Source organism: Cetorhinus maximus, chromosome 9 (assembly GCF_964194155.1).
Source record: "Cetorhinus maximus chromosome 9, sCetMax3.hap1.1, whole genome shotgun sequence".
Lineage (NCBI taxonomy): Eukaryota > Metazoa > Chordata > Chondrichthyes > Lamniformes > Cetorhinidae > Cetorhinus > Cetorhinus maximus.
The window spans coordinates 20,043,795-20,104,742 of record NC_135887.1 but is presented as its reverse complement, the minus strand read 5'-3'; the positions used below and the strand labels follow the sequence as shown (position 1 = coordinate 20,104,742).

Below are 60,948 nucleotides of genomic sequence, written 5' to 3'. Positions count from 1 at the left end.
CAAAGCTGACACTCCAGTGCAGTACTGAGGGAGTGCTGCACATGGAGACATCCATGTCTTTTGGATGAGGCATTAAACTGAGGTTCCATCCATCTGCTCAGGTAGATGTAAAAGATCCCGTGGCATTGTTTTGAAGAGCAGAGGAGTTCTCCCCAGTGTCCTGGCCAATATTTATCCCTCAATCGACATCACAAAAAAAGATTATCTGGTCATTATCACGTTATTGTTTGTGGCAGCTTGCTGTGCGCATGTGCAGTAAACTTCAAAAGTACTTAATCGGCTGTAAAGCAAATAAACATCCAGTGGTAATGAAAAGTGCTAATTAAATGCAAATCTTTTTTACTGTTATTCAGACAGTCTGCAATGGTTACTAGTAACTACAGCTACTAGCCAAGAATCTGGAAAAGGTTGCATTCTGCCCTGATCTGAAGGAAGGGAGGCAGTCAATATTTTTCTTGTCAGAATACTCTTGCAAAAAATTTACACCAGATTTACTATGGATTGGATTTTGTCTTTTGTGAAACCTTTGAGTCAATTCCAAAGCTTTGTACATGTCTGGCTGCACCATAGGTTCAAGGTCTCTCCACTGTATGCAGTTACTTTTTGACCGTTACAGTGTAAATCCAACAGCCACGAAAATAAAACACAGATGTTTGTGCACATGCTTCTGATCATAAGCATATTTAGATTTGCAATTATTATATGTTTAAATAAATAATGGTATTTTAAATACTTGGAAACAATTTACCCTTTCACTGACACAAACCTAAATGTGTATGTGAACGAACTGCAGCATTAAACTTTATTTCTTTGCTTGTATTTCATGCCTATCTCATTAGCTCACCCGGTGGCTGGACTCATCCTCCAACTGAAAGGGAATGCAATTGGCCCACGCCGAGGCCCGATAAGCAGTTGCATAACAGTGGAGCAGTTCAATTTGTCCTCTCAACATTCTTGTTATTTCTGTGTAAAAAAGAACCGTCACTCCCAGCTAGCACCTGCCCCACTTTCCCATACCCCTCCGCAGCCCAGCCAAGGCTGGAATCACGTCTGCGGCAAAATCAAGAGCAGACATTCACAGTAGAAGGGACCTTGTGTCAGCACCATTAGTTTAAACAAGCTCACTTAAGATTAAAAACTCAATTGTTCAGTTTCCTGTCTCTAAGTGCCCTTGGGGAGCAAATGCTATATAAATCAGAAAGGTACCAGCTTTCATTGGGTTGCCAGGCTCAAGAGGATGGCTTAAATCAGCTGGGATTTGCACTCCTGTTTGCTATCTGGTGAAACATGGAATGTGTACATGTGGTTGCTGTGAGCAGGCAAGGCCAGGCTTCCATGAGCGAATAGAACGCTAAAGACAGGCTGTGTGTCAAGGATTGCCGTACAAACATTAGTCAGCAATGAGAGGACAGGGAGCAGTACTAAGCGGGGGACAAAAATATCAAAGGAAATATTTTCCTTGAAGTAAATTAGTTCAGTGATGCAACACGCTGTAAATGCATTCATAAATTAAAAGAAGTTTCAGCAGAATTATTAAATAATAAAACATGAACATGCTTATGCAGTAATCAGAATAGCATGGTGTCCCAGTAGCCTCATCATTGTCATCTCTGCCTGATTCTGCTGTAAAAGGGTCAATCCTAAATTTATTTAAAAACAATAATTCAGCCTTGACGCTCCCTATTTAAGCAGGATTATGGATTTTAAAGATTTTAAATTTTATTCTCAATCTTAAAAAGAATTGACCATTTTTACAAAAGGTACTTATAAAACAAATATTTTTGTTCAATTTCAAACATTATAAAAATAAATCTGAGTTCAACAAAAAAGGATCACAGCACCTATTCATAAATCACAGCCTTGAAATGACTGTAATTTAATATCATCTATTTAATCTTTCTCCATTTCTGTGAAGTGCTTCAAAGCAACTGTTACATTAAAAGCACAATATAAATGTGCTTTATTGTACAAATATTAGTGCACAATAACTAACTCATATGAAGCTCCTCTGTCCAATAGACTCCAACCTGTTTAAGGCCAGTTACATGTTGAATATTTAGAAACTCAGTTTTTTTGGAAGAAAGTCAAGGTCCAGGTAGCTTTGTAATTCTCAGGTAGCAACATTAGAGGTTTTGAACTGTTTGATGCTTCTCATGCTTCAAGATGGTTAACAGCAATTGAAAAGGATTTAACAGGTATTTATATATATCAATCTTTAAAAATCTTACCTCTGCATACACTCCTTGTCAACTTTTTCCATTATAAATTCCCATGTCCACATTTATAATGGAAACTGTGCACAAAAACTGGTTATGCTGTAATAACACCTTCCTGCCAAAGGAGGCACTGCAGTGACGAGAGGACGCAATTTCAGCATGACATTTACATAGGTCCCTTAGACTATAAATGTAGTTTATGATGGAACCAAATTTTAAAAGTATGTACACATTTAAAATTTTGCCTCCACTCTAACCCCACTATCTGAGTAGTAGACCTGTCCTCAACTCCATATGTGCATTGCCACAGGAGATCTACTGGTATTCATTAATTTCCTTATGGAGATATGGAGCCTTTTTCCTTTGGAGCCTGGAAATGGTTGTGAATATGTGCATCATTCAGCCCTAGTCAGGCACTGGCATCTGGGGCTCCCGTGTGGCATCCTCATTTTCTGTCATCCCCTCTGAACCTTCACTGGCCCGTTCAGCTCTGCGACTTATCTAGCTTGCGCTGTAGGTATCGAGCCTTTGCGTCAGATATGGACTTCTCATCATTCCTCTTTTCCAGCTTCCTTAGGGCTTCTTGTAGGGCATGCTCTACAAGGGGGAAGATTGTGGAAAGTTAAACATCTCCATTTAAACCCTCAAAGCAGTACGCTCAGCATTCCTGGGCGCAGGTTAACTCTTCAGTTCTGACATTTCGAAGCTACACATGGTAAACTCCAGTAAATAAAATTTCATGCCCAGTGCATTGCTTAGAGAAGGGGAGGGGCACCCAGGTTTGTTTTCTGCTATGTGTTGAGCTGGCTGTTGTCAGATTAGTCAGTATTTGAGATACACCATTTTACCTCAGTATCTCTGGGCAAAGAAGGGCAGGGAGGGTGGGTTCAGGTAATACAACCATTATTCCTGTTCTTGATTGCTTCCAATGGGTTCTACTGGGAAGTGCGTGGATCTGCATGCAGGCATGTTTTCAAATAGCTGTACAATACTATCTGTTTAAGCTAGGAGGGAATCAGCACAAGGGCAAAGTACCAAAGGGCAGAGTACCAAAGGGCAGAAAGTACATGTGGAACTATGTACCAAGTACATTCTAGAGAGAAACGGAGATAAACTAGGATAAAAAGCAAGATAGTTTTTGTACCCAAAATCTACCAAGTACAATTTAAACAGAAATTCAGTCAAGGAATTTGGTCTCAAAATAGAAGAACGAAATTTGGGCAGTTGATCTCAAGCCTCAGAATATGTTCAGGGTATGTACTCTGCACATACAACAGAAACAATCGTTCCCTCATACGCTGTCAGCTTGGCTCCGTTGCAGGAGTCTCCGCTGACTCAGAGGGCTGTGGGCTTGGGTCTCACTTAAATCTGAGCTGACACTCAAATGCAGCACCAGGGTCTACATTATCAGAGTTGCAGCCCTTTAGATGAGATGTTGAACTGAAGCCTTGTTTTGGACATTATAGAGACCATGGTGCTATTGAAAGAGCAGCGGAGTTCTCCCGTTGTCCTGGCCAAAACTACACCTCCACCTAACATCCCCCAACATAGACTGTCCATCACACTACTTTTTGTGAAATGTTGCTCTGCAAATGGGCTGCTGCATTTGCCTGCATAACAACAATGAGTGCACCCCTCAAAAGTAATTCATTGGATGTGAAGTGCTTTGGGACATTACAGCAAGGAGCAACATAAATCCAAACCTCTCTTTTTCTCATGTTCCATCTTTATGCTGGGTTGATTCAATATTTGACAAGATTTCAAAACGATTCACCAGTATGATACCAAGACTGATTTAACTTACTAATACAGGCTGCCATGATGGCAGTTGGTGAAGGCACCGGCTGCATGGTGTGGTACCAAGCCTGATATCTTGACCTCAGCCAGGGTAGCAGTGGAGCCACTGCAGCTTGGGATGAGAATCCTGCTCCTGTTTGCCATATAATGGTCCCTGCTGCCAAATGCCAGGTGAGAATGCAATTGGGCTCAGCTGAACAGCCGGCCAACACTCCCAAATCCACCTCCTCTGCCAACTAGGAGGACAGTGGCACCAGGCACAAGGGAACACCATCCATCCAGTTCAGTCTTTTATTTATCATCGCTGGGTCAAAATCCTGGAGCTCCCTCCCTAACAGCACTGTGGGTGCACTTTCACTACACAGGCTGCAGCGGTTCAAGGCGACGGCTCACCACCATTTTCTCAAGGGCGACCAGGGATGGGCAATGAATGTCGGTCTCGGTGGTGACACTTGTGAATTCATCCTGGGAATGAAATTGTAAAAAAAAAAACTCATGCTTAGACATGAGGAACGGATACTGGAGTGAGTTACCAGATGGTAACTGCCTAAGGAATCACACCCAAGCATAGGTCACAAGGAGAGAAGGTTTGGGGGTGGGGAGCCAGCAGCTCACCTGATTGTTTTTTGGTCTTCTGTAGTGTTTTACTCTGTTGGGTGGTGCCTGTGCTCGTCTCATCCCTTGCCACACTGCTCAGCTGGTACACATCAATCTCGTGCAACTTGGGCAGCAGATCCTTCACCCACTCATAACGAACCGGGCACAGTGTCCGCACATAAACCTTAGATGTGACCATAACATCGTGAAAGATGATCCAATCGAGCTGGCTTTCTTGATCAAACAGCTGGGGACAAGTTTAAGAAAGCTAATGTAGTATTTTTAAAAATTTTCCCTTTTGAAATTTACCCTCTTCTTCCCACCTTTGTATCTCTCAACATTCTCAGCTCAAGGGAGAATCCATTCATGGATCTCTGGATCTAGCCTCTTTCCTAGCTGTCACTTCCTTTAGCCTGACAACCCACCAAGAACATTGTACTCCTTCAGTTCTGGCCTCCTCTGCATCCCCTAATTCCTTTGCCCCACCATTAGCAGCTATGCCTCCAGCTGTCTCAGCCTCTAAGGTTTGTAAATTCCATCCCAAACCTCTCCCCCTTTACGATGCTCCTAAAACCCACCCCAATGACCAAGCATCGCTTACCTGTACCCATGTCTCCTTCTTTAGCTCAGTGTCAATTGTTTTTGTTTGATAATGCTCCTGTGAAACACCATGGGACAAGGTGTGTACGATGTGGAAGGCGCTATATAAATGCAAGCTGTTGCTGCTCGGATCCCTGAACACTCCGTGGGCAAGCACACTGAGATATATCATAGAACTGTAGAATGGTGACAACACAGAAAGAGGCCATTCAGCCCATTATGTCCATGCCAGCTCCCTAAGAGCTACTCCACTAGTCCTACTCCACCGTCTTTCCCCTGCATCCTTGCAAATGTTTTCTCTTCGAATATTTATTCCAGCCCCTTTTGAAAAATATGATTGAATCTCCCTCCACCACACTCCCAGGCAGTGCATCCCAGATCCCAACCACTCGCTGCCTAAAATCATTTTTACTCATATCGTCTTTGCTTTTTTGGCCAATCACCTTAAATTGGTGCCCTCTGGTTCTCGGCCCTTCTGCCAAAGGGACCAGTTTATCTACTCTATCCAGACCCCTCCTGATTTTGAGCACTTCTACCAAATCTCTTCTCAACCTTCTCTTCTCTAAGAGAACAGCCTCAGTTTCTCCAATCTATCCTTGTAACTGAATTCCCTCATTCCTGGAACCATTCTCATAAATCTTATCTGCACCCTCTCCAAAGCCTTCACATTCTTCCTGGTGTGATGCCCAGAAATGGACACAATAGGAATTGAGGCCGAACCAGTGTCTTATAAAGGTTCACCAAAATGTCCTTGCTTTTGCGCTCTGTGCCTTCCTTTATAAAGCCCAGGATCCTGTACGTCTTATTAACCACTTTCTCAACCTGCCCTGCCACCCTCAACAATTTGTGCACGTATACCAGGATAGGGCAGCTCCAGGCTCTATCCCTAAATGAGCCAATCTCAGCCGAGGTCATGTGATAAGCCTCAACATCACTTGGGCCAGGGATTGAGGGGAAAAGGTCCACAAAGGTTTCCCAGTTTCTGTTCACCATGCGGCTGGAGGTGCCTGCGTGAGGACAGGATCAGGCTCAGCTGTGAGCATCCCTCGGTGGAAATGTTGCAAGGAGAAATAGAATTACAGATAAACCCAATAACAACGTATTACATACGACGGAAGACGGATGAATGTGGACAACTGATCCATGTCCATCCATGGTGTGAAAGGTTTTACCAACAGACCTGCAAAGGAATACATCAAGTGTTACTCTTAGCATTTATACTTTGTCAGGTTATATGTTCTTCTACATTCTGTGAACAATCTGGCACAGTCCTTTGCCATCATGTGCAATAACCAATTTTTCAGGGTCGCTGGGCAACAGTCTCAGGAGGGTGGTTTCCTTCGTTCCCTCCTTGTGAGGGGCTTGTATTGGTCACAGAGTAAACATGAACTCCTAAGTGGGATCCAGGGAACATGGAGTGAGGGAACTGGGATCTGTCAATGAAAGGATGGGAATTTTGGTCACAGATTACTAATCTGGATTTGCCAGCAATGCACACATACAGTGAATAAATTCTAAAAAAGGATCAAGTGTGTAGCTAATTTCAACTGAACAAGAATCTCTGACCATCAGATCTCCTCAGAGTTCCTCAAACCATAAGCGAGGATTAGACTTTGAACAGACAGGAGGTTTCTCTACATGTGAAAGTGGCTCTGTTTACAGCACGGTCCTCAAATCAAAGTGCTACTGAGGGGTGAGTGGATTCAACTCTGACCTTTCACTTCTGGTACAGATTCTGATCCACCCCAGAGTTATGAGATTAAAAACACCCCAAGCCTGCTAGCTGCAAGGGTCCTGTGTGAAATGAGTTGGGCGGTCTCAAAGTGGGGAACGGGGCAGGGCCACAGGATAAAAGTTTCCAGAATTTGACACAAAATTGGAGCAACAATTTCAGACAGGTTGCAGTCACAATGACGGGGCTGAGGGGAGTTGTTTCTCCTCACCTGGCTCACCCATACTTGAGCTGGGATCAGTGCCGCTGGCTCCTTCTTCTTGATGAAAGAAAAATTAAAGAAGTAAAAAAAAACAACCAGACTCACAAGGCTAGCAAGAGACAAGAATCTCCGATGATGGCAAGGAACTGCTTGCTCACCTTCTGGCCACATTGCAGAAATACCCAGCACATAAACATCTCCTCAGTAGCTCAGGCTTGGAGCCATCAAATGTCTCCACGGGGAAGTCCTTCCTCTGCAAACAACAACAGGGACATGTACCTTTTGGTTAAATTTTAAGGAGCAAGTGAGGCAGCCCAAGGGAGCGGGTGAGAGAGTGCAAACGGGCAAGCGACAGAGTGAAGGAGAGGGAAAATATATTCTTCACCGAAGGCATTTTAAAAAATTATAAGCTGAAATTGAGTTAAAGAGACACTCGGGCAATCCCACCTGTTTCAGTTTATTGAGTATTTCTTGTAGCTGTGTTTCTATACTAAATGCAGTCTTCATTGCTCGCCAGTGGATCCAATGTTCACGGCACCAGGAAGCTGGGGAGTCACTGAGGGTGAATATCACATTTGTGAGTACACAGGAACAGGGGAGCTGCAGCTGGCCAACAACGACAGAGAACAAACAGCTCCTGACAGTCTCCGCGTCGAGGGCAGTGACTCACACAGGGTTGTCTCCTATTTCATCAAAATCCCTTCCTGAGGGTGCCCTCCAGCACTTTGCCCAAGTGGCCATTCTTCATGTCCAACGATTCCCTGACAGTGAATTCTGGTGCCAATTTGACCATGGGGGCTTTGTAGCCATGCATGATTCTGTCACTCAAAGACCATACACTTTCCAGAGGTGAATAGCAAACAGAAGCTCTGATAGGTCTTCCCCCTCCCCAATGAGGTGCACTGAGTGAAATTGTAGTGCTCCTGCTGAGACCAGCTACCTCAGTGCGGACTAGTGCTTTCATGGCCTCCAAAGGCCAGCACCACATCAGGTGGTGGGTGTACCCACTAAACCCCGGTGGCACTGCAATTCCCTCTTATCAAGGTAATTTTTTCCCTCTTTTCTTGGTTTCCCTTCAGCCTGCTCTCAGACCCAATTCAAGTGTGTACAGTCAAGACAGGGTTTCTCTGGATTTTTCTACTTGGTTGCACAGGGGGCCATACGCTTGCCTCCGAGTCGTGGGTCCCATTCCAGAGACTCAAACTCATAATCCAGGCTGACACTCCCAGTGCAGTACTGAGGGAGTGCTGGACTGTCAGACGTGCTTTCAGATGAGACCCTGAACTGAAGCACCCAACATTTCCTACGTTCCAACATTGACTGCATTTCAAAAGTACTTCATTGCCTGTAATGCACTTTGGGACTTCCAGGTTCCGATAGGTGCTACAGAAATTTCAAATTATTTCTTTTTATTAATCCCTGACCTCCATTAGTATAACACAGCTAAGTCCAGGGATTCTCCACCTCCCCTATCTCCCACTAAGTAGTGCTTGCACAAGCCCAGTTAGCTCCGTACTCTAATAAAAACAAAGTGAAGGAAAAACTCAGCAGGTCTGGCAACATCTATGGAGAGAGAAACAGTTAATGTTTCTAGTCCAATATGAATCTTCATTGAAAGAGTTCCAATGAACCCACATTGGACTCGAAAAGTTAAATGTTTCTCTCTCCACAGGTGCTGCCACACTTGGGTTTTTCCAGCACTTTGTTTTTATTTCAGATCTCCAGCATCTGCAGTATTTTGATGTTATTATAGCTCTGTACTCCACCATGTCTCTCCTGGTTAAGCTGAGTCAGTCTCCCCAACTTCCCACTCCACCCTTACCTCTCTTGGCACCTCTTGAACACGTTGAGTAAGGTGACAAAGTCATTGCTGCCTCCAGCCTCCAGCGCCAGCTCCCGGTGCCTCAGCTCAGCTTCCTTCTGTTTCTCTGGGTTCCCTGTAGGATAGAGTTTAGATACTCAGCCAGCGTCCTCCTGACCAGACAGTTACATCCACCCCATGTTTTCCTTACCACTCCCGCTTTTCCTTGTTACTGTTTGAGGAGGTTTGCGATTGGTTTTCCCAATCTCATTACTGCACCTCTGTGCCGAGCTAGTCGGTGACGTGACTCCATCATCTTTCAATAAACCAACCCTGAGCTGTGACAGTGCGCCCAGAGTAGCTCTCCCTACTAACGTTCCTTCCCCTGCTGGGAGCTCACTGCTCTTCTTCATCGCTCCCCACTGTCTGCATGTTTGTGTTTCTCCTACCCGTACCCTACCATTGCCAAATCTCCGTCCTCCCTATTTTCCTGAAGGCCATGACTTTTGCCATGGCATGGTGTACCCTGGTGTTAGCCAGCCATTTCGCTGGTAACTAAGTGGTCATTCTTCATACAGGAGTCTTGTTAAGGAATCTCAACAGAGCGTGGGGGCAGGGGAGAGATGGTAGCCACACCCAATCCTGTCTGTCCCTAACCCACACCAGTGCAACAGTGGCAGTGATCAGAAGCTCCATTCCTGGCTCCTCCAATTTACCTCCTCCCCAGACCAAGACACTGAGGACAACTGTAGTAACACCACTGCCATCTGTCTGTGTTCACTCAACAACTGCATGTGTCATTTCTCTCTGTATTGTGCACGTGACCAGCAGTATTTGGAGCCTTAAAGCAATTGTCACATATACCATTTACTCTCAACAGTGTTTTCCCACATTAAATTGCTGAATCATCCAGTCACCAATGTCAATTCCTTTGGATGAACTCTCATCCTGAGTCAGAAGGTCGTGGGTTCAAACCTCTCTCCAGAAACCTGAGCCCATAACCTAGGCAAGTGCAGTATTGAAGGAGTGCTGTATTGTCAGAGAAATTAAAGTGAGGTCTGTCCAGGTAGATGATAAAAATTCTGTTTAAAGTATAATAGGTGGGACAGGGCAGGGTAGGGAGGGAAAGATGGTGGCGTAGTGGCAATGTCACTAGACTAGTAAATACATAGGCTCAAGTTAATTCTCTAAGGACGTGGGTTCAAATTCCACCACAGCAGCTGGTGGAATTTAAATACAATTAATAAATCTGGAATATAAAGCTAGTCTCATGATGGTGACCATGACAACCATCATCGATTGCTGTAAAGGCCCATCAGATTCATTATTGCCCTTTCGGGAAGGAAATCTGCCATCCTTACCTGGCCTGGCCCACATGTGACTCCGGACCCACAGCAATGTGGCTGACTCTTAACAGCCCTCTGAAATGGCAGAGCAAGCCACTCAGTGCAAGGCCAATTAGGGATGGGCAACAAATGCTGGCCTTGTCAGTGACACCCACATCCTATGAAAAAAATAAAGAAAAAAAAGTTCTCCTGATGCGCTGACCAACATTCCTCCCTCAACCAACACCAAAAACACAACTTGCATTCATATAGCACCTATAACGTAGCAAAATGTTTGTGAATTAATCATCTGTCTCACTGCTGTAAAACGGCTGCCACCTTCTTCCATATAACAGTGACTACAGTTCAGTTGTTGGGACGACGTGTGTGTAAATTCAGGTTCTTGCTCGAGGCCATTCTTCAGCTCCATTTTTACCTGGTCGAATGAAAACATTTTCCACTGAAAGCAGAGAAGCCACCGGAAGCAAAAGACATTCGCACCCAATCGCCGCGGCTTTTATCACCGCCCGTGTCAGAGACAGCAGGAGAGGAAACTCCACCATCAGCCGCCCGAGTTCGGTCACACAGCCTGTCCTGAGAAGGGGAAGGAGAAACAGAGACAAGAAATGACTCAAAAAACCGAGGCCCGTTTACTCTTCCAGGTGGATGTTAAAAATCCAAAGACGCTATTCCAAGAAGGGCAGGGGAATTCTCCCCGGTGCCCTGGCCAATACTTATTCCTCAACCAACATCCCTAAAACAGATTATCCAGCCAATATCTCACTGCTGTTTGTCGGAGCTTGCTGTGCACAAATTGGCTACCGTGTTTGCTATATTCCAATCGTGCTTTGGGCCTAAGGTCATGAAAGGCGTTACGAAAATGTAAATCATTCTGCCTTTATGTTTTCAGGAGGAAAGTTAATGGGGACCTGTCAGCCAGGGTTAAATGACGCCCTTCAATGAGTTCAGGGCCATTAAGGAGAGAGCATGGAGGTCCCCAATGGGTATGCTGTTGTATTACTGATTAGCATTCACCCCATGTGCCTCAGGTTAGATTCCCGGTCTCGAAAGTGCCAGCTGCCTTCAATGATGGGGAGGCAGCTACAATTTGCCTCCAAGTCCTGGGGGCGGGACTGGGTTAGCTATAAGCTAGGGTTCCTCAAATAAAATCAGAACATGTCAGAAATACACCAACAGTTATTTAGCAACTGCAAGAGAATGTTAGTATAACAATTTGGGTAGGTTTTTGGTCAAAGTGGCCAAATGTCAGCTTGGTTCAGTTGGCAGCATATTTTACCCAAGTCAGAAAATTGTGGGTTCAAGCTCAACTCCAGAACATAAGCACATTATCCAGGCTGACGCTTGCAATGCAGCACTGGAGGAGGCCTACACTGGTGCTCTTTACGTGAGTTGCTAAACTGAACACAGTCAGTGGTGGGGTCACTCACTCACCTGTCAATGGCATCATTCTGGTAGAGCTTCTTCAGCGCCTCCAGGATATGCCTCTCCTCTGGACTGTCAAGGTATGGAAACCTAGGGAGTAACCAAACAAACATCAGGAAGAGTGGAAACATCCATGAGAACGATATTCTCTGTCAGCTTCCCCTGTGGTGGATGGTTAAGTGAGACAGTTGACTGTGTGAGTTAGTGCCAGGCTGCACCAATCTGGGAGACTCCATCTGTATTTGATCTCAGTCTACAGGATGCTCTAATTGGCTTTTCCTTGTTGTCTTGGAGGGGTGAGGTCTGTTTAGGGTCAACTACAGTAGCTGATCTGATTTCATTGATTTCATACCTGAGCCAATAGGCTCTGCAATAATCCTGATGACAATTAGCTTTTCTCACTGTGGGAGCCCGGACACGTAGACCTGTCGCTCCTTTGCGCTCTGGTCTGGATAATCCTCCTAACCAGAGTGGGTTAGTCTTAGCTGGACAAATGGTGCAAGATTTACCTTACCAGTGCTCTTTGCTGTTAAGATGCCATTTTAGCTGGTTAGCCTCAGCAGGACCCTCAGCTCTGCCAGCTGGCCCCTCAAACCTCCAGGCTTGGGTTTTTTTTATTCATTCATTCACGGGATGTGGACGTTGCTGGCTAGGCCAGCATTTATTGCCCATCCCTAGTTGCCCTTGAGAAGGAGGTGGTGAGCTGCCTTCTTGAATCACTGGAGTCCATGTGGTGTAGGTACACCCGCAGTGCTGTTAGGGAGGGAGTTCCAGAATTTTGACCCAGCGACAGTGAAGGAACGGCGATATATTTCCAAGTCAGGATGGTGAGTGGCTTGAAGGGAACTTCCAGGTGGTGGTGTTCCCATCTATCTGCTGCCCTTCTCCTTCTAAATGGAGTGGTCGTGGGTTTGGAAGGTGCTGTCAAGGTTGATCAAGCCCCGATGGGGAGTCTGCACTTCACACCAGGCAAAGGAAAAGTCTGGCGGTTGGCAGGCGTAATTTCCCCGGAGACTCTTGGTGCACACAGAAACGGAGGCAACCAGTTGATAACAAAATAAAATGTCCTTGGTGCCCCTCAGAGGTGGAAGAGAGGAAAGTTAGCTAGAAATCCAACAATGCATCACTAACCAATGATACCTGCTGGAATGTGCGTGTGAAATGGACACCTGGAGGGAACACGAGTGTAATCAGCTGTGATGCCTTCCATAGTCGGTAATCCTGCTGCTACTTGCTCATGAAAAATGGCCAGTGGGGTGTGGTAGCTTCAGGAGACAATATTCAGATGGACGAATTTCCCAAGCTCATTGGCATATCATTGGTTGATGAAATCCATCCACAAATCTCTCGGCAGAAGACAGCTCACAAGCTCAGTCCATTACAGTGCAAATTGTCAATCTGTTCAAATTGTCAAAGTCGGGGCTGCCAGGGAGGCAATGAATAGAGGGCGAGAAACTCCTCAAAGAGAGGGGAAGCAGTTGGGGCTGGACTCTGAAGCTTGACTACGTTTATCATATAGTTATAATATTGATGTAAAGAGAAATCACTTTGTGCTAGCACTACAGTTCTACAGTCAATGCAGCTTTGAAAGAACCGCAGGCTAGTGCCCTCAGCAGTGAGATCCTGCATGATGTGGGAAGCTGTAGCTGTGAGGACCATAGACCTGTCAGCCAGGGTTAAATTATGCTCCTCAATGAGTTCAGGGCCATTAAGGAGAGAGCATGGAGGCCCTACAGCAGGCAGAATCAATTACATGGCCCGTTTCTTTTTAATTAACCCCCACCTTCTACATGTAAGCCCTCAGTGAGAAAAGTGTTCAACATGAGAGAATGGGAAAGGATTTGGTTCACTGAGATTCTACTTTATGGAAGTGAATCAGAAAAGGTGGGGTCCAATGGAATTCTATACAATGGGAGTGGGTGAGAAGGGGTTTGGTCCATTGGGATTCTACACAGCAGAATGGAATGCGGTTTGGCTTATTAAGATTCCACAGTAACCGGAAGGTCTCTGAAGCTGCTTTTCTCTAACTGGTTACTACAAAATACACAGTCCCTATTTCCACACTTCACTCATGTGTAAAGATACAGATTCCAGACAACACCCTCCAGAAAGGGAGGAGGAGGAATAAGAATGGTTTCTGAACTACTTTACCCAATAACATTGTTTACTCCGAGACACTTCAGGGTAAGGATCACGGAGGTTAAACTTGTTCTCTGGATCTCTGGTACCATGTGATCAGGCATGCACATCTCCCAGAATTGTTTGCTGTAGATCCTATAGCATTTCCCAGCAGATGTCCTTCCAGCTCTTCCTGCTCGTTGCACAGCTTCACTCCTGCAACAGGCAAATGCAAGGGGATTAGGCTTTGAACTATTCTGCAAATAATCCTCAGTGTGCTAAGAATTACGCTGACAACCAATTTAAGATTGTCAGTTGGGCTCGCAGTGTGATGCATCTGTGTGTACTGGAAGCTACATATATTCATACACAGGGTCCTGTTCTTTGCAGGCAGAAAGAACATGTCCATACATTGCACCTGTTTCAACTAAACAAAATAAGTGACAGCCATTCGCTGACTCATTCCTCGGGCCAATATCTTGACCAATCAGGATTAAGCTGCCAGGTTTAAATTTCAAACAATGCTTGGCAGTTAACTGTCAGTCACCATCAGTGGTGCATTCTCCATGGCAATGCCACTTGCCAACCAATCAGCACTCTCTTCACATACAGTATAAATTGTTGTCTTCCCCTTATATTGGTATTCTTGTGAGTCCTGATGAATGCAAGACGAAAAGCTTAAACATGTCTCTTTTTTTCAGCAATAAAAAGAACTTTCACCTTAAACAATATTTGAGCTTTTCCCAGTGCAAATATCTGAAAGTGATGCGTTAAGGAGCCAAAATAATCCTTTCTTTCTTAGTACCAACTGCTAATTTTAAATGGTATTTACATTTTATGTACAATAAGAATGAATAGGAAGGGGTTTGATCTATTGAATTCCTACTCCATATGAATGAAAAGGTGGGATTTGCCCCATTGGAATTCTGTTCTATTGGAGTGAATAAGAAGGTTTTGGAACATTGGGATTCTATAGAATGAGACTCATCGGGAACAGACTGAAATTCTGTCTACTTGGAATGAATTTTAATTATTTTTTTGAAACTTACTTTGAGATTGGAACCACCTCCAGTATGTCAAGTCCAACCCGCGGATTGTGATTCAGCTGTTTTACAAAGCCACAGTCTACAACATACCTGTAATTAAAGAGATGAGAAGCCTGTTATTCAACATTACACAACCAGCAACTAGCCCCAATCACAAAATGCAGTACACGTTGCCTGATAATGTACAGTCTGGGTGAAGGGATACTTAATTCTATTAGAATATTTCAGGGGAAGAACTAAATCTCTCAATCCTTGGCTGAACTCCAGTTCTATCCTGCTATATGTTTGAGTTGTAATTCCGGAGTCTATCATCTGGCTTACCAGTAAATAAACTTTTTAATTGATAGATAGATAGAACTTGCATTTATATAGCATCTTTCACAATCTCAGGGTGTCCCAAAGTGCTTTACAGCTAATGAAGTACATTTGGGGTGTAGTCACTGCTGTAACGTAGGAAACACAGCAGCCAATTTACACATAGCAAGGTTCTAAAAACATGTAATGATGTATGATCAGATATTGGCCCGTAATGTCCATGGAGTGGCTGAGTCAGAATGCCACTTCGCTCTTACTTACATGCCTGGAAGTGAAGCCGCTCCATTCTCACACAAACTTCCAACTCAGGCCAGGTGATACAGTCTAGTTCCTGATGCCTTGTACTGAAGATTGGAGAGTTGGAGGTAAGGGATTCACGCCCCCTTTTTTACAGCACTAGCTGCTGTAAAGCAGGTAAATTTAAAGGACCAGCCACTTTGAGAAACCAGGGAAAAGGTAAGTGGATTGGGGGGGTGGGAAGCTGGAGGAGGCGGTGGGTGGGTGGGGGGATCGGGTGGTCAGTGGAGGGAGGATCATGTGGTCAGTGGTGTGGTTTCGGGTGGACAGGGGGAGCTTCAGGTGGTGAGGTCAGTGGCGGGGGGGGGTCAGGTTGTCAGGGGTGTGGTCAGTGGGGGGGGTTTGGGTGGTCAGGGGGTGTGGCCAGTGGGGGGGGGGATTCAGGTGGTCGTCAATTATCGGGCTTCGGGTGGTGCGTGGGGGGGCTTCGGGCGGTGCGTGGGGGGGCTTCGGGCGGTGCGTGGGGGGGCTTCGGGCGGTGCGTGGGGGGGCTTCGGGCGGTGCGTGGGGGGGCTTCGGGCGGTGCGTGGGGGGGCTTCGGGCGGTGCGTGGGGGGGCTTCGGGCGGTGCGTGGGGGGGCTTCGGGCGGTGAGTGGGGGGGCTTCGGGCGGTGAGTGGGGGGGCTTCGGGCGGTGAGTGGGGGGGCTTCGGGCGGTGAGTGGGGGGGTTTCGGGCGGTGAGTGGGGGGGCTTCGGGCGGTGAGTGGGGGGGCTTCGGGCGGTGAGTGGGGGGCATTAGGTGGTGAGGAGGGTGGTCAGTGGGGGAGTCATCAGTGGAAGGGGCAGTCTTTGGTGGGGGTCAGGTCATCAGTGGGGTTTGCTGGTCAGTCAGGGGGTATCAGTGAGGGGGTTCCAGAGGTCAGTACGGGGGAGTCGGGGGTCAGTGAGGTAGGGTTAGTGGGGGGGCTTGGGAGGTCAGGTGGCCAGCAAGGGGTGGGGAGGGTATTTGGGAGGGTCCTGTAGGGGGCTGGGAGTTCCGTGGGAGTTCAGCAGGATGGTCAAGATGGTCCTGTAGGGGATAGTTGATGGTTGTGGGGGGGTGCGCGGTGCGGGGTGTTTATTGGGGGTTGTGGTGTGGTCGGGGAGGTCGGGGTCAGTACTATAATTACCCATAAGTTAGAAGTGGTTTTAATTCTTCTAACTTTTTCTGGGTAACTATTACTGTAGGACAGTCCAAACCGTCTGAAGTTTGAGATTTAAGTTGCACTTTCAGATGGTTCCCATTGCAGAGCAATTGCCCAACTGAACTTCCCAGGCAATTGCCATGCAAACCTTACCGAGGAACTTCCAGGGGGTTTCCCCAGCACGTCTTCAGGGTTCCTCCCAGTTATGACACCCCAGAGCTCAGGGGTTATGGGCCAATCTGTCTTAATGGTTTTGCTTGAGGAATACATTTGGCCAGGATACAGCTGAGAAACTTCTTGCTCTTTTTTCAAATAATGTCATGAGATGGTAGATAAGGGCCTCTGTTTAATGTCTCAACAAAAGATGGCACCTCTGACAGTGCAGCACTCTCTCAGTACAACACTGAAGTATTCACTTTGATTATGCGCTAGAGTCTCTGGAATGCTTTCCCTTTCAGTTGGCAGAGTTCCCTCAGCACTGTTTAATAGGTTGGGGCACCATCCTGTGCTGGAACTTGACAGACACATTCATTAACATGTTGTTAAAGGGTCTGACCAAAGGTTCAGTTGACAAAGCCAGCAGCTATACAGAAGAAATTGACCAGTGCTCCTGCTTCTTCTCATTAGTCAATGACCTCTTTTGGAAAGTTAATGTGGGCATGATAGGCAACAGGTTTGATCTGTTCAATAACTCCCCCCTATGTCCAAACAGCATCAATGCTCAGTCTAGATTTGTGTGTGATTTTCCAGTGTCACGAGGTACTGTAGAGAGGTAGGCTGATGGTGTCTCTGGATCCTCAATATGTCAGTACCTTTGAAAGAGAGGTCGAGATGATCGAGGGTAATTAGGTGCAGACAATAAATTCAAGCTTGCACTTTGTTACCTTATTCCGTCAATGGTCAGGGAAGTGGCTGCAATATTAGTAGCAACAACGCATTTCCTGATGTGGGGTGGAGCAGGAAGAAAAACCTTTCTCTGCTGATCTGAAGGAGAAATCACAGTTGGGATTGAGATCAGAGAATCCTACATGCCAACTAAAACAGTGCTTCCACAGTCGGATGCAGTTTGTTATTAGCTTAACCGTCTGCCTGAGAGAGACTGTCAGTGCTGGGCATGGATATATTTTTTATCCCTGTGCCCCCATCAAACAATTCCAACCCAGGGTTAGATACAGAGTAAAGCTCCCTCTATACTGGCTCCATCAAACACTCCCAGGACAGGTACAGCACAGGTTAAGATACAGGGTAAAGCTCCCTCTATACTGGCCCCACCAAACACTCCCATGGCAGGTACAGCACGGAGTTAGATACAGAGCAAAGCTCCCTCTATACTGACCCCATCAAACACTCCCATGGCAGGTACAGCACAGGTTAGATACAGAGTAAAGCTCCTTCTGCACTGTCCAAATAAACCCTCCCATTGCAGGTACATCACCAATCAGATGCACAGTAAAGCTCCCTTTAGTGAGTGTGTGCTCAACGACTTGAGATGAGAAGTCTATATTGCACCAAAGCAATTCTCTCCATTTTCCACAGGAGCCAGTCTCATGAGCTCTCAGAGTTACACCGAGAATTTATCAGTTTATGCAAGGGACCGATGTCGGCCAATAACCAGATGGAAACCACTGCAAGCTCCTTTCACTGAGAAGCTACAGAGACAGTGAAAGCGTGGGAGGGGGCATAATTCACCATATCTGTGGAATCTGAATTACAACTCAGGTCCCAGGGTTGAAACGACAGCGTGTAACACGTGGTACCTCCCAGTAACTCCTACTTTACAATCTGCAGCGGGGAGACAGTTTTTCTAAATTGGTGAAGATGCTTAAATTTTAGACCCAGTAGGTCCAACATTATAAATTTCACAATCTGTTTGAGATATTCCTACTTTTAATAAGTAGGTGATCCCCATCACACGTTCAAAGCAACCGTTAGTTGCTTTTGCCCTTACGTGACTTTCCTTTTCTCCTGCTTTTCCAATGACCCATCTCTTGTCTGGCCAAGAGGGAAATGACTAAAGTTCAGGCACCTTTTCCCACATATTGAGTCCTCAGGCCCAGCTACGTCAATGATGGAGACACAAATTAGGAGCCAAGGCTTCACCCATAGCAGGTGGGACAATGAAGGACAGTCGAGCCATCCCACACGGCAGGAACTTAATGGGCGAAATTTTACGGCAGTGGGATTTTACATTCCCGAAGCCAATGAGAATGTCTCGCTGCATTTTACAGCCCCGTCCTCGCCAAAACGGGGCTGTAAAATTCTGCCCAATGTGACTGCCCTTGTATTTTTCTGTCAGTGTTCTGGAGCAGATATTCAACTCACCCTTGACCCACAGACTGTGAGTGAGGAGACCACAGACAGAGAAGCGAAGAAAGTGAATTACAAAAAGACATTCTTTTTTAAAATACTTTTTTTGCTATTGGCATTACCTGTTGACATAGACCCATATAGTGGCAGTATGAGCAGCCCTTCGACCGATCTATCCCTCACATCATATTGGTAATCAATTGATTCTCCCTTCTGGAAAAGCAAGTCACATGCTCGCTCAATCTCAGACTGCCCTATAAAATGAAAATGGTTAAGTGGCACATGTTGGGACTCGTCCAATGCAACAGAACATTTTAAATCATAGAAACTTACAGCACAGGAGAATGCCACTCGGTCCATTATGCCTGTGCTGGCTCTTTGAAAGAACAGTCGTGCTTACTCCCATGTCCCTGCTTTTCACCTGCAATCATGCAAAATTCTTCATAATTCAGCGTGTGTTCAACTCTCTTATAAATTTATGGATTCACCTTCCACTACCTTCTCAGGTCCCAACATCTCAGAGTGAACTCATTTATCATCACCCTTTAGATTTTTTACCAACGATTTTAAATCTATGACCTCTGGTTATTACTCCACATGTGAGGGAAATGGCTTAACTCTATTAAGACCTATTTAGAAAACCTCTATTTGGTCACCTCTTAATCTTCACTGTTCAAAAGAAAATTGGGTACTAATTTTTTTATTTGATCATGGGATGTGGGAGTCACTGGCTGGGCCAGCATTTATTGCCCGCCCCTAATTGCCCTTGAGAAGGTGATGAGCTACATTCTTGAACCGCTGCAGTCCTTGAGGTGTAGGTACTGTAGTATAAGTGTATCTAACATAGCAAGGGTTAATGCGAGACTGGGAAACAGCACCGCCCACATGTGATGTAAAGAGACACATAACCCAAGACCAGAGTCAGTTGTAGACTGGACAGAGACCTGCGTTGAAGCAAGGGTGGAGCTAGTTCATAGTTTGGGCTATTCCCTGTTTTTTTTCTTTATTCTTTCATGGGATGTGGGCGTCAGTAGCAAGGTCAGTATTTGTTGCCCATCCTTAATAGTTCTTCAGCTGAGTGGCTTGCTTGGCCATTTCAGAGGGCAGTTAAGAGTCAATCATATTGTATATATGTACATAGTTACGTGCTACCAATAAATACAATGTTCAACCAAACAAGACTTGGAATCTCTTCATGAAGCCTACTGAACATACCACATATACACTCTCAGTGCTGTTAGGGAGAATGTTCCAGGATTTTGAACTTACAAAAGAAATTAATTTCTAATATATATTCATCCATAAGATGTGGGCATCACTGGCAAAGCAGGCATTGATTGCCTATGCCCCAAGTTGCCCTTCTGAATGACTTCCTAGGCCACTTTTGAGAGCTGTCAAAAGTCTACCACGTTGGTATGGGACTGAAGTCACATATTGACCAGACCAGGTAAGGATGACCTGTTTCCTTCTCTAAAGGATATGAACCAGGTGGGTTTTTACCTCAACCTGAAAGTTTCATGGTCACTGTTACCCCTACCATCTTTTTATTCCCTTCCTTTTTTTGTTAAAAGGTGAAAAGTTGCTCAAATCCAAAATGGTTGACAGAAGCTACAAGGGTTAATTTAAAAAAAAGTAAAAGTCAGAAAAAAATTTGAATAAATAAATGAAGACAGAAAACACAAAATGAAAACTAAAATATTGAACAGAATTATTTAAAATCCATAAGTTTATGGTAAACATCACATCATAAAACTATCCTTGACATTGAGGTCATTTTATTAGTCTAAATCGCAGTGTTACTCCACGCGCAGGACCTGAAAATTTCATAAACTGACTCAGGGCATAGCCACCTGCACGGGACAGCAATGTAAGAGTTAAGGGTGGTGCAAATTCCATGGCTTTCATGAACTCAGATGTCCCAAGCCGCTTTGCAGCCAATGAAGTATTTTGGAAAGGTTGTAATGTAGGAAATGCGGCTGCTAAAGTGCACATTGCACTTGCATAAAGGTTCCAAAAAGAGCAATTTGATAATGACCAGTTAATCTGTTTAAGTCATGCAGTTTGTGGGATAAATATTGGCCAGGGCCACAGGGAGAACTCCCATGGGCTTCTCCATATAGAGCTGTGGGATCTTTTACATCCACCGGAGGGAGCCTCAGTTTAACATCTCGTCCAAAAGATAGCACCTATGGCAGCACCCCAGTGCTGCACTGAAGTGTCAGCCTAGATTATGTGCTCATGTCTCTCAGGCTTGAACCCATCACCCTGACTCAGAGGCAAGAGTGCCACCCACTGAGTCATGATGACCTAGCCTAACATGATAACAGGAATTTTCCAAGACTGCAGCTAGCAAAAATATGCACATGGCTGATAAACACAAAAGGACATCAAAGCTGACAACTTCAGTTCCTTTGTCTGCCTTGCTCTATAGTGTGGAGGGATAATCTGATAGGCTGAATCAGCCCATTACACTGTGACTCACCTGTTAAAAACACCAGGATGTCTCCTTCCGATTCATTCATGTGAATGTCCAAAGTGACATTTACAACCTGGAAATGAGGAACAAGGCAGGATTGAGACATTCAGCAAACACTGTGGTTTAGAAAGAAAGAACTTGCATTTATATGGCGCTTTATCGCATTCCCAGGGCATCGCAAGAGTTCTTCCCAGTCAATTAAGTTTGCAGTGCCATTACTGTCATGGCGGCAAGTTTGTTAGCCTATTTCATACGGCAAGGTCTCAGAATTAGATAAACGACCAACAGAGATAGAAGGCCAGTTAACCCAAGTTCTTGGTGCTGCTGGTTGAGGCAAAAATACTTTTTCCCTTTATTCTTTCATGGGATGTGGGCGTTGCTGGCAAGGCCAGCATTTGTTGCACATCCCTAATTGCCCTTGAACAGAGTGACTTGCTAGGCCATTTCAGAAGGTAGCTAAAGTCTATAGGTCAGAACTGGTAGGGAAGGTAATCTGCCATCCCTAAAGGACATAAGTGAACTAAATGGGTCTTTATGATGATCAATGATAGTTTCATGGTCACCATTACTAAGACAAGCTTTATATTCCAGATAGAGTAAGTGAATTTAAATTCCACCAGCTGCCATGGGAGGATTTGAACCCATGTCCCCAAATCATTAGCCTAAACCCCTGGATTACTAGGCCAGTGACATTACTTCTACGCTACCATCTCTCCAGGGCGCCATCATGCCAGGACAACAACAACCTACAGTTATGTAGCACAATGTGATATAATTTAAGAATCCATCCCAAAACGATTCCCAGGAGCATATTCAGACAAAAAGTGACACCGGGCCAGAGGAGGAGATAACGTGATAGGCAACTAAAAGTTTCGTTGAAGAGGTTGCCTTTAAGGAGTGTTTTAAGGGAGGATGGAGAGACAGAGAGGCCGAGAGATTTAGGGGAGGGAATTTCAGAATTTGGTGCCTAAACGGTTGAAGGCACAGGTGCCAAAGGTGGGGTGATGGAAGTGAGCGATGCACAAGAGCTCAGAGTTAAAAGAATGAGAAAACTCCCTAATAATCTTCCATAAATGCGATGGCAACTTTTACACCTAACCAAACAGGCAGACAGAGCTTTGGCTTAACGTCTCACCCAAAGGACTGCACCTCGGATAATATAGCTTTCCCTCTGCACTGGAGTTTCAACCTAGATTGAGTCCTGAAAGCAGCAGCTTCTAATTTAAAAACATGAAAGTTGTTAAACACTCAACTATACTCCTCCCCTGCCACCATAAAACAGACCAGCTCAAATCGGGAGGTTGAGATGTGCTCACATTGATATATTGGAGTAGGTAATTAGGAGTCACCTCTTTAACAAACCCTGAGCTCTCTTTGTCTTTCGGTCCAATCAGGTTGCAGAATAGTTCCTTGACAGGGTAAGTCCTGCCAGACAGATGGCAGACGGGACAGCCACCCAGAAATTCCGAGAGTTTCTCGGTGTCCAGTGTGGCTGACATCACGATGACTTTTAGGGGAACCTTGTGCTCTTGTGACGATGGCACCCACGTCGACAGGGACCTGAGCAAACCGAAGAGAATATCCTGAGAGAAGAAAGAACACTGCGTTAGGAAAAATGGTTTGGCACAATAAACCCTGCCTATTATCACAATTCTACGCAAATGGGGTTGACTTCCTCACCACCTCTGTGGTAAACCAGATGAGCACAGGTGGGTGCTTGCCTGTGATAGATGCCAGCCCTGCATTCACATCTGTCGATTTCATTGGGCAAACACACCGCCATGTGTGGATGTCAAGGGTCTTCAAGGGGATGCAGAGGAGATTTACCAGAATGGTATCAGGAATGAGGGACTTAGAGTGATTGGAGAAGCTGAGATTGTTCCCCTTAGATCATAGAAAGATAAGGGGCGATTTAATAGAGGTTTTCAAAATCCTGAGGTATTTTGACAGAGTAAATAAAGAGAAACTGTTTCCACTGGCAGATAACCAGAGGACACAGACACAAGACTTTGTAAGAAGAACTAGAGGAGAGATGAGAAATTATTTTACACAGCGAGTTATGATGATCTGGTAGGTGCTGCCTGAAAGGTTGATGGAAGCAGATTTAATAATGATCTGGATAAATACTTGAAATGGGAAAAAAGCTGCGGAGTGGGCTAATTGGACAGCTCTTTCAAAAGAGCTGACACAAGCATGATGGGCTGAATAGCCTCCCCTTCTGTGCTATACAATTCTACAAACTGACACCTAAGAGACTGCACGATTCCAGGTTCAATGTGGAATTTGCTGATTTCAGCCTTTGCCGCAGCTGAGAGTCTCCAATGAGCCTAATGAGAAATGGCAGCTGTTTTTAAAAATTAATCCTCACTGCTGGCATGGCCCATCTCTAGTTGAACTGCTGCAGTCTGGGCAGTGAAGACGCTGCCATGGTGCTGTTAGGTAGAGTGTTCCAGAATTCTAACCCAGCGGCGAGGAAGGAATGGCCAATTCATGTCCAGGTCTGGATGGTGCATGACTCGGATGTGGTGGTGTTCCCACGCACCTTCCACCCTTGCCCTTTGAGGTGGCAGAGGTCGTAGGTTTTGGAGGTGCTGCTGAGTTTCTGTACACACTGCAGCGATGATGCAGGTCCAGGGGTATGGGGCTGGGTGTGGGGGGGAAGGTGCCTGCACAACTGTACCTCAGAATAAAACAATTGTGCAAGGAGCTTATGGTGCGGCAGAGAACTACATTAGTTACAAAAATAAAGTTCCCATTTAAAATCCAACACTCCCGTCACTAACCATACCAGACAGAATCTCCAAGAGCAAAATGTCACGTAACTGTGCTGAGGCTCCTCTCGTGGGCCTCGTCCAGTATGATGATGCTGTACCGACTGAGATGTGGGTCCTGAAGGATCTCGCGCAGCAAGCAGCCGTCGGTCATGTACTTTATCACAGTCTCCTGGGAAGAAAGCAGTCAGTCAATACACAGTATTTACAGCACAGAAACAGGCCATTCGGCCAAGCAGGTTTATGCCGGCGTGTCTGCTCCACACAAGCTTCCTCCCAGTGAGGAGACAGAGGCGCAGTAATGTCACTGGACTAGTAATCTAGAGGCTTTCTGGGGAAGAGAATTACACAAAAAATTTTCTCCACATCGCTGTCTTAAAAGGGAGACCCCTATTTTTAAGCTGAGTCTCCTAGCTCTAGTCTCTCCCACAAGAAACATCCTCTCTGTATCCATCAAGTCCCCTCAGGATCTTCTGTTTCAATAAGATCACCTCATATTTTTCTAAACTCCAATGGGTATAGGCTCAACCTGTTCAACCTTTCTTCATAAGATAAGCTCCTCATCCCAGGAATGAGTCAAGTGAACCTTCTCTGAACTGCTTCCAACACAAATTTATCAGTTTTCAAATAAACAGACCGAAACTGTACACAGTACTCCTGTACACCTGCAGTAAAACTTCCCTATTTTTGAGGCGACGGTGGCAAAGTGGTAATGTCACAAGTAATCCAGAGACCCAGGTTAATGCCCTGGGGACATGGGTTCAAATTCCACTGCAGCAGGTGGTGGAATTCAAACTCAATTAATAAATCTGGAATTGAAAGCTAGCCCCAGTAATGGTAACCATTACAACTATCATCAACTGTTGTAAATACCCATCTGGTTCACTAATGCCCTTTAGGGAAGGAAATCTGTCATCCTTACCCAGTCTGTCTGGCCTACATGTGACTCCAGACCCACAGCAACGTAACTCTTAACTGCCCTCTGAAATGGCCTAGCAAGCCACTCAGCTCAAAGGGCAATTAGGGAAGGGCAACAAATGCTGGTTTTTCCAGTGATGACCACATCTGATGAACAATTACAGGATCTTCCATTCTCCTTGCAACAAACAACAACATCCCATTTGCCTTCCTAATCACTTGTTGTACCTGCATACCAACTTTTTGTGATTCATATATTAGGACATCCAGATCCCCCTGTACCACCAGGTTCTCTCCATTTAAATAGTATACTGCCTGTAATAGTACAATCACTGTAGATCTTCCTTGCAGCTTCTCCAGTGTCACAGCATCTATTTGTGACCAGAACTGCACACAGTGCGGTCGAACCACGGAGGCAAGTGTTCTAGATTTCTACTACCTTTTGTGTGAAAAAATGCTTCCCGATTTTGCTTCTGAAGGGCTTAGCTCTAATTTCAAGATTAGATCTCCGCGTAAAAAGTATGGCCAAGAACAAGAGAGCAAAAAAACACGAGAAAGGTGGACACCCCAAGCAACAGAACTTTTAGGTTAGGAAAAGCAGCAACAAGTGGCCATCAAAATCTGTAAAGAGAATAGCAGTAGAGAGATGAGAGACAGAGGTGTAAACACTTCACACTTTTCAATGAACTCTTCAGGCAACCCCCAAGGACTGCACAGAACCAAGGCTGCTCAGGTTCAATCTCAAGCAGTTCTGCAGTGACATTCATAAGAAATAGGAACAGGAATTGGCCTTTCGGCCCCCTTGAGCCTGCTCCGTCTTTCAATAAGATCAGGCCAGGTCCTCAACCTCAGCTACACTTTCCACACTATCCCCTCATCCCTTAGTGTCCAGACATCTGTTGATCTTTGACCTCTATCCTGATCAGCAAACAAGCTCGGTCAACGTCCTTTCACACAGGAAAAGTAAATCGTGTCCATCTGGTGACCTCTCACCTCGGAGGTGCAGTCATCAAAGCGAACCTGGTAGCCCACTCTCTTTCCCAGAGTGCAGTTCATCTCCTCTGCTACTCTGAGAGCCACGGAAATGGCAGCGACCCTCCGCGGCTGTGTGACCCCGATGGCTCCATGCCTTCCGAGTCCTGAGAAACCAGGGAAGGGGTGGGGTGGGGAAGGAAAAGGTTCACAAGTAAAAATCGGAAATTGCAAAAGCAAACTACCAGCTGTGCGCTTCTCAAGAAGAAAAAACAGAAACATTAACAGCCTGCCCCCCAACCCTGACACAGGAAACCTTCACCGGATATGTTCGGCGTCTCTGACTCCCACAAGAGCTTAGACTGTGTCACAGCTGTTCAACTGCAGAGGGCATCACACCCTAACCAAAGGTGTCAGCCATGGCTCAGTGAGTAGCAATCTCACCTTCGAATCAGGAAGCCATGGGCTCAAGTCCCATTCCAGAGATTTGGACATATGCCTTCAGCACATGATCTGGAGGCCACCCCCACCCCCACAGCTCCGGAGTCCGTCACCCCCTCTCCTCACAGGTTTCCCCTTCTCCACCCTCCCCCCCTCCCTCCCAGAGCGTCCCTTAATTTTCTTCCCGAGGTTTGGTAACTCTGGGGAAAGGCTCTATAGGAATATACCTGCCCGGTACAGATACTGCGGTAACTGTGTGGTTTTCCCACTGCCCGTTTCTCCGGTCACGATGAGGAACGGATGGTCCCTGACCGCCTGAACCAGCCGTTCCCTGTGCCGGTGGATGGGCAGCGACCCGGACCCGGCTCCCCTTGGGGACGGACCCTCTCCTTCCCCGCTCTCCCGGGGCATCCTGCCTCAGTCCCCTTCACTGAACAATGGCTCCTCTCTCGCTCTCTCCCCCCCTCACTGCAAGGAGACAGGGAACATCAACATGTCGCACTCTGATGACATCATTACGACAATGACAAACAAAGAATGTAACAAGGGAAAGAGGGGCCTCGGAGGAGCAGCTGCCTCACTCCTCCGCCCTCTGGCGCCTCACTCCAGAACAGCAGCCTCTGTTGCCAACACAGGGCAACTACCTACATAAACAAGCCACAACTAAGGGGGAAGGGACCTTCCAGTTTCTTTGCCATCCTCGAGAGTCTGATCTTGAGCTTAAGGCAGTCTCTTCTGTTTACAATTTTCTCCACCCTGCCCCTTCTTCTCCCTCAGCGAGTTCCAGTTCCTGAGCCATCAGACCCTCTCCATTGCCTCACCCCCAAGCGGGCATGACTCACCTGTGAGCCTCACCAGTGAGCCGGTGTATGTCAGCACAGCCAAGGCGTCTGTGTCCTCAACTGGCATTCACAACCACACAACAAGCTTGTGGGATCCTTAGCTTTATAAACAGAGGCATGGGGTACAAAGAAAGTTATCGTTAAACTTTTGTAAATCACTGGTTAGGCTTCAGCTGGAGCATTGTGTCTAATTCTGGGCACCACACTTAAGGAAGGATGTCAAGGCCTTAGAGAGGGTGAAGAGGAGATTTATCAGAACCGTACCAGGGTTGAGGGAATTCAGTGAATGTGGAGGAACTGGAGAAGCTGGGATTGTTCTCTTTAGCGCAGAGACGGTTAAGGGGAGATTTAATAGAGGTGTACAAAATGATGAAGAACTAATAAGGAGAAACTGTTTCCAGCGCGAGAAGGGCTGATAACCAGAGAACACTGATTTAAAACAATTGACAAATAAACCGAAAGGAAATTGAGGAGATTAATGCATTGAAAAATTGAAAGCACTACCTGAAAGAGTGATGGAAGCAAATTCAATAAGTAACTATCAAAAGGGAATTGGATAAATACTCAAAAAGGAAAAAAATTGCAGAGTAGCAAAGAGCAGGGGAAATGGGACTAGCTGGATAGCTCCTTCAAAGAGCCAGCACAGACACAATGGGCCGAATGGCCTCCTTATCTAATATAAGCTTCTATGATTCTAGTGCCCGTGACCCAAGTTACTGTTCAGTGAACAAAAACAAAAATACCTGGAAAAACTCAGCAGGTCTGACTGCTTCTGCGGAGAGGGATACAGTTAACGTTTCGAGTCCGAATGAGTCAGACCTGCTGAGTTTTTCCAGGTATTTTTGTTTTTGTTCTAGATTTCCAGCATCCGCAGTATTTTGCTTTGTTCAGTGAGTTTCCTGGTTTGGCCATGGCCCAGTACTCACAGAGCAAGACAGAAGAGATATTGTAAATCTTGATAAAAACAAAAAACTGCGGATGCTGGAAATCCAAAACAAAAATAAAAATACCTGGAAAAACTCAGCAGGTCTGGCAGCATCTGCAGAGAGGAACACAGTTAACATTTCGAGTCCGTATGACTCTTCAACAGAACTAAGTAAAAATAGAAAAGAGGTGAAATAAAAGCTGGTTTAAGCAGGGAGGAGGTTAGAGCTGGATAGAGGGCCAGTGATCGGTGGAGATAACCAAAAGATGTCATAGACAAAAGGACAAAGAGGTGTTGAAGGTGGTGATATTATCTAAGGAATGTGCTAATTAAGGGTAGAAAGCAGGACAAGCAAGGTACAGATAGCCCTAGTGGGGTTGGGGTGGGGTGAAGGGAAGGGATCGAAGTAGGCTAAAAGGTAGAGATAAAACAATGGATGGAAATACATTTAAAAATAATGGAAATAGGTGGGAAAAGAAAAATCTATATAAATTATTGGGAAAAAAAGGGGGGGATCGGAAAGGGGGTGGGGATGGAGGAGAGAGTTCATGATCTAAAATTGTTGAACTCAACATTCAGTCCAGAAGGCTGTAAAGTGCCTAGTTGGAAGATGAGGTGCTGTACCTCCAGTTTGCGTTGAGCTTTACTGGAACAATGTAGCAAGCCAAGGACAGACATGAGGGCGTGAGAGCAAGGTGGAGTGTTGAAAAGGCCAGCGACAGGGAGGTCTGGGTCATGCTTGCGGACAGACCGAAGGTGTAAATCTTGAGCTGTCCAGCAGAGGTCGCCAATTGTCAACATAATGTGGGAAGGTGTAAAATAGTGCTGGGGTTAATTGGTTTCACGAAAAGGTCAATTCAGGAGAAATAATATTGACTATTCCTTCATTTTTGATCACTTCAGTGAATTATGCTTCCCTTCAAAGTGAGGGAGGTAACTTCTGAGAAACAAGACTTTTTCCCACTTTGGGAAATCCAAAACAAAGGGGACATAAATTTAAAATTAGAGCCAGGACGTTCAGAAGTGAAATTAAGAATCGTGGTTTCACACAAAGAGGAGTGGAAATTTGGAATTCCCTCCCCCAAATAGCTGCGAGGGCTTGGGGACACTTGAAACTTTCAAGACTAAGATCAGTAGATTTTTACTGATAGATTATCAATAATCGATAGATTATCAAGGGATAGGGGTGGGTAAATGGAGCTAAGATGCTGATCGGTCATGATCTAATTCAATGGTGGAACAGGTTCAAGGGGCTGAATGGCCTCCTTCTGTTCCTATTGTGACAAATGTAGCTCCCAGTCTCTGAATCTAAGGTGTAACCCCAAAAAAAAGACCCAAATCAAATCCAGGGATTTAATGTAATGGGGATATTTTTCAGTAAATGTTCCCTTTTAATTTTATTCCATCCCTGGGTAATACCTCAGAAATTAGGTTACAAATTATTCCACAGTATTTACAGCACAGACACAGGCCATTCAGCCCAACTTTTTTTTATTTTAAAATATACGTTATTCATAAAATATCTGGAAGAACATTCCAAAACATTTCAAAATCACCATCACAAAAGTACAATCAGATTCAACTTTTACACATGGATCACAAGGTGCATCAATACAATCAATGAATATTACAATCATTTCAACATGGTCATTACAGACAATCAGACAATGGTATTGGAGTTATCAACATACATCATGTTGCACTCTGAGGTGCTTCAATACAATTATAATACAATTAGTATTCAATGCATACATACATTTTGAGCTGTACAACCCGAGGGGTCTATACAATTCCCAGCCCTTCGGTGCACTATGGCAGTAAGGTCTTAGACAGTAACCTTTCCCCATTTCGCCTTTGCGGCAGCTGCACCAAGCTTTAGTGCGTCCCTCAGCACGTAGTCCTGGACTTTGGAATGTGCCAGTCTGCAACACTCGGTTGGGGACAACTCTTTGCGCTGGAAGACCAACAAGTTTCAGGCAGACCAAAGAGCGTCTTTCACCGAGTTTATGATCCTCCAGCTGCAGTTGATGTTTGTCTCGGTGTGTGTCCCTGGGAACAGCCCGTAGAGCACAGAGTCCTGTGTCACAGAACTGCTCGGGATGAACCTCGACAGAAACCACTGCATCTCTCTCCAGACCTTCTTTGCAAAGGCACATTCCACAAGGAGGTAAACAACGGTCTCTTCCCCACCACAGCCACCTCGAGGACAACATGCCGAGGGGGTGAGACTCCTGGCGTGTAGGAAGGATCTGATGGGGAGGGCCTTTCTCACCACCAGCCAAGCTACGTCTTGGTGCTTGTTGGAAAGTTCTGGCGATGAGGCATTCTGCCAAATGACTTTGACAGTCTGCTCGGGGAACCATCCGACAGGATCCACCCTCTCCTTTTCCCTCAGGGCCTCTAAGACGTTACGTGCCGACCACTGCCTGATGAACTTGTGGTCAAAGGTGTTTCTCTGCATAAATTTTCCCACGAGGGACAGGTGGTACGGCACGGTCCAACTACTTGGAGCGTTCCGCGGCAGCGTGGCCAGACCCATCCTTCGCAACACCGGGGACAGGTAGAACCTCAGAACGTAGTGACACTTGGTGTTTGCGTACCGAGGGTCTACGCACAGCTTGATGCAGCCACACACAAAGGTGGCCATCAGTATGAGGGCGATGTTGGGCACGTTTTTTCCCCCTTTATCTAGAGGCTTGTACATAGCGTCCCTGTGGACATGATCCATTTTCGACCTCCAGATAAAGCAAAAGATGGCTCGGGTGAACGTCATCGTGCAGGAGTCTGGAATGGGCCAGACCTGCGCCACGTACAGCAACAGCGAGAGTGCCTCGCACCTGATCACCAGGTTCTTACCCACAATGGAGAGGGAGCGTCGCTCCCACATGCCCAGTTTCCTTTTCACCATAGACACTCACTCCTTCCAGTTTCTAACGCATGCCCTGGTCCCTCCGAACCATATCCCCAGCACCTTCAGGCTGTCAGCCCTGACAGTGAAGGGGACAAAGGATCGGTCAGCCCAGTTCCCAAAAAACATGGCCTCGCTCTTCCCACGATTTACCTTGGCTCCCGAGGCCAGTTCGAACTGGTCGCAGATGTGGATCAGTCTGCGCACCGACAGCGGATCAGAGCAGAAGACGGCGACATCATCCATGTACAGGGAGGCTTTGACCTGAGTGCCTCCATTGCCTGGGATCGTCACTCCTCTTATGCCCGGATCCTTCCTCATGGACTCAGCAAAGGGTTCTATGCAACACACGAAAAGAACAGGGGAGAGAGGACAGCCCTGCCTGACTCCAGATCTAATCGGAGAGCTATCTGTTTCCCACCCATTGATTGAGACTGCGCTACTGATGTTAGTGTAGAGCAGTTGGATCCAATTTCGAATTCCCTCCCCAAACCCCATTTTGGAGAGCACATCCCCCATGTAGGTGTGCGATATTCTGTCAAAGGCCTTCTCCTGATCCAAGCTGATGAGGCAGGTATCCACACCCCTGTCCTGTACATAGGCAACTGTATCCCTGAGCAGCGCCAGGCTGTCAGAGATCTTCCTGCCTGGCACAGAGCAGGTCTGGTCAGGGTGAATCACCAATTCCAGAGCGGACTTGACCCGATTGGCGATGACCTTGGACAGAATCTTATAGTCCACATTCAACAGTGAAATGGGTCGCCAATTTCTAATTTCCTCCCTTTCTCCCTTGTGCATGTAGATGAGAGTGATAATGCCTTTCCTCATGGATTCTGACATACTACCGGCCAGGAGCATACTCTCGTACACTCCTAGCAGGTCTGGGCCGATCAAGTCCCACAGAGCCGAATACAACTCCGCCGGCAAGCCGTCGCTTCCAGGAGTTTTACTCTTCTCGAAGGACTCAAGGGCCTTAGTCAGTTCGTCAGGAGTTAGCGGTTTTTTCCAGGCTCTCCCTCTTTGTGTCTCTCTTTCTCTCTCTCTTTCACTCCCTCTGTCTCTTTGACTATTTTTCTCTCTCCCCCCATCTCTTTCTGGCTCCATCTTTCTGTCTCTCTCCCCCACCGTCTCTCTCTATGTTTCTATCTTTATCTCTCTCTCTATCTGGTTGCACTACCCAACAGGTACAGTTAGCATAACAAAAACAAAAACAGAATTACCTGGGAAAACTCAGCAGGTCTGGCAGCATCGGCGGAGAAGAATAAAGTTGACATTTCGAGTCCTCATGACCCTTCAATAGAACAGTTAGCACAATCCCACTTCCCCGGGTTCCCTGCACTCTGCTCTGACCGGACACTGCAATCCAGACAATTTATTCGGGACAATTTGAGGCAAGTCGACAAATTTAAATGTGCATGTTGAGCTGTTAAGTTTGTAGATGGCATGTAGCTCGCTCACCCCAGCTCGACACTCTCAACCTCACTCACCCTGTCTGGCCCCAGAAGCTCCTGAAATTTAGCCCCCTTTTCACATCATCCTTAATGCATTGGCTTAACACCTTTGTTCTAAATTCCTGTTGGTGCCCATATTAGCGCCTCGTCCCTTCTCCCAGAGGGTTCTCAGAACGCCTCGCATGCAGTGTGAGATATCTGCAAGCGCGGTGATTATTGTTATGTCGACAAGTGGCTGTTTTAAATTGCAGAAGAGTCAATCAGGGCACCAGGAAGAGGGCAAGAGGGGGAAAATTTAAACCCCTGGCGTCCACCTCCGTGTCAGAAGGTTGTAGGTTCGAAGCCCACTCCAGAGACTTAAGTCACATAAACTAGGCTGGTAAGCAGCCAATTTGTGCACAGCAAGATCCCACAAACAGCAATGTCGTAATGGCCAGAAAACAATGTGGGTTGAGACATAAATATTGGCCGGGACACAAGGGGGAGAACTGCCCTGCTCTTCTCCGAAATAGTGCCATGTTCACGTCCACCTGAGAGGGTAGATGGGGACATTGTTATAATGTTTCGTCCAAAAGGCCGTACAGCACTCCCCTCGAATGTGTATCACATTCTGAATTGGGGCTCAAAGCCACACTCAGCAGGCAGAGGGCGAGAGAGCGTCTCACACGAGCCAAGCTGCCTATCTCTCTGCAGCAGGTGAAGATTATTTCCAGGGTTAAAAGACACAGAGAGGTTACAGAAATTAACAAATGAGTTTTCAAGTAAACATTGTCACATTGTGGGTCAGGGAAGGCAGCTGCAAGCACATAAATAAATAATGCCACATCTCACTTCCCAGCTATCTGCTGAGGATTGAAAGCTCGTTGGTTGACTGGGGTTCCTTTGCTTGGATGAAAGTGCAATTTAATCAAGTAATGGGCAAGGGCACACAGCCAGAATCGCAGGGAGATGGCACGAAAAGCCGGTCTGGATCCACATCATAACCGGACCTGGGTTCACATTGGTATCTGGTTTGCGTCCATATTATAATCGAGGTTGGAGCAAGCTCCTACAAACAGCGCTGAGATAAGTCCCGCTCCGGAGGCTTGTGCCCAAGGTCCGAGCAATAATATTCCAGTGCATTACTGAGGGAGTACTGCATTGTCAGAGGTGCTGTCTTTCAGATGAGGTGTTAAATCAAGGCCCCACCTGCCCTCTCAGTTGGATATAAAACTCCCCACGGCCGCTCTTTCAAAGAAGAGAAGGGGCAGGTTCTCCCCAGGGCCCCGGGGCCAACATTTACCTCGCAACCGGTGTTAATCAACTGGAAACAGACTATCTGGCCATTATCACGTCGCTGTTTGTGGGAGCGTGCTGTGCGCAAATTGGCTGCCATGTTTCCTACATTACAACAGTGACTACAGTTCAGAAAGTACTTCACCGGCTGTGAAGGGTTTTGGATGGGTTGGGGAGGGAGTTTTCAGAGAGCAAAATAAAATGCTAAAACTGGAACCCTGGACTAGACACATTCAGGAACATCAAGTATAGGTGGTCCCGGATGGGGGAGGGTGGGCTGGAGGCTGGGAGCAGGACAGGCTCTTTACGATGGAACGAATATTCCACCCAGACGCCTTGCTCCCTGCCTGTGTTATCTGTTTGCTGTTTGTTTCGATCTGCGAATTAGAAGATGACTAGGGTTCTCGCTGAATCAAACTAAGGGTCAAAGAAGCTTGGCTTGAGTTAAGAGCCAACATGGGTAGAAAACCTGAGAGTTGCGGGGATCGGAGATCTGGATTTGCTCGCTGAAAAACACTTGTATTGTTTATAAAATAAACACACGGAGCTGTGGTTAGGATTGGTGGGGGGGTGTAGGGATCGGTGGGGGGGGAATTCTGTCTTTCTGGAATATTCTCTGGTGTTGGGGTCCTGGGTACTTCAAAGCCTCCCCACCAGCCTCCACACACCCCCATAGGTGGCCATAGCTGGTGCTGCTCCTGGTCTCAATTCAGAGCAATTCTCCCCTCATTATCTCCCTCTCCATTTCTCTCCCTCCTGTGCCAGCATGCAGCAAGATCTGGACAATAACCAGGCTCGGGCCGATAAGTGGCAAGTGCCATTCATGTCACACAAGTGCCAGGCAATGACCATCTCCAACAAGAGAGAATCCAACCATCGCCCCTTGATGTTCAATGGCTTTACCATCACTGAATTCCCCACTATCAACATCCTGGGGGTTATTATTGACCAGAAACTGAACTGGACTAGTCATATAAATACTGTGGCTACAAGAGCAGGTCAGAGGCTAGGAATCCTGCAGCAGATAACTCACCTCCTCATTCCCCAAAGCCTGTCCACCATCTACAAGGTACAAGTCAAGAGTGTGATGGAAAACTCTCCACTTGCCTGGATGAGTGCAGCGCCAACAATACTCAAGAAGCTTGACACCATCGAGGTCAAAGCAGCCCACTTGACTGGCGCCCCATCCACCACCTTGAACATTCACTCCCTCCACCACCGATGCACAGCAGCAACAGTGTGTACCATCTACAAGATGCACTGCAGGAATTCCCCAAGGCTCCTTAGACAGCACCTTCCAAACCCATGACATCGACCATCTAGAAAGTCAAGGGCTGCAAACACATGGGAACACCACTGCCTGCAAGTTCCCCTCCGAGCCACACACCACCCTGACTTGGAAATATATCGCTGGTCAAAATCCTGGAACTATTTTAAACCATTTAACAGGCACCTAACCAAGCTGCTGGGGAACTGACTCAAGAGAGTCTTTGTTTGTCCAGTAAGGTACGCAGAGACTTTCTCTCTATAAATCCAATGAGATGGCGCAGCCAAGGCCTAAGCAAGTTCCTGCTATCCCCAAGGGGAACTCCTGGAGTTTATACAACTAGGTGCTGTATCAACACAGAGACCTGGTTCAGTACACTGAACACAGCAAAGGTTATGGGCCATGGCAGCAGCTCAGCTGGTGACCTGTGCATCAGTCCCTGAAGCAAGTCATTTCAGTGAAACTATGACATCTACCCAACAATTTGGATGATTAAATACTTCCTATCCATGAAAAGTAGGACAGACAAAGCCCATCAAGTTACCATCCCGTCAGCCTCCTCTCAATCTGCAGTAACAGGATGGGAGGAGTCATTAACAGCAACATCGAAAGACACTTTCATGCTGGCACTCAGTGCTCACCAGTTGGATCCTACCCAATGGACCAGGGTTACCTTCATTGTTGCTGGGTCAAAATCCTGGAACTGTCCCCCCTCCCGCATTGTGGGAGCACCTACACCTCACAAATTGTAGCAGTTTGGAAAGATGGCCCATGGGCAACGATGGATGAACAATAAATGCCGGCTTTGTCAGTGAATCCACAAGAATGAATTAAACAAGATACTGAGCAGTGGATGTCACAACGGAGCCACTGAGGCAAGTGGAATCTGATGGTCTCACCAACCCAATAACAAACAGGGACAACAGGGCCGGGACCAGGTGCAGACAGCGTTCCAAAGAAGAGTCCTATTGCACTCAAGATGTTAACTCTGTTTCTCTCCCCACAGATTCTGCCAGAGCTGCTGAGTTTTACTAGCACTTTCCATTTTTATTGCAGACAGTGTTGTATTTCTCAACGGAGTCTATTTTCCTTGATGTTACCAAATCCCTTTGAGACTTTGAGATCACTGTGTGTGTGTGTGTGTGTGTGTGTCTGTGGGTATGTGTGTGTGTATATGTGTGTGTGGGTGAGTGTGTGTGTGTGTGTATATGTGTGTGTGGATGAGTGTGTGTGTGTGTGTGTATGTATGTGTGTGTGTATATGTGTGTAGGTGAGTGTGTGTGTGTATATGTGTGTGTATGTGTGTGTGTGTGTATGTGTGTGTGGGTGAGTGTGTGTGTGTATGTGTGTGTGTGTAAGTGTGTGTGTGTTCGTGTGTGTGTGTATGTGTGTGTGTGTGTGTGTGTATATGTGTGTGTGGGTGAGTGTGTGTGTATATGTGTGTGTGGGTGAGTGTGTTTGTGTGTATATGTGTGTGTGTATGTGTGTGCCTTAGTTACACTTCTGGCTGGTGATCATTCAGCTTTTACACCTAATTAGTTTTGTGCCTGAAATAATTAATGAGCTGAACTGATATTCCCTCTGTGAGATGACGGTTATCAAGGACGCGACGTCCTGGGTTCTCCCAGTCTGGCTTCCCTGACAAGCGGGAGTGGGAAACGAGTGGGGATTCTGTCCCTCCAGAAATCCACCACCTTGTCGCCACAATGTGATTTCCGTGGAGAGGGGGATCAGCTTCACTGGCAACAATCCCCCCTCCTGCACTCTTCGTTTAAAAGGATTTCCACCGTCATCCCTCTATCTTTAATTTAGGAACCAGACTTACTCCCAAGTGCAAAGCAGAAGGATTATCAAAGGAAGAAACATTTGCATTTCTATAGTACCTTTCACGATCGCAGGATGTAATGACTCAACGGAGCGGACAGGTTTCAATATGAAACAGTTAAATGTTATTGCAGAGAGTTTTTCAGGTGCTACATGTTCGATCAGGACTCTTGTCAGGATTTCCTGTGCTTAGGGCTCATTGGTCGGAGCCTCCAAGAACATCACGTGACACCTGTTAGGCAGAAGGAGAGGCTATACTCTCAGTTACTACATTTCCTCCCCCTTTAGTTTTTTTTTTACAATTTCTATTTACAGGGAAACAGTGAATATCCAACAACTTATACATATAAACAACTTCAGATGATTAAAGAGCAAGTCTCTGAGGTGGTCTCCTAATACGGCTAGAGGTTCCTCAACAGGATCGACAGGATCTGGAACTACAGCATGAGACATGTCATTGGAAGGTGGCAGGTCTGCGTTTGGCAACTCTACAGAGACATTGGGCATGTCTATTCTAGGTTGATCTGCCACCTCAGGAATTGACAGTTCGACATTAATCACAGGCGGGATAGTTGGTTGTTGGAATGTCCCTCTAGCGCGAATATTTTTAAAAATTTATTCACGGGATGTGGGCTTTGCTAGCAGGGCCAGCATTTATCGCCCATCCCTAGTTGCCCTTGAGAAGGTGGTGGTGAGCTGCCTACTTGAACCGCTGCAGCCCATGTGGTGTAGGTACACCCACAGTGCTGTTAGGCAGGAGTTCCAGGATTTTGACCCAGCGACAGCGAAGGAACGGCGATATATTTCCAAGTCAGGATGGTGAGTGACTTGGAGGGGAACTTCCAGATGGTGGTGTTCTCATCTGTCTGCTGCCCTTGTCCTTCTAGATGATAGTGGTCGTGGGTTTGGAAGGTGTTGTGAAGGAGCCTTGGGTGAATTCCTGCAGTACATCTTGTAGATGGTACACACTGCTCTTACTGTGTGTCGGTGGTGGAGGGAGTGAATGTTTGTGGATGTGGTGCCAATCAAGTGGGCTGCTTTGTCCTGGATGGTGTCAAGCTTCTTGAGTATTGTGGGAGTTGCGTTCATCAGGGTAAGTGGAGAGTATCCCATTACACTCCTGGCTTGTGCCTTGTAGATGGTGGACAGGCTTTGGGGAGTCAGGAGGTGAGTTGCTCTTTGCAGGATTCCTAGCCTCTGACCTGCTCTTGTAGCCACAGTATTTATATGGTTAGCCCAGTTCAGTTTCTGGTCAATGGTAACCCCCAGGATGTTGATAGTGGGGGATTCAGTGATGATAATGTCATTAAACATCAAGGGACGATGGTTGGATTCTCTCTTGTTGGAGATAGTCATTGCCTGGCACTTGTGTGGCACGCATGTTACTTACCACTTGTCAGCCCAAGCCTGGATATTGTCCAGGTCTTGCTGCATTTGGACATGGACTGCTTCAGTATCTGAGGAGTCACGAATGGTGCTGAACATTGTGCAATCATCAGCAAACATCCCCACTTCTGACCTTATGATGGAAGTAAGGTCATTGATGAAGCAGCTGAAGATGATTGGGCCAAGGACACTACCCTGAGGAACTCCTGCAGTGATGTCCTGGAGCTGAGATGACTGACCTCCAACAACCACAACCATCTTCCTTTGTGCTAGGTATGACTCCAAGCAGCAGAGAGTTTTCCCCCTGATTCCAATTGACTCCAGTTTTGCTAGGGCTCCTTGATGTCACATTCTGTCAAATGTGGCCTTGATGTCCAGGGCAGTCACTCTCACCTCTATGTGCTTACGGACGATTCTATCTTCCTCTTGTATTTGGAAAGATAATGGACCAGTCTCTGAGACAATGGTTCCAGGCACCCAACAAGGTCCACTTCCAAAATTTCACACGAATACCATGTAACCTACACTGTGTGAGCTTTTGCTGTGTATATTGTGATTCAATGTTTGATTACTCTGAATACGCTCTACCTTCCCCTCTAAATTTGGAAACACCAGGCTTAACCTTGTACGTAGGCAGCGTTTCATCAATAATTCAGACGGTGTTGAACACGTAGTCGAATGTGGCATTGTAGGATAACTAAGAAAGCGGGAAAGTCGAGATTCTCGAGTACTTTCTGATAACCTTTTCATACTAGACTTGAAAGTTTGTACAGTTCTCTCAGTTAAACCATTAGATGAGGGGTGGTAAGGGGCTGTTTTAATATGTCTGATTCCATTCAGATTCATGAATTTCTGAAACTCTGTGCTGGTAAAGGCTGCACCGTTATCAGATTTCAGGTAGGCCATGTGCGCTAAAACAGTGACGCAGCATCTCAATAGTTGCACTTGATGTTGGTGATTTGACTTTGTACACATCCATCCATTTAGAATGTGCATCTACAATCAACAAGAACACGGTACCTAAGAATGGTCCTACATAATCAATATGTAATCTAACCCAGGGTCGACTAGGCCACTCCCATATCTCAAACGAAAGGCAGCAGTTCCAATGGTGCAGCATTGCGTGATCAGGTGTCAAAATCTTCAGGCTTGAAACCACAACCTCCTAACTCAAAGGTGAGAATGCTACCCACTGAGCTACAGATAATACCACATAGGCCACCTTGTTAAATTAATTGATCCCAGTTGGGAGCTGGCCTCAGGATGAGGCCATTTGGCCCATTGCAGGCTCGGAGAAAGAGCTATCTATCTACAGGGTCACATCTCCCCTGCTCTTTGTACATGGCCTTATAATCTTTTCTTTTCAAAGTTTGCTTGTGGAGAAAGGGCAATGGAAAGGGAGGTTAATTGGATTGTCCTTCCAAAGAGCTGGCCTCCAGCCACGATGGGCCAAATGGCCTCCTTCTCTGCTGTACCTTTCTATGATTCTAAATAGTTCTCCATTTTGCTTTAAAATGTAATCATCTGCCCTGCTTGTACTCCTGTCACAGGCAGAATGTTCCAGGCCCTAAACACCCTCTGCAAAATTGAGCCAGGCACCATGTCTACTCTGGATGGCATAGTACCACACAGGCCAGGGCACCTACCCATTGAGCCAGTGTTTGCTCTTTGGGATCATGTGATGATTAAAGTACTTGAAAGGGCAGTTAGAGAGAAACTATTGGCGGAGAGTCCAGAGCAAGGGGGCATAACTTTAAAATTAGACCTAGACATGCAGGGGTGATGTCAGAAAGCCCTTCCTCACACAAAGGGCAGTGGAGACTTGAACTCGTCCCCGAATAAGCTTTTGAGGCTGGGGCTGGGGTTGGGAGGAGGGGGTTCAATATAAAATTTCAAAACTGAGACTGACAGATTTTTTTGCTGGGTAAAGGCACTAAGGGCTAGGGAAGCAAGGCGGCTAGAGTCAAGATACAGATCAGCCATGATCCAATTGAATGGGGGAACAGACTGGAGGGGCTGAATGGCCTCCTGCTGTTCCTATGTGTGTGTTAACTGGGCGGTGGAAGGGACATCCAGCATTCAGAGAATTAAGTTCCACCTCTCGGTGTTGTTACCAATCAGTGAGGTAGGGTTACCTGTTAAACAGGTGGTTTGCAACATACCTGACTCCATCTCATTCACCCCTCAATTAGCACCATATTTAGTAGCTCAGGTGAAACTGTTACCTGAGCTGCTGATCGGGAGCAGCTTTCCTACTGTCGACCTGGGGAAGAAAACGTATATTAATGCGTGAAAAGGCAAGCTGCTGTCATCTATTTACATTTTCTTTACCCAAGCATAGAAACCATCTCCGCAAACAGTCTGTTCCCAAGGACATCAATGTGTCGTCTTGGTTACCCAAACAGATGGGGCTATAAATGCTTCCATGTCATGCTGTCTCCATGGCAATGTTGCTGCGAGTGATAATCTAGTGTAATAATGGTGCTTAAATCTTGAATTGACACGTGCAGAGACTTTGAAAGCAGAAGGAGGAACTCCTCAAATACAATCAGATAAAAGCAAAATACTGCAGATGCTGGAAATCGGAAATAAAAACAGAAAATGCTGGAAAAACTCAGCAGGCCTGGCAGCATCTGTGGAGAGAGGAACAAAGTTAACGTTTTGAATTTGGGCGACTCTTCCCGGGAGCTAAAGAGGAGTAGGAATGTGATGGATTTTATACTGTTTAAGAGGGGGTAGAGCAGGTGGAGCAAATGGAAGGTCTGGGTTAGGCGGGAGTTCAGGAATGTGTTAATAGGCAAACAAGGGTCAACGCTCTGTGAAAGCACAACATAGAAACAAGTGGAGTGGAGGGGGTGGGGGGTGGGGGATGGTTGGTGGGGAGGGTCTTGAGGTAAAAGGATAAAAAAAGGATTAAAAAAAAAATTTCCCTCTCTCACCTTCATATGGTCCATCACCAACACTTCCCTTCCCTTCCTTGACCTCTCTGTCTCCATTTCTGGTGATAGATTGTCTACCAATATTCATTACAAGCCCACCGACTCCCACAGCTACCTCGACTACAGCTCCTCACACCCTGCTTCCTGTAAGGACTCCATCCCATTCTCTCAGTTCCTTCACCTCCGTCGCATCTGTTCCGATGATCCAGCCTTCCAAAATGGTACTTCTGACATGTCCTCCTTTTTCCTTAACTGAGGTTTCCCACCCAGGGTGGTTGACAGGGCCCCCAACCGTGTCCGACCCATCTCCCACACCTCTGCCCTCATCCTTTCCTCTCTCTCCCAGAAACATGATAGGGTCCCCCTTATCCTCACTTTTCACCCCACCAGCCTCCGCATTCAAAGGATCATCCTCTGCCATTTCCGCCAACTCCAGTATGATGCCATCACCGAACACATCTTCCCCTCAACCCACCCACACCCATCAGCATTCCGTAGGGACTGTTCCCTCCAGGACACGCTGGTCCACTTCTCCCCCAACTCCTCATCCCCTTCCCACAGCACCTTCCTATGCAACCACAGAAGGTGCAACGCCTGCCCCTTTACCTCCTCCCTCCTCACCGTCCAAGGGCCCAAATACTCCTTTTAGGTGGAGCAGCGCTTCACTTGCACCTCCTTCAGTTTGGTCTACTGCTCCCAGTGTGGTCTCTTCTACATTGGGGAGACCAAACACAGACTGGGTGACTGCTTTGCGGAACACCTCCGCTCAGTTCGCAAGCATGACCCAGACATTCCTGTTGCTTACCATTTCAATTCTTGCTCTCATGCTCACATTTCTATCCTCGGCCTGCTACAACGTTCCTGTCAGGCCCAACACAAATTGGAGGAACAGCACCTTATCTTCCGATTAGGCGCTTTACAGCCTTCCAAACTTAACATTGAGTTCAACAACTCCAGACCATGGATTTTCGCCTCCATCTTTACCCCTTTTATATTTATTCATTTATTTAATTTATCTATTTATTCATTTTAAAATTTTTATATATATTTAAAAAATTTTTTTTAAAACTTACTTTTTAATCCTTTTTCCCTAACCCATCTCTGCACCACCCCTGCCCCCCACCCACTCCACAGGGGCATCTATCACTTGTTTCTATGTTGTGCTTTCACAGAGTACTGACCCTTGTTTGCCTATTAATACATTCTGCTTTCTTACCTATATGCCACTATCAGCACGTTCTTTAGTCTTTACCACTATCATTAACACTCCCTTTGTCTTGTGTCCATGACATCTTTGTCAATCTCTCCCAAGCTCCCATCAATCCCTGACCTCTTGCTCTATCCCCTCTTGAACAGTATAACATCCATCACATTTCTACGTCTCTTTAGCTCTGAAGAAGAGTCATACAGACTTGAAACGTTACCTCTGTTTCTCTCTCCACAGATGCTGCCAGACCTGGGGAGCTTTGCCAGCATTTTCTGTATTTATTCCCCAAATACAACGATGGGCCCGATTTTAACTCGCTGTAAATGAATGTGTTTTGAATGGGTTAAAATCGGGCCTAACGTTAAAGGGTATTCCCCTGACAGGCTACACTAGATTAGCAGCGAGTGAATTGGATCCTGGTTATATGAGCTCCTGTTCCTGGTAACCAGCGGGTGGTGGTAAGGCTTATCTTTTATTTACAGCGGAGGGTCATTCAAGCATAGAGTTCAAGCACTTGCCTGACCAGAAATACTGCAAGAAGCAGAATAAGTCTTGCCTTTATGTTGCGCCTTCCACTACCTCAGGATGTTCCAAAGTGCTTCACAGACAATTAAGTATTTTTGAAGTGTGGTCACGGCTGCAATGCGGGAAATGCGTGGCAGCAATTTGCGCACAGCAAGATCCCACAATCAACAATGTGACAATGACTCGGACAATCTGATTTTGTGATGCTGGATGAGGGATAAACATTGTCCTGGACACTGGGGAGAACACCCTGCCTTTTCTTTGAGCTGTGTCCTGCGATCCTTCACATTCATTCACCTGAGGGATTGTGTGATGAGGATGAGAGTTTAAAATTGAGGTGAGCCAGGAGCCAGTGTAGGTCACTGAGCACTGGGGTGACAGCTGAACAGGACCTGGTGTGAGTTAGGGTAAAGGCAACAACATAATAGATGATCCTTAGTTTATGCACAGTGTTAGACGGGAGGCCAGCCAGGAGCCTGGAAGCACTGTTCAGAGAAGAGCAGGGGAGTTCTCCCCAGTGTCCTGGCCAATATTTATCCCTTAACCAGCATCATTAAAAAAAAACAGATTAACTGATCTTTTATTTCATTGCTGTTTGTGCAGAGCTTGCTGTACTCAAATTGGCTGCCGGGTTTCCTACATTACAACAGTGACTACATTTCAAAAACACTTCATCAGGAGCTGCTTGTGGATAGATCTGCACAGAACAAGGGAGACAGCGGTAGGTTGTACTGGCACCTTATTTTTTCCATTTACAGGACATGGTCATCGCTGGTCATCATCACAATGCAATGGGATGGCTTGCTAGACCATTTCAAAGGGTAGTTAAGAGTTAATCACTTTGCTGTGGGTGGGTCTGGAGTCACAAATAGGCCAGGCTGCGTAAGGGCAGGAGAATTTCTTCCCTAAAGGACATTAGTGGACCCAATGGGGTTTTATAGTAATTCCTTGATTGCCAATACTGATAGTCGCTTTTTGTGCCAAATTTATTTAATTGAATTCTACAGCTGAACTCATGTCACAGAACACAGGCAGCCAGATTACTAGTCCAGTGACATAACCGCCATGCTACTGTACTGGGGCGGATTGCAAAAAGGAGGCCTCAGTACATGAACACCAGGAACCAAGAAAGAGGGAGAAAAAACAGCAACCAGAGATAAAGTTAGGAAGGAGATCAGAAGCAAAATCCGGGGTAAAAGAAGTTGGAGCGAGGAGTGCACACTGTCTGCCACACTTACACCTAGAATCATAGAAACTTACAGCGTAGTAGGAGGCCATTTGGCCTGTCATCCCTGTGCTAGCTCTTTGAAAGAGCAGTCTTGTGGAGTCCCAGAAACCCCGCCTTTTTGCCCATAACTCTGTAAGTTCCTCATCCAAAATTATCTATCTAATCAGCATCCACTACTTTTGCAGATCCTGACAACTCACTGAGTGAGAAAGTTTCTCCCCCATCTCCCCTCTCAATCTTTTGGCAACGATTTCAACACAATATTGACCCACACATCACAAGGTGTGGATTTTCCAAGTGACATTTTCATATGCAATTCCTTTAGGACGCTACATAGAATGTCCAGCACAGAAACAGGCCATTCAGCCCAATGAATCCCTGCTGGTGTTTATGCTCCACACAAGCCTTCTTTCCACACTGTCAAATTTAACCAAACACTGCATCCAGAAGAGCAAACCCTGGCTGCTTTCATATCTCCCTGAATTCAAAGGCCAATCATCACTCCTTAATTGCTGGGCCATCTGAGATTGACTGAGGCTGGGTGAGACCTTCCTATCGCCAATGGTTTCAGGGCTTCCTATCCTGACTTGTGGCCCCAGGTTTCTTATAGGGTCTGTACGAAGAAAACAAAGTAAAATTAAATGTTAATGTTCTGATGAAGAGTCATACGGACTTGATACGTTAATTCTGTCTTTCTCTCCACAGACGCTGTCAGACCTGCTGAGTTTTTCCAGCAATTTTTGTTTTTCTTTCAGATTTCCAGCATCTGCAGTATGTTGCTTTTAAAATTAAACATTGATTGCAACATACAAGATCCTGAAAGGACTTGACAGGGTGGATGTGGAGAGGATGTTTCCTCTAGTGGGAGAATCTAGAACTGGGGCGGGGGGGGGTCACTGTTTAAAAGTAAGAGGTTGCTCATTTCAGACAAAGATGAGGAGAATTTTTTTCTCTCAGAGGGTTGTGAGTCTTTGGGACTTTCTTCCCCAAAAGACAATGGAAGCAGGGCCTTTGAATATTTCTAAGGCAGAGCTTGATAGATTCTTGAATAGCAAGGGGTTGAAAGGTTATCAGGGGTAGGCAGGAATGTGGTTACAATCAGATCAGCCATGATCTTATTGAATGGCAGAGCCGAGTGGGGCCGAGTGGCTTACTCCTGCTCCTAATTCGTGTGTAAACATTTTAGGTTTGAGTTAAGCTTAGTCAGTGGAACGGTCTTGGTGCTAAACAAAAACCCATTGCCTTTTTTTCATTCATTAATGGGATGTGGGCTTCGCTGGCTGGGCCAGCATTTATTGCCCACCCCTAGTTGCCCCTGAGAAGGTGGTTGTGAGCTGCCTTCTTGAGCCGCTGCAGTCCTTATGGCCCCTCCACCTTGCTAGGACAGTGTTAACCACAGACTGCCTATTTTCCCCTCAGCACAGCAGGGTTAAGGCTTCTGTCACTGGGCTAGAAGGAACTGGGGGATCTTCTACGATTGGATCAATGGAGCAGGAAGGATCAGATGCAGACTGTCACCATGGAGACAGTTCCGGCAACTTGTAACACACTGAGTGACAAGTGGGTGGATGGAATCCAAGGCAGGGTCAACAAGCAGTCGACACTTGTCACCGGGCCCGAGAGAGATCGCAGGAAGAAAGATTGGATAATAAGGTGGATTTTGCGGAAGGAATTCCCTCCTAATTTTACAGGAAGGAATTTTACACCATTTGTGAACAGCTGGTTCCTTGTTTCCCTGGGAAACAGTGAAAGATTCTTTTAAAAGGGGGCATCAAGATTTGAAATGAATGAAAAATACAGCAGACAATTTGTGCACAGCAAGGTCCCACAAACAGCAATTATAATTTTGGGGCAGTAACTTGGGTGGGAAAGGAATAGAAAATTTAGCCATGATCTCACTAAATGGCAGAACAGGCACAAGAGGCTTGTATGGCCCATTCCTAAGGTTCATTACATGGCCAGGTCACCTGTTCTTTTTCAGTGATCTTGGTTAAGGGATAAATATTGTCCAAGACACCATGGGGAACTTGGCTGCCCTTATTCAAATAGTGCCATGAGCTATATATTGCTGTAAATTAGAAGAATGAGAGGTGATCTCATTTAAACATACCAAATTCTTACAGAGGTCAACAGGGTAGATGCAGGAAGGATGTTTATCTTGGCTGGGTTGTCTAGTACCAGGGGACACAGTTTCAGAATAAGGGGCAGGCCATTTAGGACTGAGATGAGGAGGAATTTCTGCACTCAGAGGGTGGCGAATCTTTGGAATTCTCTGTCCCAGAGGGCTGTGGAGGCTCAGTTGTTAAGTATGTTCAAGACTGAGATCATTAGATTTCTACATATTAAAAACATTGAGGGATACAGGGATAGTGCAGGAAAATGGCGTTGAAGTAGATGATCAGCCATGATCTCATTGAATGGTGGAGCAAGGTCAAAAGGCTGAATGGCCTACTCCTTATGTTCTTATGCCCACCTGAGAGGGCGGACAGGGCCCCAGTTTAACATCTCAGCTGAGAGACCACACCTTGGACAGTGCAGCACTCCCTCAGTACTGTACTGGGAGCGTCAGCCTTGATTTTGCACTTCTCAAGTAGAACTTAGAACGTACAACTTTCTGAATTAGAGGCAAGAATGTAACCAGCTGAGCCAAGCTTACATAAAGCCAGAAGTGCAGGGTTGAATTCTAATAGAGTGAAAAGATGTTCTTAGCAGGAACTGTGAAAAATATACGAGAAATGACAAAGAGAAAACAAATTTCTATTTTTGTCACAGCGGAAAGTATTAAACATATTGATGTCAGTGATGGTTCAGGCCACTAACTATCCAGTTCCCGGTTAATTAACAGTCAAATCCTTCTCTTCTCTGTTTAATGAAACTATATCTCAGCCCTAATGTGACACTGAATGTCAGCATTCAGTTCCGTAAAGTGATATGTGATGTGATTATTGGTATCAAGTTTATAGTGCTCAGGTTCAGCTTATTGGTTCTGAGCGTCACACTTAAGGAAGAATGTGAAGGCATTAGAGAGCGCGCAGAAAAGATTCATGAGAGCGGTTCCAGAGACGGGGATCTTCAATTACCTAGATCGATTGGAGAGTTTGGGACTGTTTTCCTTGGAGAAGAGAAGATTGAAAGGAGATTTGATAGAGGTGTTCAAAGTCTTGAGGGGTCTGGACAGAAAGAAACTGGATAGGAGGAAACTGTTCACACTTGTGAAAAGTTATGGACATACGAACTAGGACCACTTGGCCCTTCAAGCCTGCTCCACCATTCAATAAGATCATGGCTGATCTGATTGTAACCTCCTGCCAAACCCCGATAACCTTTCACCCCCTTGTTAATCAAGAATTTGTCTAGCTTTGCCTTAAAAATATTCAAAGACTCTGCTTCCACCACCTTTTGAGGAACAGAGTTCCAAAGCTCAACGACCTTCAGAGAAAAAAATTCTCCTCATCTCTGTCTTAAATGAGCAAACCCTTATTTTTAAACAGTGACCCCCTAGTTCTAGATTCTCCCACAAGAGGAAACTTCCTCTCCACATTCACCCTGTTAAGACCCTTCAGGATCTTAAAGGTTTCAATCAAACCACCTCTTACTCTTCTAAACTCCAGTGGATACAAGCCTAACCTGTCCAACCTTTCCTCAAAGGACAACCCACCCGTTCCGGCATTAGCCTAGTAAACCTTCTCTGAACTGCTTCTAATGCATTTACATCCTTCGTTAAATAAGGAGACCAGTACTGTACACAGTACTCCGGATGTGGTCTCACCAATGCTCTGTATAACTGAAGCATAACCTCCCTACTTTTGCATTCAATTCCCCTCGCAATAAATGATAACATTCTATTAGCTTTCCTAATTACTTGCTGTACCTGCACACTAGCCTTTTGTGATCCATGCACTAGGACACCCAGATCCTTCTGAATCTCAGACCTCTGCAATCTCTCACCATTTAGATAATATGCTTCGTTTTTATTCTTCCTGCCGAAATGGACAATTTCACATTTTCTCACATTATAATCCATTTGCCAGGTTCTTTTCCCACTCATTTAACCTATCTATGTCACTTTGTAGCCTCCTTCCATCCTCTTCACAACTTCCCTTCCTACCTATCTTTGTGTTGTCAGCAAAATTAGCAATCACTCCATCTGTCCCTACATCCAAGTCATTTATATAAATTGTAAAAAGTTGAGGCCCAGCACTACTCCCTGTGGCACACCATTCGATACATCCTGCCAATCAGAAAAAGATCCATTTATGCCTACTCTCTGTTTCCTGTTAGCTAGCCAATCTTCTATCCATGCCAATATGTTACCCTTGCACCATGAGCTCTTATTTTCTGCAATAACCTTTGATGTGGCATCTTAACAAATGCCTTCTGGAAATCTAAGTACAGTACATCTACTGGTTCCCCTTTATTCACAGCAGATGTGACTCCTTCAAGGAACTCCAATAAATTGCTTTAACATGGTTTCCCTTTTACAAAACCATGCTGACTCTGCCTTAAACTTTTCTAAGTGCCCTGTCATAATATCTTTAATAATAGTTTCCATCATTTTGCCTAGGACAGATGTTAAACTAACTGGCCTGTAGTTTTCTGCTTTCTGTCTCCCTCCCTTTTAGAATGAAGAAGTTACATGTGCTATTTTCCAATCTCATGGAACCTTCCCCAAATCTAGGGAATTTTGGAAAATTAAAACCAGTGCATCAACTATTTCACTAGCCACTTCTTTCAAGACCCTAGGATGAGGTCCACCAGGACTTGGGGATTTGTCAGCTCCAACAATTTGCTCAGTACCACTTCGCTGGTGATTGTAATTTTCCTGGGTTCCTCCATCCCTTCCAGTTCCTGATTTACAGCTATTTCTGGGATGTTACTTGTGTGTATAGTGAAAATTGATGCAAAATACCTGTTCAATTCATCTGCCATCTTCTTGCTTTCCATTATTAATTCCCCAGAATAACTTTCTATCGGACTAACGCTCACTTTGTTAACTCTTTTTCTTATTTAAATATCTGTAGAAACTCTTACTATCTGTCTTTATATTTCTACCTAGCTTTCTCTCATACTCTAATTTTTCCCTCCTTATTAATCTTTTTGTCATTCTTTGCTGTTCTTTATATTCTGTCCAATCTTCTGATCTGCCATCCATCATTGCACAATTATATGATTTTTCTTTAAGTTTGATATGTTTTTAACTTTTTTAGCTAACCATGGATGGTAGACCCTCCTCTTGGAAGTTTTCTTTCTTATTCTCTATTCTGTGTATCCTGAAATATCTCTTTAAATGTCTGCCACTGCATCTCTATGGACCTATCCCTTAACCTCATTTGCCAGTTCACTCTAGCTAGTTCCGCTTTCATGTCCTCATAATTGCCCGTATTTAAGTCTAAATTACTAGTCTTGGACCCACTCTTCTCTCCCTCAAACTGAATGTAAAATTTAATCATGTTATGATTGCTGCTCCCTTGGGGTGCCTTCACTATAAGATGATCAATTAATTCCATCTTGTTGCACAGTATCAGGTCTAGTATAGCCTGCTCTCTGGTTGGCTCCAGAACGTGCTGTTCCTAGAAATCATTCTGAAAACATTCTATCAACTCCTCATTTAAGCTACCTTTGCCCATCTGATTTTTCCAGTCTACCTGTAGATTAAAATCCCCCATGATTATCGCTGTACCTTTCTGACAAGCTCCCATTATCTCTTCCTTTATACTCTGTCCTACCATGTAGTTACAATTAGGAGGCCTGTACACCACTCCCACAAGTAGCTTTTTGCCTTTATTGTTTCTCATCTCAACCCAAACCGCTTCTACATTCTGGTTTCCTGAACATAGGTCATCCCTCTCTAATACGCTAATACCATCATTTTGATTGAGAATGAGAGGCCATGGATTTAAAGTAGGCAAAAGAAGTAATGGAGACGTGAGGAGAAACTTTTTCATGCAGTGGGTGGTTAGGATCTGGAATGCGCTGCCTGAGAGTGTGGTGGAGCCAGATTCAATGGAGTCATTCAAGAGAGAATTGGATTATTATCTGAAAAGAAAGAATGTGTAAGGTTATGGGGAGAAGGCGGGGGAGTGGCACTAGGAGAATTGCTCATTTCGGGAGCTGGTGCAGACATGACGGGCTGAATGGCCTCATTCTGTGCTGTAACAATTCTGTGATTAAGGCACTCCTGTGTCCACCCACCTCTGAAGTTGTGGGCATGGGTGGTGGTGGTTTCTGTTTACTGACTGCCTGAGATTCTGCTGTTGTCTGAAGGGGGAAAGGTGGATCAGTCACCATGATGCCTGTGTTGATAGGGGCTGAGCTAGAATGAGACATTGAATACATTTGGGTTACAGTCCCTGAACTGGAGACGGTTAAGGAATGATCTGGTCAAAGTATGTAAAATAAAGACTTGCAATTCTACAGCACCTTTCATGACCTTGGGATGCCCAAAAATGCTTCAAAACCAACAAAGGAACTTTTGAAGTGCAGTCACTGCTGTAATGTGTGAACCGCAGCATCCTATTTATGCACAGCAAGTCCCATAAACAGTCATGAGATAATGCTTTTGTTTAGAGACATTAATATTAGCTGGGACATCAGGGAAATCTCCCCAGCTCTTCTAAATAACACAGAGGACCTTTTACATCAATCTGAAAGGGCAGACAGGCCTCAGTTTGAACATCGTATCTGAAAGATGGCACCTATGACAGTACAGCATTTGCACAGTCCAGACTCAAACCCACAACTTTCTGGCTCAGAGGTAGGTGAGTGCTGTGAAATGAGCCACAGGAGATGAAGGGGATAAAGATGGTTGGCCCATGTGACAGGGAGTTACTCTTAGTCTGCGTCCACCATGACAGGAAGAGTGAGTTTTGGTGCCGATTCAAAACCATGCAGCCAAACTTACAACAATAATAGAAGTTCAAAGGCCATCAGTAGAGAAAGGAAGGCATGCATTTATGTGGCACGTTTCTTGACCTAAGGACATTCTGAAGTGTTTTACAGCCAATGAACTGCTTTTTGAACTGTGGTCTATGTTGTAGTGCAGGAATCACGGCAGATAATTAAGCTCCCACAACATGCAATGTGATAATGAGCAGGTCATAAACTTCTTAATGATGTAGGCTGATATTAGGGGTTTTGTGGCACACTGGTAGTGTCCTTATTCTCTGGGTTCAAGTCCCACTTCAGGACATGATGGCCATGGAAGGTGCGTTCATAATCTGGCCAAACTGGTTGATTATCCACCTGTGAATCCTTCCAATACACCTGATGGCAGGTGGTAAGAGTGGGAGAGTTTCCTGGTCAGCCATACTCCAGAAGGCAATGGAAAACCACTGCAGTACTTTGCCAAGCATTATCATGGACCAATGCAATGGAAGTCCATGGTTGCCAATGTCCTTTTAGGGCATGGTAACTGGAGTTTGATATTGGCCATGACCACAGAGAGATCTCCCCTGCTTTTCTTTGAACTAATGCCATGGGATCTTTTATGCCCATCATTTACAATGGGGCAGACAGGCACCTCAGTTTAACATCTCACCCAAAAGACAGATGTAGATATTTGAGGGTTGTAGTAATGTGGCTGTAGGAGTCTGACACTGCAGAGAATGCTGTTGTCATCCGATGCTTTGGAGCTATTTTTGGTCCTTCACATTGATTTTTCCACAGACATTGAAAGAGTTTGCAATGAAAACCTGAGTACAATATCCAGTGTGTATAAAATGATGCTACTTCTTCAATCTACCACAGTCTGTCAATTGATTTCTTCGCTAGGTCCTACTTTCTACATACATCTCCCAGTATAACAATGTTAGAAATTGTCTTTTCTCCATTCTGCCTGTGATACAGGACCCTCGGTCCTCAGATATTTTCTGACATTGATAGAATATGGTATAATATGCATCAAAACACATTATTTACTCTTTGGGTTCCGAAGAAGTCATATTGGACGAATAACGTTAACTCTGTTTCTCTCTCCACAGATGTTTCCAGACCTGCTGAGTTTTTCCAGCGCTTTCAGTTTTTATTTCATTTCACTAAGCTTGCTTAGAGTACTATGTGCAGTAGTGGTCTCCATATTATGGAAAGGATATAGAAGCACTGGAGAAAGCACAAGATTCACAAAGATGACACCAGAACTAAGAGGTTATACCTATAGGGAAGGACTGGTTACTTTGGAGCTCTTTTCTCTAGAAGAGAAAACTGAGAGGAGGCCTGCTGGACTTTCAATTGGGTAGACGTAGAGAAGATGTTGCCACTTGTGAGCAAGTCTAAGATGAGGGACCAAATGTATGAGATAATCACTAATAAATCCAATTGGGAATTCGGGAGAGACTCGCTACCACAGAGATCGAGGTGAATGTCATAGATGCCTCTAAGGCAAAGCAAGAGAGATACATGAGGGAAAAAGTAATGGAAGGATATAGTGACAGGGTGAGATGATGGTGGGAGGAGACCCCTGTGGAGTATAAACACCAGCATAAACCAGTTAGGCCAACTGGCCTGTTTATGTCCTGTAAATTCTAGGCAGCTCTCCCGATGCCTTAATGGGCAAACACACTGGCCTACTTCTAACGCGAAAGCAGAATTGCATTGTGCACCAAGGTTGTTTCAGGAGTGAAGTCAGCACAATCACGTTTGTGGCCCAAAGTATTCCAATCTACCCAGCAAAGGTGCAATGAGTTTTACAAAGGTTCAGAATGGCCAGCTGGAGTTAGCTGATTCCTTTGTATTTCATTACTTCAGCTGATAGCTGGGTAGGAAGGGGTTAGCCCGAATTCAACAAGAGAATCTCCCTGGGAAAATGCGACCATTAAATTCTTACAGTTGCCTGTGTGAGGCTTGAGCTGGGCTATCAAGCATTTTCTTTGATGAATTGGGTGTCTTGACACATGGAGAAACCCATCACCATGTCATGGAGGAGGGGTGGCCTGGTTTTGATTTGCCATCACCAGGCATTTCGGTTTTGTGGCAACGCAACCCGAAAGAGAAGTCTTCTCTAGGAGAGTAGTCACTGGTCTCTCATTAGAAAGCATAGGTCTGGGCCTTCACCAGTAGATACCAAGTATCAGGATCTCCTGATCAGTGACATTTGCACATGAGTCACTGCAAAGCACGACTGGATTTTCAGCATCCTGACCAATGCGATGGGCAGACACACCACTGAATGGTAGATCCACCACTTGGGTTGTGGAGCTTCAGCAGCTGCTGTTGAGCACATTTTCTCTTTACTAGTTTTCAGAGGACCACCTATGCCTGAGATTCATCTTCAACTCCACTTTGTGCATCACCCCTAACACCAGTCGCTGCGACTCTCCATTCTGTACATCACCCCAACCTGCTACCACTCCCCTAATGAAGATCCAGTGCTTTAAGCCAATTCTTTACCTATAACCTCTCAGCAGCCTGTCATGTAAAACTTTATCAAAGGTTTTCTGGAATGCTAGATTGTGGGTTATGGGTGGCATGGAAGGAGAGACCATATCTTTAAAAAGAAATCTTTCCTACTTGTGGGTAAAGTGCACGATTATTTCATCCTGTTTAATAGCAAAAGCTGGAGGCTTCCAAATATCTCAAAAAAAAACCTTTATTTGGGACAGTTAAGCACAAACAACACTTTACAAATGCCCATCCTCGGAATACTGACTATATACAAACACACATGGTGAAGGTGTTGGAGGCTTCAAGGCGATTCTGGTGCAGCCCTACCCAAACAGAGGGGGTAACCAGGAGGGGATATTCTGCTGCTAAGAGGTGAGGCACGGGCAGTGTTCATCTGCTGCTGCCCACCCATCGACCTCTGGCACACTGGGACCTCCCACTTCTCCCGGTGAAACATTCTGAGGTACGGGACCTTCTCCTGTGCCAGACAAACCAGGGCACTGGTCAGAACTGAACTGTCCCAGCATGTTCTGTGGGGATCTGGAGAGGTGGAGAACAGACGAAAGAGAAATGGTAAGCTTATCACTGGAGTAACTCAACTGTTTTGGTAGAAAGCTTTTATTAATAATCTGAATTACACCTCAAGTCGTAACACCAATGAAAAGAATAGATTAGTGAATCCTACAAAGGAACGAGAGGAGGCCATTCAGCCTCTTGAGCCTGTTCTGCTATTCAATTAGATCATGGCTGATTCGTATCTTAACTCCATCTACCCACCTTTTGTAACTCTCAATACCCCTTCCCCAACAAAAATCTCAGTTTGGAAATTTTCAATTGACTCCCAGCCTCAACAGCTTTTTGAAGGAGACATGGATTTCCACTAGCCTTTGTGTGAAGAAGTGCTTCCTGACATCATCCCTGAACAGCCTAGCTCTAATTTTAAGTTTATGTTGCCTGATTTTGGACCTCCCCACCATAGGAAATAGTTTCTATCTGTCAAATCTTTTAATCATCTTAAACACCTCAGTTAGGTCACCCTTAAATCCCCTATACTCAAGGGATACAAGTCTAGTCCACGCAACCTGTTCTCATGATTTAATTTATTTTTTTAGCCCCAACAACTACTACTCACTTTTGAAAAAGGAAATTAAAGTGCAGTCCCTCAATCCCTGGCCTTCAAGATTAACTAACCTATCTCACTCTGGCTGCTGAAAGGTTTCTCACAATTGCCTCAGGTCCTGGGCTTATGAAAGGCAAAGAAATCAACCAGGGTTTCTGATCTCCATCACTGATCAACACGTTCTGCTACAGAGTGTGGAGATTTTGAGTGAGGGTGGAATCTGGTGTGACGCACCCCATGGTCAAACAGTCTCACTCCCTCACTACTCACATGAAGACTAGCAGCCAGGGTAAAGTACCACAGGGCTGCTCACACCGGCAGAATGGCACCCAGCAAGGGTGAGGGCCAGCAGCATTGTTGGGGTGACACATATTTAAAATGATTGCCAAAAGAACCGGGTGTGTTGAGAAGACTTTCTTTTGGTTGCTGTGATCTGGAATGCACTGTCTGATCAGATGCAAGAAGCAGATTCAAGAGGAACTTTCAAAAGGGAACTAGATAAATACTCGAAAAGGAGAAATTTGCAAGGTTATGGGACAAGAATGGGGGTGGGTGGGGAGTGGAACTAATTGGATTGCTCTTTCGAAGAGCCAACACAAGCCCAATAGGCCAAATGGCCTCCTTCTGTGCTGTTGGATTCTACGACCAGTGGATCAGTAAGCTGGACGACAACCTGTTTCCAAGGACTCTGCCAGCCCTGCACTGCATTGAGAGGTTCACCAAATTGGCCTAGGGTGACTAACCTGTCATTATCCCCACCTCCTCTCTCGAAGGCGGTGCTCTTCTCCAGTGGCAATGCCGGGATAGGGAACTCGCTGCTCTGACAAACCAGGAAAAATGCTACTGGTGCTCCCAGCCTTCAATATAAAACAATTAGCTGTGAGAGGTTGGACGAGGGTCAAATAACACAATTAAGAGGGCTTTATGGTTTTTGGAGGCAGGAAGGTGAAGTGTTGGGTGGAAAATAGTTCCAGAAAGGGTGGGGAAGGAGACACTTTTGGATGTCCATTTTGCTTGAGCCAGCTTCCTGTTCCTGTACGGGATCTTCCTGTGCTGTTTGAGTAGGTTGAAGTCAGCACTCAGCAACAAACCAGAGCCCTGCAGACACCACACCTTGAACATAAATGCATTACCTGTGTGAATCTCACTGGAACAGTTCACAGAACAGAGCACAACATACAAAAACAAGACAAGAATGGAAAAATGAATCAGATTCCTGCACTACAGAAACTTCTGGATGGTAAGTCACTTGTTGTTGATCCATCATTACAAAATAACTCAAGACACAAAGAAAGACAGGAACACAGATTGACAGGGGTGGGGGGGCGGAGGTGGAAGAGGTGCAACAATGATTTTCTTTTTGAGTGATATTTAATATAAGCCCCCTTCACCACTCACCCCACACCTCCTAAAGAAACAGACCATAGTTTAAACTTGACTTCAGTTGGTAAATGCACCACATGCATTTCATGTATGATCCTTATAGCCAGCTGAAAGACCTATTACCTCAGCATGGGCTGCTTATGAATGAATTTTCCAGAGGAGGAAGTGGAACCCACTGTACTATCCAGTTCCCAACCCAGAAGGAAAAATAAAACATTTTGGACCAGTACTCTTATTTCCCAATTTTTACTGGTGTTCCATTTTAAGGTATACAAGACCAGTTCGGACAAGTATTATTTCACAGTTTTTACTGTTTTCTCGTTCTGGAAAAAACCACAGCTTCATCATCAATCTATTAAAAATGAAAACTGTTTCGAAGATGTGAAGTTTTTGGGGCAGAAACAGTTATATATTCAGCCAGGGACATTTAGAATTAGAACTACAGCAACTGTTAAACATGGATCCTTTTTAGAAGACTCCGTCTATGGGCACATGTGTGTATGGTAGCCTCAAGTGGACAAAATGCACAATGCAATCTTTCATAGGCTACAGGCGATGTGCAGAAACTTACCAGAAAGGTGCCAGGATGAGAGGCTTCAGTTATGCAGAAACTGAGATTATTCTCTTTAAAGAAGAGGTTAAGGGAAGATTGATTTAAAAATTATGGTGTTTTTGACATTATCTCCTTATTTACTCTGTTTTCACTTGCAGGCATGTCAGTTAATACAGGGCATAGATTCAAGATAAATGGCAAAAGACGCAGAGTGGAGATTATTTTTTTCCACACAGCGAGTTGCTATTGCCTGGAATACTTGGGTGAAACAGATTCAATAATACATTTCAAAGGGGAATTGGAAAAAGACTTAAAAAGGAGAAACATGAAGGACTATGGGGCAAGAGCAGGGGTAGTGTGACAACTGGATTGCTCTAAGCATCCGCACAGGCACTAAGAGCTGAATGGCCTCCTTCTGTGCTGTATGATTCTAAACCTGGGGGTAAGACAAATGGGTCACAGCATTTGGATCCTTTGCAGAAAGGTTTTGCAGATTAGGAACCGGGCCTGCGCTACAACTAGAGGTCCCACCTATTTATATTCCTCTTGACTGCACAGCTCAAGGTCATTTGAACTGTTCAAGTAATGTGCCATTGAATAAAGGGTCACGACGAGCTCACTGCAACATTAAATAATCCTGAATGGACTTTATTTGTATCAGGTGTTAGCAGCTTAAAGATAATGCGCCTTTGAAAGTAGATTTCAGTGAAGAATACAATTAAACGCCAGGCAGGTCCCAAGTTCAGTCGCCTTGCTCTGTTCTGACCCGAGCCTAACAAACTGCACTGGCCTCATTGAAGGACAAGTTTGGATGAAAAACAAAAGGTAGTCAGGGGTATCTGTCCTCATCACTCACTCTCTGCGACTCCTGCTCAATTAGTACCTGTCGGCAGTGCGTAAGGACATATCCGCCCAGCTGTTAAATGACTCATGTGAAGTACGGCCATGACGGCAGATCATGGAGGACAGCCAGAGCCGGTGAGGCTGTCTCCATGGCAACAGAGACTCATGGAGGAGAGAGGAAGGGGATTTCAACCTACCTGTACCTGGACCCTACCCTTCACACTGGCTGTGAGCTCAAAGCAAAAGTGATGGATGAAACCAGATCGCAAGACTCCTTTGCCCAGCTCCTGGAGTTGGACTGGCTCATGTGAGGAACGCAATCATAAAATGAATCATAGAATTGTTACAGCACAGGAGGAGATAATTTGGCCCATTGTGTGTGTGCTGGCTCTCTGCAAGAGCTACTCACCCTGTGCCACTCCCCTACCTTTCCCCCGTAGCCGTGCAAAGCTTTCCTCTTCAGATTATGATCCAATTGCTTTTGAAAGCCAAGATTGAATCTGCCTCCACCACATTCCAGATGCTAACCACTCACTGTGTTAAAAAAGCCTTTCCTCATGCCACTGTTGCTTCTTTTGCAAATTACTCAAAATTGGCAACAGCAAGAATAGGTAATTGTGACTATTTCAAACCCGTGACCTTTACCACCTAGAAGGACAAGGGCAGCAGACACATGGGAACACCACTGCCTCCAAGTCACACACCATCCTGACTTGGAAATATATCGCTGTTCCTTCACTGTCGCTGGGTCAAAATCCTGGAACTCCCTTCCTAACAGCACTATGGGTGCACCTACACCACATGGACTGCAGCGGTTCAAGAAGGCAGCTCACCACTGCCTTCTCGAGGGCAATGAGAGATGGGCAATATATGCTGGCCCAGCCAGGGATGCCCGCATCACATGAACAAATAAAAAAAAATTGACCTTGGCAGGACCAATGACCCAATACTAATCCTTAAGGTAAAGTATTACTATAAAGAATTTGCCAACTTAGGTCAGTGTGGCCCCACCACTCCCTGCCTGCTAAACACAGCAGAAAACAAATGTAAGCACTAGAATTGTTGCATCCCTCCATCGACAAACTGAGAAGGAACAAAAACACCTTAGAATGGAAAGAAAATACTTCAGCATGAAATTAATACATAGCAGAAAAAAAAGTGCTGAGTCAAAGATATGGGTCAGACATCGCTGAATATATATATATTATAAAAAATTCTTTTAAATATGAATATTTACAAGAGTACACAATATAAGACAAGTTCTGTATATATTACCAATTTGTTGTTTAAATAGGGGACAGCACATTATCACTTAAGGAGATGATCTAGCAGAATGTACATCCTCTAGCCAATCGCATCAGGCAATGTGACTATGTCAGGGAATTGGTTCTGGTAGCCAATGGGAGCCATGGTTAGAATACTTCAGATCAAAGCGGCATCCAATCATAAGCTAGCTTTGGCTGCAACAAACAAAAGCTAATTGGCTGCTTGAACCAATGGGCTTATTGGATGTACAACAGGCCACCCATCCTAGAGGTTCTGTGGTGTTGCTTTGGACACATTATTTTTTCCATGCATGGTAGAAAACAAGCCATGATAACAAGTCAACAACCGTAATTACGACATAGCCACTAGCACGCAATGCAAAGTTCAGTTTCCTCTCTCCCTACAAATATCTATACCAACTGTGTTGATTGGCCACACTGTCGTGTTTGGTCTTTGGGCTTGTGGATTTTATTTAATGCCAGCCCTCCCCTTGAAAGGCGAACAAAAGGCTCTTTGGCCGACTCTATTAATGGTGCCGTCTGAGCCCTGAGCAGCAGTGCTGTCACTGGGATATTAGTGGAATCCCTGTGAAGGTTTCACACCGACCACTGGAAGAAGTGAAAAGATCCTGCAGAACGGCCAGATGGCAGGATCTGTCCCACCAAACCCGAGTTGTGTTTGGATGGAGATGTTTTTATGTCAAACCCCAAATGTGAAGGGTGGCCATGCTGGGCGATCACTTTAGATTATCCACAAAACTGATGCTTAAAGAGAGGTCTTTCCATCATGTATTGGTACCAGTTAATACACAGTCCAGTGACATCACAACTGACAATTACAGCTGGACTTGCTACCTGGCTCATGTAACAATGTGTAAACGGAGAGGTGCTTTGGTCAATATTTGGACAGATTCATTTGACCGGCTGTACTGTTGACATATGAAAGCCCAGAGATCTGCTTGCCGGTGCCATGGATTTCAGCAGTGTTACCCAGCCCTACGTTTGGTTACGTTCTAGATGTGCATTATACACAGTTGCTATGTCATTTACAAAATGGAGAAGCGAAGAAAGCTGAAGTGTAACTTGACCACAAACCTCGCATATGGGCTCTTTGTAATGCTGGCAGGAACCTACCGATTCATTACAATTACCCGGTGATGGGGGGGCGCGTCACTTAAAAGTTGGAGGCACAATGCTGAGCTGACGCAGGATTATTCCCCAATATTTACCTGACTGACTTTAGTCAAAATGAAAGGTTCTATCACAAGGTTCAGAACTCTCTCCCGTCCCAGCCTGGCTGCACATAGATCATGAGGTCCATTGGAAAATGTAATGTCTTGTCTACATGTCATGTAGGAAAGCAGGAACAGCAGGAAGCCATTCAGCTCCTTGAGCTTGTTCTTTTAATCAATTATGGCTGATTTGTACTGTAAATCCATCTACCCGGCTAGGTTCCTTAACCCTTAATACCACTGCCTTACAAAATAAATTTTATCGTCCTCAGTTCTGAAATTTTCAATTAACCCTCGCAGGATATTGACAGAGAGTTTCCGATTTCCATGACCCTTTGTGTGAAGATGTCCTTCCTAACATCATCCTTGAATGGCTTAGCTCCAATTTTAAGGTTTTGCTCCCTTGTTCTGAATTTCCCTCACCAGAGAATATAGTTTCTATCTCCCCTGTCAGCTCCTTTAATCATCTTAACATTTAAACTAGATCACTCCTTAATCTCATATGTTTGAGGGAATACAGCTCTAGCCTATGTAATCTTTCGTCGTAATTTAACTCTTTCAGCCCCGGTATCATACTAATGAATCTGTGCTGCACCTCCTCCAAGTTCAATATAGCCTTTCTGAGGCGCAGTGCCCAGAACTGAATGCCATATATTATACAGGGTCTAACCTGAGCTTTATACAACTTTATTTTATTTAGGCAAACACTGGTTGAGATCAAACAGTATATGACAATTTTCACAGTATTTCACTCACACTGATGTAACCCACTCCTCCCAAAATACCCAGGGACTTTTAACTATTGCTGAAAGTGACTGAGCAATGGGCAGATCCACTAAAACAGCAGAAGGGACCAGTGTCCTCTTATGTTATTCACACAGCTACCACCTATGCAATTAT

The 60,948-nt window shown here is 45.4% G+C and overlaps 2 protein-coding genes across 4 annotated transcripts in view; both read right to left on the bottom strand.

The window, feature by feature from the left end:
- Positions 1-1,674: 1,674 nt before the first annotated feature.
- Positions 1,675-26,966, bottom strand: dhx40 (DEAH (Asp-Glu-Ala-His) box polypeptide 40). 3 transcript variants are annotated; one of them, XM_078548210.1, is made up of 17 exons: positions 26,725-26,964; positions 26,078-26,223; positions 24,219-24,338; positions 22,745-22,978; positions 21,402-21,468; positions 19,042-19,173; positions 17,497-17,596; positions 14,881-14,967; positions 13,865-14,047; positions 11,723-11,803; positions 10,707-10,864; positions 8,967-9,081; positions 7,592-7,700; positions 7,303-7,397; positions 6,321-6,390; positions 4,629-4,857; positions 1,675-2,813 (listed from the first exon to the last, which is right to left on the bottom strand). In XM_078548210.1, the coding sequence occupies exons 1-17, from the start codon at positions 26,906-26,908 to the stop codon at positions 2,701-2,703; spliced, it is 2,223 nt and encodes a 740-aa protein (XP_078404336.1). In that variant the 5' UTR covers positions 26,909-26,964; the 3' UTR covers positions 1,675-2,700. The 3 variants fall into 3 exon arrangements, 2 of the variants coding, with proteins under 2 accessions (XP_078404336.1, XP_078404337.1); XR_013577504.1 differs by lacking the exon at positions 1,675-2,813 and adding an exon at positions 7,154-7,201 and having other exon boundaries at positions 4,630-4,857; positions 26,725-26,966; XM_078548211.1 differs by lacking the exon at positions 1,675-2,813 and having other exon boundaries at positions 4,630-4,857; positions 6,201-6,390; positions 26,725-26,966.
- Positions 26,967-53,839: 26,873 nt separating this feature from the next.
- Positions 53,840-60,948, bottom strand: part of ypel2a (yippee-like 2a) — a 30,740-nt gene continuing 23,631 nt past the window's right edge. Inside the window, exon 5 of the mRNA XM_078547905.1 lies at positions 53,840-60,948. This exon is cut by the window's right edge and continues 1,579 nt beyond it. The gene's annotated coding sequence lies outside the window, so the exon portion shown is untranslated.

Excerpts from the sequence above, each read along its gene's own strand:
- dhx40 (XM_078548210.1), bottom strand. The coding sequence starts at position 26,908 with ATGCCCCGGGAGAGCGGGGAAGGAGAGGGTCCGTCCCCAAGGGGAGCC. Across the intron at positions 19,174-21,401 it reads CATCCTGGTGTTTTTAACAG|GGCAGTCTGAGATTGAGCGA; the intron begins GTGAGTCACAGT and ends TTCATTTTATAG. Across the intron at positions 2,814-4,628 it reads GAAGACCAAAAAACAATCAG|AGCATGCCCTACAAGAAGCC; the intron begins GTGAGCTGCTGG and ends TCCCCCTTGTAG.